At 33.0% G+C, this 72,089-nt stretch overlaps 1 long non-coding RNA gene across 1 annotated transcript; it reads right to left on the reverse strand.

The window, feature by feature from the left end:
- Positions 1–38,819: 38,819 nt before the first annotated feature.
- On the reverse strand, positions 38,820–50,080 carry LOC106693487 (uncharacterized). Its single transcript, XR_001345161.2, has 3 exons — positions 50,028–50,080; positions 49,829–49,927; positions 38,820–39,071 (listed from the first exon to the last, which is right to left on the reverse strand). It is a non-coding gene; the product is annotated as an uncharacterized LOC106693487 (long non-coding RNA).
- Between the last annotated feature and the right edge of the window lie 22,009 nt (positions 50,081–72,089).

Genomic DNA, 72,089 nt, shown 5'->3' on the forward strand with positions numbered 1-72,089 from the left:
GGGAATGTATTACTACTTAGGCAGGGTTAAACGGCATTAGAATAAACTTTTCTACTATTTTTGGATCACAAATAAATGATTTATGTCATAGCCATGTAAAAAAATCTAATTCGATGAACAACGGAAACTTTAATGTATATATATATATATATATATATATATATATATATATATATATATATTGCTAGGGGGTATCTATTTTTAAATAATAAATAGACAAATTAACCGCTTTTTCCCCTATATGCTGCTGGAAGTAACTTGTTGACCAGGACCAAGCAGCGATGTCCTGGTGCTTATGTAATAGAAAGGGCGCCACTTAGTTTTGCAAACAGATAAAAACCAAGAAAATCTTATAACTAGCTAGCGATCGAGATGAGGCTCAACCAGGAGTTCGTAGGTGTGGATTGTCCGCGGTGACATTATTATAAACAATTTTAAAGTGAAGAATAGAAATATATTGAAAGAAATAGATTACAATATAGATGATAGATCATAACCCATACTTTACAAAAGGAAAAAAATAAAGACAATAGTTTTAAAGAAATAAAATGAAAATAATTACTCTCGGAAAGCCAACAGTATACGCATAAATAATTTTAAAGACTTACAGTATGCAGTTTCTATACGCTCGGAATAATTTACGTTACGGCAATCTGCCGACGGCTCGCGAAGACTCTGGCGACGGGAGTACTCCTCGAAGATGATCAGGATCAGCTGCTTCGGCTCCTCCTGGATATTATGCACCCTCGTTGTCTGCTTCGTTGCAGGTGCGACAAGATCCAACCAAGTTGGCTTCACCAAGTTTTGGTATACGTAGCAACGTATACCGGTATTGTCAGAGATAGCACTTAGTGATTCGAGTCTAACTCTCGACAATTATAATTGTATAAAGTACTATCACCAGCACGCGACTTGCGTCTGATGATCAGTATAGATTTATTTATTAATAATGAAAACTACTAGAGTAACAACAACGCACGTATAGCTTGTGCCTGAGGTTCACTCTTATTATTTAAATATTGAGTAATAATAGCGCACGCAACAATAGTGCCTATTATTCACTCGAATTAATTAATGTTGAGTAATATTAGCGCACGCAACAATAGTGGCTAATATTTACTCTTGAATTTAAATAAATGGTTAAAATAAAAACTCGGTGGAGCAAAATACAACACGTGCTTACCCTTTAGTGGTTCGTATCTGATTGTCGCCTCTCTCGTCTTACGCCGCACTGCCCCTCTCATTTTCCAATTGATCCGTAGATCTCTGATGGTGGTCGAAAATGATGCGTTCGGGTTGATTGCAAGTGCGTAGAATTTTAAGTTGACGCGGAAAAATTAAAATATATATCGCGCGTATTACCGAGTGACAGTAAATGATAATTATTATTATTATAATTTTATTTACCCCGTAAATAATTTTATTATTAATTTTAATTAGTTGTAAGTTAAATATTTTAATAATACATTTGAATTTGAATCGTTACGCGGGCATTCCGTCATTTCGCCAGTTGAGATAGCAGTCTGTTCACAAGACTAGCGCATGCGCGCAGCGTGTGAGAGAGCACATGTATAAAATGATTTTATTTCATAATTTAAAAATACAAATAATTGATTTTTGTTAATTTTAAGTTTTTTTTAATGATTTTCAGTTATTGGGGATGCATAATCCAGCGTGACATTATCCCCCACATATTGTTTATTATATTATTTTTACTAAACTTGTCATCCGATTAGGGATGTCATTTGATGTTTTGGGAAAAATATTGACTGCTGGGTAGGGAAAAATCAATACTAAGGCTGTATTCTCGACATCAATCTCATGATTTAAAATAATTATTATTTAATTTTCAGATAAGATAAAAATATGCATATAGTATAAATAAATAGTTTATACATTGAAATAATAATCTATGTATCATTCAAGTGTCACGAAATTACTTTTATATTTTATATTTTTTATTCAAAAACTAAGCACAGGACTAGAGTAAGTAATCATAATAATAAATAAGGGCGACTATTGCGCCACGTGAGCGTTGACCAACAGGTGGAGAATAGAATAATTGAATTAGAAAGATACGGGCTATCATTGTGTGTGGACTTTGTCTAGTTTTTTTGCGTTTTGTGTATACGTTTTGAAACGTTTTGTCATATTTATAAAGAAAGTTGAAAAAAAAAATAATTAGTTATTATTCACCGGATGATTTGTTGACGTCATTTTGGATTTATTTATCTGGAGATGATTACGAGTAAGTACCTTGACTGTCTTTCGTCGCAATTGTCTTCTTCGTGATAACCTCCCCCGGTAGTAGTTGGTCGCCGCGGAGAGTATAATTAATTTGTTTATAAACATTATATATAATTATTACTGAATGATACATGATAAATAATTATTGTTAACTATCATTGGAAATTACTTTTTTTACATTTTTAAAATATCCAGATATATACATATAAATATATACAGTCGAGTCTCGTTATGAGTCCGCTCGTTATGAGTCCGTGAACCAGGATTTCCACGGAAGACCTTCCCCCTCCACAACGTGAAAAAAAAATTAATTTCAGAGTCTCGATATGAGACCGTATATTCATGAAAAGAAATTAAGAGTTTATTTATCATATTAGTCCTATTTACATATAAGAAACATAACACTCAAGTCAAACGGACTCATAACGAGATACTGGAGACAATCACGTACACACTCACACGCTTAAAAAGTAGGGGAAGTTCAACTCACGACTATCGTCTGCACTGACAGAGTGGGGGTACACAAATTCTTAGAATTATATTCCCCTACACCCCTTTATGCGGGTTCATAACGAGACTCGACTATATATATACAACGTTTGTTAAACGTTGCAGATAGGTATAGATATATCTATAGATATATGTATCTATAGTACACCTACAGTACTTGAGGAAATTCCTCAAGTATTGACATCATCGCTCGGGTGAAAAATTCCTGAAGTATTAAAATTATTTTTTACTCAAAATATTTGTAAGATATTATTCATTATTATTTATCTTTATTTTTTTTTGTTTAAAATAACTAAGTGACTTGATTTTTCTTTTTGATTTATTTATGTACCCCAGCGATCAAAACATAATTAATATTATAAATTATTAAAAAGAGAAAACTTTATTATTTGAGTGTGGGTGAGAATAAAAATTCCGTATCTTTCTCTCTCTCATAAGTGTTGAAAGATAAAATAAAATAAAATTATTATTACTATTTATTATTTAGATAACTTCGACTAAAATAATTATTTCTTTTATTCAATATTAAAAATTAATGTTACCAATTAAATTAAATTATATTATTATTTCTTAGACTGAATTTCGATAACTTGTTTTCATACTGGGATTATTGTGTGATAAATTAACCCTCAGTGGTAAAAATACAACGATTTTAAATTGCATTTTCGGCAATATAGACAAGTATTATTGCTACTAATTTAACAAAACTAAATATTGTGTGAAAAATTATTGTTTTTACTATTGTTTATATTATTAAACAGTCGGAAACCAACAGCTGTCGGGGAAAGTTTAATATTTATTTCTGTGGATCTTTTCCTACTGCTTAATTTCATTTTTCCTGATCTCATTTATTATTTATTAATAATTATTCATTATTTATTTAATTTTTTGTTTTGTCGCTCGATTCTTATCTGCTTCGTTACAACCGTTTGCTCGGATTTTCCCTCGTAAATTTCCCCTAAACGAGTTTCATGCGTTTTGAATAAACGGTCTGGCGCCTGCGTGCACTAACCCAGCGTTATATGTTAATCATTATTAATGAATTAAACAGTTTTAAATAAAAAATAGATTGTTTAAAATGCATTTTACTAATAAACTAATATTATACAATAAAAATGATTGAATAAATTGTATTTTTTTTTTTTTTTAAATCACTCAGGAAAAAAAAGATATATGTAATAAGATATAATCGTATCTTATTATATATAATTTTATGTAATTATGTATAAATGATTATTATCATATATTCATATATATATGGTTATATATAAATATACATAATTATGTTATCATATAATAATCATACATTTTTATACATTCGGTTGAAAAAATTTTATACAATTATATAAAATTTTAGATAGTTTTATATAATTACATAAAATTTTTTACAATGAAGTTCTAAAGAATTTTATCGAATGGGAATTTCTAAGTGAATATTAAGCTGTGCAGGCGTGCGAATCATAATATTTTGTAAAATAATTTAGATACGACCAAACAACGTAAGATTATTCATAAAAACTGCTTAATTATTTATTAAATAAAGCATATAAATTTTTTTGATTTATTACCGCATTCATATATGAATGTTATAAAGAGAAACTTATTTTTAAATTCTTGAAAATAGGTTAACAAGACCTAAAGCGAGATAGCAGCTAAAAAATTTTGAAGTTTCAACAATGAATTAAGTTATAAAAAACTGAGACTTAGAATAAGAAGGTTTTGGGTTCAAGTCCGTAACTCGGCGAGTTTTTTTTTTCATGACAGTTATTGTATACATATAGATCACTATACAAACTTATACTATATTTTTTTTTCGGACAGTCTCATGAATTTGCAAATTTTACATCTAAATGCGTGTAATTGGAGAATTAATCTACCGTAAATTGAAAACGTCGGTCAAAATGCAGTGCAATTATTCACATATGTTTGTACTTTCGGTATTCACAGTCGGTAAATCAACTATTATGACATTGGTGATCGACGCTCATACTATCGTTATTCAGCGATATATAATAATCGATTAGATGGTGTTATTGCCTTAAGTGCCGAAAAATTATATGGTGAAGATTTTGCACAACCGCACTCGGAAACGATCGTCAAATCACTCCATGCAGTCGAATGTTTGACGGCAAAACTTACGACGATATAACGTCAATAAACTGCAATTTTATCGTGCCGCTGAACCTGCGAGGGTTAAATTATCATTTCCTATCAATTACATGAAAAATTTTTGAGCTCAATATTTAAGTTCATATATTTAAATATCTAATTATTTGCTTGCACTGTTTTTGATAATTTTACTGAATTGATAAATCTCGGATTTTTAATGAATTGTGTAAGTTTTCATCAATACATATTTTATTACATATGTTTTTTTTTCGTTTCTAACCATGCTTACTCATAGCTAGTTTATCGATCCGCGATTTTAGTAATAGACGATTAACTTAGTATTGCTCATACATTTATTTTTAAATATACAAGTATTCTAACAATATTTGAATCGCGGATTAAGAATCTTGGATTGAAAAACTGACCTTCAAAAACTGGCTACAACCGTAGTAAAAATCGACAAGGGCCACTTTCGTTTTAAATTAAGCACGAGCTAGTGAAAAGTCAGGGAGGTGCTGAAAATTTTCAAAAAATCTACCCTCCATTTTGGCTGCCAAATGGCATTTTTTAATACTTAACGATTATACTAGTTACTCCTACACTACCACCTACATAAATCAGAGTAGTGGATTAACAAGGACTCATTATCGGTTGGACCCAGGATTGAACCAAGTGTCGTCGCAACTTTTCATCAGAACAAAAACTACTTAATTCATTTGAATAATATCTCTACTTCATGGAACGCGTTCCGAACGAAATTGGCATTGTTTTATTTTTTTTTTATTTCAGATATAATGATAGTCCGTAGAAACAAATGAGGCAACTCTGATCTAGACTTCATTAGTTCAACTTGATCTGGTTATTATTGCATTCAGAAGTTTTCTTAACAGAAGTTATAGTCATTGTGCTGTCAAGCTTACATCAACTTCCAGCTGACTAATTTTTGAGTCTTAGATGAGCTAAATTTTGATGCGAGCGACGTAAATCCACTGCTACAGTCTGAAAGCGAGTTGACTCAGATATTTGTTATCAAGTTGCTTGCAAAAAAAACTAAGAAACGGTTCACCCTACACGTCATCCTGCTGCTGTTGAGCTCAAGGAGTAGACTGGCTCCACAGCTCAATCCGTTTTCAAAACAGAGGTTTACTTAAAATTAATTACCCAGCTTACATCTAAAAAAATGATGTACGTCATCAAACATAACTTTTCTGAAATGAAATAGATGGGAATAAACACAGTCAGTAATGGAGGTGATCAGCATTCAATTCAGTATTTTATCAGTTCAAAATAATAATATACTGAAACGTCTAATACTAGTTCTTAGTTATTTGTGTCTCTAATATAATGACGAGGAAATGTAACTCAGGGTTGCAATCGGTAAGAAAAACAGGATGAGTGGAAAGGGAAGTGAATGAACAAGCGTAAAAAAAAGAATTGAACAGTGAAGAAAAGAAAATGAGAGAAAAAAATAAAGATCTAGACAATTCAAGCGCTCGGTGACATTTCATTCTCCGCACACCCGTCGAGCGTACGATTACTTTCTTTTTGTTTTCATTTAATTACAGATGTCAAGGGGTTGTATATCTTACCTTCTTTTTCTCATCCCACGTCCCCCCTGCGCGAATATATATATATATTTTTTTTTTTAATGTCGTATTCTTTTGCTCTCGACATCCCTCTATTATTCTTTTATTTATTCCAATTATCTGCACGACGTGAATTTGTCATTGCCCTTGATTTTTTTAACCCTCGCAAGGTAAGATTGTGAAAACTGGAAAGAGGAAAATAAGAAATTAGTGTAAAATTATTTAAACTCTGTTTATGCTGTTGTCTTTTTTAAGTAAGTTTTTTTAGAAAACGGACTATTGCAAAGGTTCTCATGATAGAATTATCAAAGAATTTTGCCACTATTTATCTTATTTTACCTAGTAGAGTCGAAAAATACCTTCCACTTAAAAGTTTATAAATGTATGTATAAGTATATATCACTTATATACTACAATAATAACACACTTAAATTAGAAATAACAACACCACAATTAACACTAGTAAAAGAAAGACAATCAAAGATATAGTTTATTAAATACAGATGTATGCTGCTATGCTGTCAATTTATGACTGACTGACTCTAGTCGTGCATCTATATAACAAGAGAAGAAGGCATTTGTTCTCTGGTTATTCAAATATTTTAAAACATCAGTTTCACATTCTTTACAATGTATATATTATGTATATGTAAACGTGGTGGCGCGAGTTAACCGTGTCTCTATACCAGTATCATATGCCTATTTACCTCTCTCGTATTTAAACTTATCAATTATAGATAAATATCAATTACAATTGGTATTTACCTATTTTTTCATTAATCTATCATTATTCTCTACCCATTCTAATATCTAAATATTTGTTTGCGGCAATTTTGATAATTTTAATGAATTTATAAATCTTGAATTTTTGATGAATTGAGTAAGTTTTCATCATTACCTTTTTTTACGTTTGTATATTGTCATTTCTGACCCCACCTACTCAAAGCTAGGTTGTCAATTTGACATTTTAGCAATACGCGATTAAATTAGTATTGCTTGTATATTTATATATAAATATATATTAATACTAACAATATTTAAATCGCGAATGAAGAATTTCAAATTGAAAAACTGACCTTCAAAAATTGGCTTCAACCTTAGTAAAAATCAACAAGGGCCGCTTTCGTTTCAAACTAAGAGCGAGCTACCGAAAAATCAGGGAGGTGCTGAAAAGTTTCGAAAATATACCGTCCATTCTGGCTGCCAGATGAAATTTTTGCACTTGCATAAGAAATCTACCTTTCCATTCCAGGTAAGGCTGGATAGCTCGTATGTTTTTTTTTTTTTTTTTTTTTTTTCATAGAAATATTTTTTTGATGATCTTTTATTTCTAGATGCGTTGGAAGATGAAGATAAGGTCACACGTGTTACCTCTGGGAGGGTGTCGGATCGCCATTAGAATAAACGAAAGTACAGTGAAGTGAAAGAAATACAAGATGACAGTAGGGCGGAATTGGGGGGATTGAGTGTTAAGTCGGGAGTACTTTTTGTGAAATGAAGAAATGAGTGAATGGAGACGTCCATTTAGTTTTATTGAAAATATTGATTGTAGAGAAATAATTATTGTGATCATAATGAATGCTCTTGTACTTTTAAGAAAACGATTAAAGTTTTTTTTAACATTTTAATACTTCAGATAAATATTTACTAAAGTGAAGTTTTTCAAAATAAAACTACACTGAGAAGAAATTTCTCTTCGGACAATCACATTGGATTGGTTAAATTCTGTTAAACTAAAATTGATTTGGACAACTAAATTGCATTACGTCAACATAATCTACTTTTTCATTTTCATACCCCCGTATGAACTATACATGGCTTTATATGGCCATATATAATTCATTTATTATGAGCATACATGATCATATATAGTCAAACATAACTATGTTTGGCCATATATGCCCATATATGATCTATATATAATCCATATATGCCTATGTATGAACTATATACGGCCATGCATGGCCATGTATGTTTCATTCTCACAGGTTAACATATAGTTAAAATTATATTCAATATTGTTTAACAGATTCCCATTTTAAGAAATGTATATTATACAAGGAAAAACCAATATAGTAATGGCAACTCTCTGGAATGTTGCTGAGTACTTTCTGTAAGATAAAAATTTTCAGACAGTACTGTATGCTATCTAGACTGTATCCACTGCTGTCCAGGATGGTACTCATCACTACAACTAAGTATGGCCATACATGCCCATACCTGGACTATGTACGGCCTTATATTTTTAATTAATCACGGGCATACATGGTCGTATAGAGTCATACATTTCTATGTATGGCCATAATGCTATACATGGACTATAAACGGCTAAATATGGCCATATATGTTTGATTAATTACGGGCATATATAGTCATACAAACCATGTATGACCATCTATGGCCTTATATGATTCATATATGGCCATGCATAGCTATTAAAAAGTTGGTATGTCTATGCATGACCATATATGCTTCATATATGAACTTTATAGGCCGTATATGTTTAATTAATCACGAGCATACATAGTCATACAAAACCATGTATGGCCATATATGCTCCGTGTATGAACTATATACGGCCATCTATGACCATATATGTTTCATTTTTCACGGGTATATGTGTATATGGGAATATATTAGGGTGGCGCAAAAAATCGACTATAGTTTTTTTTCGAGTCTTTTCTGAAAATTTGTTGGTTTACGATGTTTTAAGAAGCCTATCCAAAAATCAGCTCAATAAAAAATTTTTAAGAGGTCGCTCACAAATCTTGAAAATATCAAAAATATCGAAATTCAAATTTTTTATTTCAAAATTTTTTTTCTCATGGCAGCAATAGTTTATATTTGTGAAATCATGACTACGCTGAAAATTTAAGCCCAAAATTTAAATATTTGAACCTCGCTCAAGAATTTTGAATGTTTCCGAGTGCTGTCTTTTGGACGTTTTCGAGCGAACTTTTAATATTAAAAATAAAGCTTCTCGATTTTTTCACCATCAATTAGCATGACAATGAATAAAAATATAACCCGAGAAATGAAAATAATAAGTTATTGACATACTTTTTTATTTTTTAATTCAATTTGTAGGTTTTTTCGCTTATTTAAAACTTACCAAATTTTATTGTTTAAGACTGTCCTGTATATTTTTGATTATGCAAAAGTTATATTTTACTGAAATGACAATAATTGAGTTAAAAAAAAATACAACAACGAATTTAAACTATCAGTTACATATTATCAGTTAATATTCGAAATTCTTGAGCGCCGTTTAAATATTTTAATTTTGAGCTCAAATTTTCAGCATAGTCATGATTTTACGAACATAAACTATTGCTGCCACGAGAAAGAAAAAATTTTGAAATAAAAATTCGAATTTCGACCATTTTTGATATTTTCAAAATTCGTTAGCGACCTCTTGAAAATTTTTTATCGAGCTGATTTTTGGAGAGGCTTCTTAAAACATCGTAAATGAACAAATTTTCATGCGATCTCGAAAAAAAAAAAAAAAAGTCGGTTTTTTTGCGCCACCCTCTAGTATACCCGTATCGTATACATAAATGTATACATACGATACCTGAGAAAAAATGTTTTTATAAAATTTTATAAGATGTGACAGCAAATTTTCATAGAATTTTACAAAATTTCACAAAGTTTTACAGGATTTCATAAAATTATTTTAAATATTTTACAATTTTATAAGACTGTACGACAAAATTTGTAGAATTCCAAAGAAATTTATGAAATTTTATATACACCCATACCATAAATTAAAGAACAGAAAAATTTTAAATATTTTTTAGTGATGTTTGCAAGACTGTAACATCGTGGACAATAATCGTATTGAAATTTAAAAAAAAGCATTTTGTTACTTGAAATCTCTAATTTCACCGAATTTTAATTGTTTTTTTTTTTAAAGTGCTACAGCTATTCATTCCGAGGCTATCGAGGCCAGCGCCAGCGGCGGCGCTTTTACGCACTGTATGACGAATATTTTGACAGTTTCTCATGCTGTTACATACAAATATGAGTGATTTGTTTTATAAAAAAAAGTACGATTGTTGACCTGTAAATCATAGAATCAAAAAAGGCTTTTTTAACTTCCCGCTAAGAAAATCGACGATTTTCGAAAATTTCGGGAAGTTATTGTTTTCACCCCGATTTTCGAAAATCGAGTTTTCATCAGATGTCGACGTTTTGAGGTCCTAGGAAGCTATTCTGACTATTTTCAGAATGATGTCCGAGTGTGTGTATGTATGTGTGTGTGTGTGTGTGTGTGTATATATGTATGTAAACTCTTTGTAACTTTTGAACTAATGAATCGATTTGGATGGTTGAGGTGGCAATCGAAAGAGCTTGTTGGCCTTCAACTTTCCTGAAAATTTCAGATTTGATCGAATAGACTCGAAAATATTGGCGAATTACGAAAAAAAAATAATTTTTTTTTAGTTTTTTATTGATTTCTCAAAAACGACTTATACGATCGACTTCAAAATCTAATCAGCTCTAGTACTCAATAAAACGCGTCGAGTGCCTTCTCAAACGTCAAAATCGGATAATTCGTTCGAGAGTTATCGCGGGAGAAAGAAATGCTGAAAAACGGTTTTTTCTAAATATTTTCGAAACGACTGACGCGACCGATTTCAAATTTTAATCAGCTCTAGAACTCAATAAAACGCGCCGATGGCCACGTCATCTATCAAAATCGATTGATTAGTTCAAAAGATATCGGCGTTGAAAAGTTAAAAAAATAACATTTTATGTTATTTTTTCCGAATAAATCAGAATATGGCGTACTAAAATGTGCCTGATATCATACCACCTCATCTTTTTTATGGTTTCTTTCGATTATATAATGTCATCGAACTTGGTTTTTAGTTTAAATCATATTATCAACAAAAAAATCGATAAAACGTAGTTTTTAATATTTTTATCGGATATTTCATATTTTATTGTTTCTTACATGAGTCAAAATTTATTTAAATCTTGATTTTGATCGCCGACATTGATTTCTGCCTCAATACACTTATTTTACTGAACGAAATCAGGAACAAAATTTTAAAAACCGCTTCATTGATGATTTTCGATTCTTAAATTTTCAAACTTCAGCATAACAGGTAGCTTGTTAGAGCTTGAAAAGATCATAAAAAAAACAATTGCATGTGATAGCATTTTCGAGCTCGAAGAGCTCGAAAATATATCTACACTAATGTTTTCGAGCTCTTTGAGGTCGAAAACAGCCGGAAGTTTCGGGGCTGGCCCGCAGGGTCAACCGACAGACTGATTTTTTTTAAATCTTCTGTTATTAATTGCAAGAATACTTCCGTTAATTCAAGTTATGAATTTTATTCTTTTCCCACGAATAATCTACTGTTCCCATTCAAAGTAATTAGACGTCAAATTTGGTTAGATGCATTGCAAAAAAAGGAGTAAGTATGGTTATTAATCCACAAAATTTTTTTTTTTTCAATGTAGTTGAATATTAAATCTATTATCTCAAGTTTATTCATAAAATGTTCAATTACTTAATAATTATTGAAAGTCAGATGGATCACCTTGAGTACCACGTCATCACAGCCGAATGCATTTTATTGGTGATAAAAAGTCAGAACATCCTGAAAGCCCTAGTTATAATCCGACAATTTTTGATACGACACGAAAAATAAAAACTAACGCAAAAACTGCCGTTGATAGGCATGATTGGTATAAATAGTTGTGTGTTCATGTAATTTTTAAAAATTTATTTATTTTCTGTTGATGTAAAATTTAGATTTCAAAGAAGGTTGAAGCGGACACTAAATAAGGAAAGTAACTCTTACAGTCTGGAAAAGCCTAAAAAGAGAAAATTCTCCTACGAGTTCTACAGCCATTAATGAAAGTATTGACAATCTTACAAGTATGGAAAATACTAATTCTGTTGATGCAGAAATTCAAGTTTACTTTCTGAGTGATGATGATGATAATGATGTTGCTGACAGAAAAGGTAGTGAGTCATTTGTGTGTTAATATTATACTTCTACTTCTTGTGATGTCGAACTTCAAATGTATCGTCCACGAATGACAAAGAAACCTGAGCAAAAAAGAATTCCAAACTCTGAAACTGTTATTAAATTAAATACTATTAATAATACTGACATTAATAAAGATAATACGATAACGAATAGACCTGGATTTCATGGATACTCTTCTATAAAAAGGCGCTTCAGAACTTAATGATCTTGCAGATGTCAAACTTGGAACATTTCAATTATTATTGAAAATAATGTCGAAAAGAAAAATTGACAACAGGATGAAAATATCTCTGGAAGATCAGTTGCTTATTTTTTTAATGAAAATGAGATGTGGACTCACGTTTACTGCTATGGGTGCTATCCCGGGAAAAAAAATTATATGTAATTATATAAAATTATATATAAATCACTATATAAAATTATATATGAGTTTTGGCCATATATAATTATATATAATTTTATATAATGATTTATATATAACCAATAACTGTTATGAAAAAAAAAACCGTGCTGAGTTATGGGCTCGAACCCAAGACCTTCTGATTCGGAGGCTGACGTGTTGACCACTGTGATGAATCACACACTTGGAAAATTACGTTTATTGTATATATTTGTTTAGATATTAATGTACTTTAGAAAATTAAAGACATTATAAATGATTGATTCTATTATTTGTATTGTATTCAATTATGTTATTGTTTATAGGGTAAAGAGACCAATAGCGGTATAGCTACTAATAGCGTGACAATAATTCCTTCTTTTGGCAAACTAAAAAAAAATAAGAAGTTTATAACGTTAACCTTAATTAATTTCCGCGACGGAGACGCAGATTAACCGGTAAACCGTATGCGGTCACCCACGTGTGAAAATAAAAATAATAAGTAATAATAAATAAATGATTTTAAATGTTTCCTCCAAATTAAAATAAATAATAAGTTGTAAACAATAATGAAATTATAAATAATGAACTTTTGGAGTGCCTGAACCAGCTCCTCAGGCTGGGTTAGTGCACGCAGGCGCCAGACCGTTTATCCCAAAACGGACAAAATCTAATTCAGGGGGAAAATCTGCAAGGGAAATCCGAGCAAGTGACACACGACAAAGCGGACAAACAATTGAGGAAAATTAAATAAAATGAATATTAATAAGGAAGAAAAAAAAAGAAAAATAGTAAATATATAATAAATAATTATATTACAAATAATAAATAAACCGGAAGAATTAAATAAAGCAATAGGGAAAAGATCCAGGAAAATAAATATTGAATTTTCCCCGACAGCTGTTGGTTTCCGTGTTTTAATTTTAAACAATAAGCAATATAATCAATAATGTTTTACAATCAATAGTTTATGTTAAATCAACCACAATAATAACACTCGGTGGTTATAAAAAAAACAAATAATATCACATAAATTCAATCCAAAATAATTATAATATGATTTACTTAACACTGTTAATTTTATTATTCAATAGAAAAAAAAACCAATTATTTTACTTAAATTTGTTTCATACAAATAAATAAAATGATACTAATAATCTTACTTTGTTTTATCTCTCAACACGCTTGAGAGAGAGAAAGACACGGAACTTTTCCTCACTCATACTCAAAATAATAAATTTTTCTCTTTTAAATAATTTATAATAAAAATTCAATAATATTATTGACCGCTGGGGTACCAGATAATCAAAATAAAATAATACAATGCTATTCAATTACGCCAAATAATAATAAACGTAAGTAATAATTGATAATCTTATACAAATATTCTAAGTAAAATAGAAAAATAATAAGTATGTTAACTCGGGAATTTTTCATCCGAGTGCTGACATCAGTGTCTGAGGAATTTATAAGTAATGCGTGTATCGTATAGATATATACACCACCAATATGTATATCTATATATATATATATATATATATATACCGGCAACGTTTTACGACGTTGCGTACGCTTTTTAATATATATATATTTAACCGCCAAATATTTTCAATAACCTATCAAATAATATTTAATGATAATTAATAATAATTCTATCAAGTATCATTCAGTAAATAAATAATAACTACAAATAAACAATTTTCTCCGCGGCGACCAACAACTACCGGGGGAGGCTAGCACGTGATAGTGTATTATCCAGCGAAATAAATACAAAGTACTTACTCGAAATCAGCAATAATCAGCAAAAGAAATAATAATCAATATTATAATGATGAAATAATAATATTTAGTATTCAACTTAATTCACCCAGTGAACTTTACTTATTTTAAACAAAAAAATAGAAATTTTAGTACAACAAAAAAAATCACGTCCGTACACAACGCTTGTCCGTATCTTTCTAACTAATTATCTTAACCTCCACCTGTTGGTCGTCGCATACATGACACTACTGTCCCCTTAATTTTATTACAATTACATTTGTCAGCCCTGGGCCTCAATTAAATTAAATAAATATAAAATATAAACGTAAATCCTCAGACCACTGAATGATACATAGTTAATCAATAAGATATATGAAATATTACTCTATCTCCTCCACATCGGATAATAAATTAAATAATAGCAACGCAACTAATAAACATCCATTCACGTCATCAGTTGGATGACAAGTTTAAATAAAGTAATGTGTTGTCAATTTTTGGGGCATAATATAATGCTGGATTATGCATCCCAATTAATTCAAAATTATACATACATAATTAAAACAAACAAAAGTCACGCGTTTGTGCTTAAATCATAAATTATAAAAATAAAAATAAATTAAATCACACATGTGCTCTCTCATACCCTTCGCGCATGCGCGAGCACCGTGTACGGACTGCCATCTCATCGGCGAAATGGCGGAATGCCCGCGCAACGATTCAAATTCAAATTTGTAATTAAAATAATTAACTTAAAACTAAATAAAGTCAAATAATTTGAATCGTTACGTGACACCCCCCCACCAGGCCGTGTTTTGCCCCGAAAAATGCGGGCGAGACTCTGCGTTCCATTTCGCCGGCACAATCACCTGAAAGCCTTAAATCCAATACTTATATCTGGATCTTTTGTACCGGGTATAAAAATAAAATAATCAAAATCAAAAGAAAATCAATGTTAACCAAAAAAATAACTCAACAAATTGCTGACCAACCTGTCACTTACCAACTTGCTCGGACCATGGGTGAAAGGAAAGGTAAGAGTGTCGAACTTTGCTACAAATAAAGCACTCGGTAATTAGTGGGTTGCGCCGTCTTTATTTTCCAGAAACAAAAACTCCTGGGTGGCTATAGCACCGGGCGTCTTACAACGGTTATTAAATATTAAAAGTTATTATAAATGAAAAAAAATAAATATTAAGTACGTAATAAATAGGATATTAGGAAAACAGCAGTCATTGTCCTAGGAGCTCATCTGCCTGATGTCCTAAGCCGCCTCGAGACCCGCCATTTTTGGTTCGCTGGGACCCACCTGGTCCAGACAGTAGACTCGGCGTAGTCGGTCGTCGCCCGTGAGCCAACCCAACCATGGCAACTCGCTCAACTGGTCTCCCAAGTTCCCGTGTCCATCGGGACACCGGCCCCCACGCAGGTTTCGGCTGCAGACCATACATCGGTCACGAACAGCGAGCTGTAGCCGACCACGGGCTCCAGAGCATTCACCAGAGTAAAAGGTGAGGCATTCCTTACAAAAAGGACGATCCTCCTTGGGTTGATTGATGCAGTCCTTGGCCCCATGTCCTAACTGGCCGCATCGCGCGCAACCTGGCGGTAGGTTAGATCTACGCACCCCCTGTTTCTTCAGAGCCCGAATCTTCACGCCCACCAAGAGCGCCATGTGGGCCTTCCACGTTTCTGACCCCCGGGGTATCATACCAATCCCACTTTGGTCATGGTATGTCTCCATGTACCGCATCATCTGGCTTTTGTTCAACGCCATTCCTAAATAAACGCTTTAATTAGTACACCAATTCCTCTGGGGTGACCATATATCATAGCCAGACGATAGCGATAGTTGTAGGTAGCAATAGATCCGTAATAGTCAGCGACAGTATAGTGGTAGACAGAATAGTAGTAATAGTGATAGTTAGGCATAGATAAGAATAGTAGTCAATTAGCCGTGATAGATAGAGATAGTGATCATAGACAAGCACAGGTAGATCAAGTAGTAGTGATAGATAGAGCATCCAGCCATGCGATTATGTCAACTTGCCTCTGGCGGACATTTTCAGCTCTTTTAACTAATTTTAGAAATTTAACGTGACTACGACCAATATATTTGCCCTCGGGGGTCTCCATTTCAACGATAACTGGAGTGACCACCTTCGAGATGACAAATGGGCCCGCATAGCGCGGTGCTAGCTTACCCACGACCTGCTCACTCTTTTTCGATAAGACGTGAGTAGGTTTATATACCTGATCACCTACTTCAAACAAAATACTACGCCGTTTGTTATTATAATAAGCTGCGTATCGTTCGGAGGATCGTCGAATACGCTGATTGACAATATCGCGTAATTCTACCATACGATCCATGCGTTGAATCCAACCACTGCGGTCAACCTTATCCTCGACAGCAATATTATTGTCGTTTGCAACTCGACAGTTGCGAATAGGACATGGATCACGGCCTAAGTTCAAATACGCGGGACTCACACCGAGTGACTCATGTACCGCAGTATTATACGCGAACTGGAATTCGTGAATATTTACATCCCAGTCGCGATGATCATCACCCAAGTAACTCATGATCATTGTTTTTAAATTACGGTTGACCCTTTCAACCGGGTTAGCTTGGGCATGATACGGTGGTGTGGTAGTATGCTGAATACCACACTCTTGAATGAGCTCAACAACGTCTCGATTCAAATATTCGCGGCCATTATCTGTCCAGAACACGCGCGGTACGCCCCAACGGTTAATAACGAACTGTCGAAAACTTTCAGCAATAGTTTTCCCGTTTGCCGCTCGAACTGGAACGCACTCGATCCACCGCGTGTATAAGTCTTCGAACACGAGTAAATATGAATAGCCCGCACGAGAACGCGTAAACGACATCGTATCAGCAGCTACGACTTCCCAAGGCTCACTGGGTATCCTGGGGGTCATAAAACCAATTGGTTTGCGCTGAATTGGCTTTGACTCGAGACATCGTTCACAACTGTTGACATATCGCTGTATATCTCGAAACATTCCGGGCCAATAATACCTCAATATCGCCCGAGCGTATGTCTTCTGGACACCCAGGTGACCAGATTGTGGATGATCATGAACTTCCTGGAGTAAACGCTCTCGTTGGTCAGCTGGTACGACTAACTTCCAGTCGTTATCTTCTTCACCGAGGATCTGTCTCATCGAGTCCGGCCGACGTCGATACAGTCTACCATTCTCGTAATGGTAGTCGGGTAATGCCTCTGGATCAGAAGTCAACAAACGACATTTTTCCTCATACCACTCATCGTTTCCAGCTTCACCCAGGGCATTGACATGACTCTCGGTAGGCTCTTGGTCTTCGTAAATACGCGAGAGAGCATCCGGGGCTTCGTTTTCCGCACCTTTCCGATACTCGATCTTCATATCATACTCGGAGAGCTCCATAGCCCACCGGGCTAATTTTCCCGTCGGATCCCGAGCGTTCATGAGCCATCGGAGACTAGCATGATCAGTCACGACTGTGAATTTAAAACCTTCCAAATAATGTCTAAATTTACGCACGGCCCAAACTACCGCAAGACATTCTTTTTCAGTCGTACTGTAGTTTGCTTCAGCACTATTCAATGCCTTACTCGCACACGCAATCAAGTACTCACGATCGCCGTTACGTTGAACTAGGACTGCTCCGAGTCCACACTGACTCGCATCTGTATATAACGTGAACGGTAGCGTATAGTCAGGCGTTGACAAGACTGGGGCTTCCGCGAGTGCTTTCTTAAGAGACTGGAAAGACTCTTCCTCAGCCTCAGTCCATCGCCAGGGTACATCTTTGCGAGTTAACCGATATAATGGACCAGCTACGCACGCGACGTTTTTCAAATGGCGATGGTACCAATTAATCATGCCATTGAAACGACGTATTTGTTTAACATTTTTCGGTCGCGGGTAGTTCAATATCGGTTCCGTTTTCTCAGGGTCTGGCCTGAGTCCCTCTTTATCCAGTAAGAAGCCCAAAAATCGTACCTGTTGCTGGCAAAATTTACTTTTGTCGAAGTTCAAAGTAAACCCAGCGCCTCGTAACCGACTCAGAACAACTTCCAGCATCTCCAGATGCTTCTTGAAAGTCGGGGTTACGATGATTATGTCATCCAGGTACGCGAATACAAACGGGGATAGATCAGGTGTAATTATCTTGTCCATTACGCGCTGAAAACTCGCCGGGGCGTTACATAGCCCCATAGGCATACGTTTGTATTGGAAGAGACCGCGACCGGGAACCCAAAAAGCAGTATACTTGCGACTGTTTGGACTCATTAAAATCTGCCAAAACGCTGAGTTCATATCGAGTGTCGTAATATAATGTGCGTCACGACATTTCTCGAGAATCTCGATCATATCCGGCGGTCGATATGTGTCTTTTTCGGTCACGGTATTCACGTCACGGAAATCAACGCACATGCGATATGATCCGTCAGGCTTTTTAACCATGATAGGCTGACTGGACCATTCCGATGCTGGCGCAGGCTCGACAATGTCATCTTCGAGCATTTTGTCGAGTGCCTCATGTAACGCTTGTAAAACGACTGGTGATCGACGATAAACCCGCTGTTTAATCGGTCGCTCGTCTTTGAGCCTAATCTCATGCTCAACCAACGAGGTCAATCCCAAACCAGGTGGCATAAGTGTCCGTTGATGGTCCAAGAACTCATGTAACTGTTTGGTTTCATCTCCAGTGAGTTCATGTACAGCTGCAACATCTTCTGGTTTCGAATGAATATCAGGCTCGAACGCCAACTCGTGCCAGGCACCACCGCGTATACGCCAAGATCGGTTACTCAGGTCTAACTCCATATTGACATGTTGCATGAAGTTAGTACCGATTAAATTCAAACTTCCTAACCGAGGAATATAATGGACTGGAAATATGACCTCTTCAACACCATCGAGAGTCATTTTCACGTTTACCACGCCTCCACTCACGTCAGTCGTTCTGTTTGCCATGCCAAAACGCGTCGGTCGAGCTTCAAACATGCATGGAAAACCGTCAGCCATTAATTCTCTCGCGAAGTCTCCAAAAGCAGTTGTTTTGGCCCCAGTATCGATTATCGCGATCCTTTTACGATTACCCGCGCGAATAACAACCTGAGGTCGGGGTTTACCATGACGTAACCGCCAAAAATCGTCATTTTCATCACCAGGTTGATTTATAAGAGACACTGAGACAGCTGTTCGATCTTCTACCGCGGTTAATTCATCAAGTGTGGCATCTTCTTCACACTTGGCCTCGCACGGTGGATCAGAAACAGCATGAATATCAGCCTGGACAACAATACGACGTAGACTCATCGAATCCTGCTCCCTGGTGACTGTTTCTGGAGGGATTGATGAACGTCCAGCACCGCCACCCTCTACTGGCGGGCTGCTTCGTCGTTTTTTGGAAGTTGGAACGCATTGGGACGACTGTCGACATTACAGACACACGTAACAGCTGTCTTTCCCACTTTTCCGCATCTCATGCAGACGTCCCGGCGTGGTTCTTGGCAAAAGTAGCCCAAATGTTCCAATGAGCCACAGTTATAACAGAATCTTGGTCGACCGATCCTGTTTTGCCCCATTTGACCCGGATAACGCACAAACGACGAATTATTGTTATGATTGAATCCAGGAGGCGATCGATTACCACCAGATGGATTCACTGGACCTCTCGGAGAGCTATTTATAGGTGGATTGGACACCCTCGGAGGTTGTGGCTGTTGTACCGGCGGACTTTTCGGGATCGCGCCACGATTCTGCGCGTTTTGGTTCTGCTGCTGACTCGCTGGCGCATTTTGTGTGTTCACACGCTGCTCAGTAGTCTTTACGGTTGCTTTGGTGGCCTGTTTTGTTGACTGGTTAATTCCACCAGGCGTGACAAGTGCCAAGTTACGCTCAGCAGCCCTCTGTTGGCGAGATCGACGCGATCTTCGCTTCTTCTTCGTCCCTGGGCTGGACTGAGAACCGCTGGTCGAGTCAGAGTGTTCGACAGGAGTATCAACTGCATGTATGCCCGCTCTGTGGTCCCTTGGAGGTCGAATACCGGCCGAATACGAACATTCCTTTATGTTCGCTTCTTCCCTCGGCGGTGGTTGACGATGATTTCTTGCAGCCTTCCACCTTTCCTCGACCTGTGTGGCTTTCAATAACAATGACTGATACGTGTCAAAGTCACCGAGTGGACAGTGATCCCAATACGCGGGTAACAATCCCTTTGTTGCCCGTCTAACTTGCGTTCGCTCCGATGGTGGGTGTCTCAAGCGAGAATATAGATTCTGGAGACATATTAAGTAATCACGAGCATTTTCTTTTAAACCCTGATTACGTGCGCGAATATCAGCCCTGATTTCGCTTTGACGACCACCACTCTTGAACCACGTCAAAAATTCCGACCGGAATGACTCCCAATTTGACCATCGGTGGCAATTTGCGCTAAACCAGACTTCAGCTTTGCCTTTGAAGACCTCTGGTAATACTGCGAGGCGATCAGCTCGACGAATTCCAGCGCTGCGCATTAATACGACCAGGCGTCTCAGGAATTCATCGCTAGTCATAGAACCATCGCCAGAAAACGATAGTTTCCAGTTCCTGGCAATGGCACCATGGTCACGGGCAAATACACGGGGTGAGTGACGTTTTTCACTACCCGAACTCCGATGTGAGTGATACTCAGATGACGATGACGTATAACTATCATCTGAATCCGACTCGCCAGACGAACTGTGACGATGTTGGTCAGAATCACGACCTCTGCGTGGGTCTTTGGGTGTCTCGAAATGCACACGCGACGGTGGGGGATTAGAAGGACCTCCAGGCCCTGTGTTTTGCCGAGAACTCGCGCGAGTCGTAGCCGTGGGAATTACGCTGATTTCCGGAAGGGTTGCAGGTACAGTGGGGCCACCATGTGGGGAAGATGTGCGAATCGGATTATTTCCGGACAGTCTCTCGATCCTCTCGAATAACCTCTGTTGCCCACGCTCCATCTTCTCCTCCAACATACGCAACGCTTGGACAAACGTCGCCCCTGTGACGTATGCACCCATGCCATCAGGAATCTCAGGCATCTCTGGGCCCACTGGAATCAGCTCATCGCTCCACAAGTTCCAGGGTGCCTCAAAGTCCCCGTCCTCGCGTCTTAGCAATCGTCGAAAACGGTCCTGGATTACCTCACTGGTACCCGATGGATTGACTTGCTGCGAAAGCAAGTATCGACGGATCTCTGCGTCGGTCAGATTTGTCGCCCGCGCGTCTACCTCACGAGATATTTCGTCCTTGATCGGATCCCAGGGTATGTTCGGAACCCCTAAAGCCCGTTTGTGATAACGATTTAGCCGATCCCGGCGTTTATTGCGACCACCCGCAGTGGATAACCCCAACCCGAATAAAATCATCCTGATTTCATCATCAGGTCGCGTCAGCATCCATGTGAGCTCAGTTTCTGGCACTGGAGTAGAGGTGTCATGTGATCCGACATCCCTAGCCGTCCGTGACGCTCGTCCGCGCCCCCGGCTCCTGTGCCCAGGGTCAGTCGCATGGGCAAGGTGGGAGTCTTCACCCACGATCTCTACTTCTCGGCCAGAACGATTCACTGGACCGCGTATGATCTCGTCTTCGGTCTCGGCGATCAAAGCATCCTGATGTTCATTATTATTCGCGGATTCAACCGCGCTCGCATTTTCGTTCGCGTTATTATCCTCACCCGGAATGAATTCATCGTCCGTAGCGCCACCTCGTACGCGTATCAAAGATGCCCGCGCGATCAACTGATCGGTTTCAGCAAAGATCCTTTCCCACGCGTTCATTTTTATTATTTGTAAATATGTAAATGTATAAATTAAATGAGACAAATATATGTAAAATTAAATGTGTATAAAAAGTCTTCAGAATTATTTTTATCCGCCAATTAAATTTTTATTTTTGGTTTTGCTCCTCCGTGGAACCTCGCAAATTTTATTTTTATTCAAATAATTTATCGATTTAAAATTATTGACCCCCTGGCCCCACGTTGGGCGCCATATAACGTTAACCTTAATTAATTTCCGCGACGGAGACGCAGATTAACCGGTAAACCGTATGCGGTCACCCACGTGTGAAAATAAAAATAATAAGTAATAATAAATAAATGATTTTAAATGTTTCCTCCAAATTAAAATAAATAATAAGTTGTAAACAATAATGAAATTATAAATAATGAACTTTTGGAGTGCCTGAACCAGCTCCTCAGGCTGGGTTAGTGCACGCAGGCGCCAGACCGTTTATCCCAAAACGGACAAAATCTAATTCAGGGGGAAAATCTGCAAGGGAAATCCGAGCAAGTGACACACGACAAAGCGGACAAACAATTGAGGAAAATTAAATAAAATGAATATTAATAAGGAAGAAAAAAAAAGAAAAATAGTAAATATATAATAAATAATTATATTACAAATAATAAATAAACCGGAAGAATTAAATAAAGCAATAGGGAAAAGATCCAGGAAAATAAATATTGAATTTTCCCCGACAGCTGTTGGTTTCCGTGTTTTAATTTTAAACAATAAGCAATATAATCAATAATGTTTTACAATCAATAGTTTATGTTAAATCAACCACAATAATAACACTCGGTGGTTATAAAAAAAACAAATAATATCACATAAATTCAATCCAAAATAATTATAATATGATTTACTTAACACTGTTAATTTTATTATTCAATAGAAAAAAAAACCAATTATTTTACTTAAATTTGTTTCATACAAATAAATAAAATGATACTAATAATCTTACTTTGTTTTATCTCTCAACACGCTTGAGAGAGAGAAAGACACGGAACTTTTCCTCACTCATACTCAAAATAATAAATTTTTCTCTTTTAAATAATTTATAATAAAAATTCAATAATATTATTGACCGCTGGGGTACCAGATAATCAAAATAAAATAATACAATGCTATTCAATTACGCCAAATAATAATAAACGTAAGTAATAATTGATAATCTTATACAAATATTCTAAGTAAAATAGAAAAATAATAAGTATGTTAACTCGGGAATTTTTCATCCGAGTGCTGACATCAGTGTCTGAGGAATTTATAAGTAATGCGTGTATCGTATAGATATATACACCACCAATATGTATATCTATATATATATATATATATATATATATATACCGGCAACGTTTTACGACGTTGCGTACGCTTTTTAATATATATATATTTAACCGCCAAATATTTTCAATAACCTATCAAATAATATTTAATGATAATTAATAATAATTCTATCAAGTATCATTCAGTAAATAAATAATAACTACAAATAAACAATTTTCTCCGCGGCGACCAACAACTACCGGGGGAGGCTAGCACGTGATAGTGTATTATCCAGCGAAATAAATACAAAGTACTTACTCGAAATCAGCAATAATCAGCAAAAGAAATAATAATCAATATTATAATGATGAAATAATAATATTTAGTATTCAACTTAATTCACCCAGTGAACTTTACTTATTTTAAACAAAAAAATAGAAATTTTAGTACAACAAAAAAAATCACGTCCGTACACAACGCTTGTCCGTATCTTTCTAACTAATTATCTTAACCTCCACCTGTTGGTCGTCGCATACATGACACTACTGTCCCCTTAATTTTATTACAATTACATTTGTCAGCCCTGGGCCTCAATTAAATTAAATAAATATAAAATATAAACGTAAATCCTCAGACCACTGAATGATACATAGTTAATCAATAAGATATATGAAATATTACTCTATCTCCTCCACATCGGATAATAAATTAAATAATAGCAACGCAACTAATAAACATCCATTCACGTCATCAGTTGGATGACAAGTTTAAATAAAGTAATGTGTTGTCAATTTTTGGGGCATAATATAATGCTGGATTATGCATCCCAATTAATTCAAAATTATACATACATAATTAAAACAAACAAAAGTCACGCGTTTGTGCTTAAATCATAAATTATAAAAATAAAAATAAATTAAATCACACATGTGCTCTCTCATACCCTTCGCGCATGCGCGAGCACCGTGTACGGACTGCCATCTCATCGGCGAAATGGCGGAATGCCCGCGCAACGATTCAAATTCAAATTTGTAATTAAAATAATTAACTTAAAACTAAATAAAGTCAAATAATTTGAATCGTTACGTGACAAGTTCAAATCTTTTAAATTTAACTAAGACTTTTTAATTTCATATCTCAGTTTTTTATAACTTAATTCATTGTTGAAACTTCAAAATTTTTTAGCTGTCATCCCGCTTTAGGTTTTGTTAGTCTATTTCCAAGATTTTTAAAAAAGTTTTTCTTTATAACATTTATGAATGAGGTAATAAATTAAAAAATTTTATGGACTTTTTTTATCAACCATTATGCAGTTTTTACAAATAATCTTACGTTGTTTGGTCGTATCTAAATTATTTCACAAGATATTATGATTCACTCACCCGCACAGCTTCATGTTCACTCAGAAATTGCCGTTGGATACAATTTTTTAGAACTCCATTGTATAAAATTTTACATAATTATATAAAATTACATAAAATTTTATCTAATTATATAAAATTTTTTCGACCGAATGTATAAATATGTATGATTATATATAAGATAACATAATTATGTATATTTATATAAACATATATATATATATATATATATAAGTTTATAATTATACATATTTATATATAATGACATTAGAAAGAGTTATACAATTATATATAAATATATATCGTTATATTATTTTTTTTATTTTCTTTTTCTTTAACTGTACAACTTATTAGTTTTTTACAGAATATATCATCCCTTGCTTCTTAATTTTCTAAGCTCATTATTCCTTTATACCCTATTTGTGCGGCTGTGGCCCGACTTGTGCTTATACTGTACTACATCATCACGGTGATGACCCGCTACCTCCCTTGCAATGGAGGTGCACTGGCATAGGAAAACCACAGAGAAAACCTAGCCAGTACAGCTCGGTTTGGGTAAAGCTCAAGTGATCAAAAAATTCCCATTTTACCGATCACTGGATCTTTCATCCCGCACCTAATGGTCAGAGGCCTTCGTTCGAACCCGATGCGTGGCTAAACGGTCACCCAGCCAAGTAGTAATCATGCTCGATGCTACTTAACTCCGGTGATTGCCCGAGCCACGCGCGTGCCGAACGGCTGCCTCAGCCGCTTATATATCGTTATTTAAAACTATATATAAATTGATATAATTATATATGTTTATGTATAGAAAGTTTGAAATAATTAGTTATGCCATATATAACGTATATCTACCGAATTTTCGCGACGGAGACGCGAACTCCCTCGATATAGCGTATGAGGTCGCCCACGCGTGATAATAATAATAATAAATAATAATAAACGATTTGAAATGATAAATATCGAGACCAGATTAATATAAAATACAAAAATTTGAATAATGATTAAATTATAAATGATAGTTAAATGTCGTGCCTGGACCAGCTCCTCAGGCTGGGTTAGTGCACGCAGGCGCCAGACCGTTTATCCTAAAACGGACAAAATTTAATTCAGGGGAAAATCTGCGAGGGAAAATCCGAGCAAGTGACTCGTGGCAAAGCGGACAAACAATTGAAAGAAATAAAATGAATAATAAAAAAAAGAAAAATAGTAAATATATTATAAATAATTATAATACAAATAATAAATAAGATCAGAAAGGTGAAATAACGCAGTAGGAAAAGATCCAGGGAAAATAAATATTAAATTTTCCCCGACAGCTGTTGGTTTCCGAGTTTTTAATTTATATAAACAATATAAATTTTAATGATATTTTACACAATATTTCATTTCAGGTAAACATAGAACAATAATAACACTCGGTGATTATGAAAAAAAAAAAAATAACATTACATAAACTCAACCCAAAATAAATGTACTTTAATTTAATTAACAATATTAATTTTAATATTAAATAAAAGAAACCAATTATTACATCCGAATGTATCCAATATAATAAATAATACTAATACTCTTATTATATTTACTCTCTCAGCACTCGTCAGAGGGAGAAAGACACGGAGTTTATCTTCACTCACACTCAAAATGATAAATTCCTCGGTATGAAACAAATTTATAAATTTATAAAAATATAAAGTTAAATTAGAATTTTAGTATAAAAATCTCAGTAATAATTTTTGACCGCTGGGGTACGCATAACTAAATAAATCACAGAATATAAAGTTACTTAATTATTTTAAATAATAATAAATATAAATAATAATTGATAATATCGTACAGATATTTTAAATAAAAATAATTCGGGAATCTTTCACCCGAGTGCTGACATCAGTACTTGAGGAATTTACTCAAGCACTGTATGCGCTCTATAGCTGTATATACTATACGTGTACATATAGGTATACCGGCAACGCTTTCCCAACGCTGCACTCAACTCATATATATATATATATATATATATATATATATATATATATATATATATATATATATATATATATATATATATATATATATATATATATATATATATATATATATATGCGCAATAATATCAGAATAAATCCACCAATAATAAATGATAATAATAATTAATGATAATTATAAACAACGCAAATCATATATCATCCAGTATCAATCATTAATAAATTAATTTCCCTCACCGCGGCGACCAACAACTACCGGGGGAGGTTATCACGTGAGAAAATATGCCGTGAAAGAAATTCAAAGTACTTACTCAAAATTCTCCAATGATAAAAAGAAATAATATATTTTGTAGCAAATATCAATCTAATTCGCCCGGTGAATTAACTCAATTAACTATCTTTGTCTTTATCAATAACTGATCAATCCACAATTATCCGAATAATAATGTTTAGCGTCTATCCACGATGCTAGTCCGTATGTTTCTAAATTAATTCTCTCAACCTCCACCTGTTGGTCGTCGCACACGTGGCACCACCGTCGCCCTTAATTTCTATCATAATTATTTTTTTCTAGCCCTGGGCCTAGTTTTAAATTAAAATTATAAAATATCCAAACAATTCCTGGACATCTGAATGATACATAATTAATTAATTAAATATATGAACTATTTATATATAACTTATTCCTATTTTTATTGTACCCGGTAACTGAAATAGTAATTATTCAAAATTATTAAATTGACATCGGAATTATTAGCCAAGGTATCGATTTACCGTTACCCGGCGGTCAATATTGTCAACTAACTGACATCCTTAGTCGGATGACAAGTTTCAATCAAATAATACATTAAACAATCGTTGGGGCATAATGCTACGCTGGATTATGCATCCCAACGGTTCAAAAATCATAAACAAAAACTTAAAATTAATATAAACCAATTATTTGTATTTTTAAATCATAAATTAAAATCTATTCACCCATGTGCTCACTCATACTCAGCGCGCATGCGCTAGCACTGTGCACGGAACGCTGTCTCCATCAGCGAAATGGCGGAATGCCCGCGTAACGGTTCAAATTCAATTATATAATTAAAATATTCAACTTATAACTAAATAAAAATTAAATAATTTGAATCGTTACGTGACACATATATAATTATACAAAATTATATATAATTTTATTTAATAATAAATGTAATTTTATATATTTATATATAATTACATAAAATTATATATAATTTTATATGATTATATCTTATTATATATAATTTTTTTTTCCGGGTTATTTAGTACGCATAGAACGACGATATCAAAAGTATTTTATGATACTTTAATGTACTTAGCTGGTACATCCAAGCAGTTTTTAATTTGGCCAACGAACGAAACAGTTCAAGCAACTATGCCTGATGCCTTTAAAAAATCATACAAGGATTGCAGAGCCATTATTGATTGTACCAAATTTCATGTAGAACAACCCTCTAAAATAGACCACCGAGTACAATTTTATTTAAATTATAAAAAAGGATTTAGACTCACAATTCTCGTTTGTTGTACACCAGCAGGATACATTATATATGTATCACGCTGCTATGGTAGAAGAGCAACGGATTGTCAAATAACAAGCATATGTGGCTATGCTACATATGATCTAGCATACTAGATCTTCTCGAACCTAGAGACCAAGTCATTGCAGATAACGGATTTCCTCAAGTTAAAACACAATTGGATGAAACTGGACGAGGAATATTAATTGTAATACCACCATTTTCGCATGGAATTTTTTCTGAAGAATAGATAGAAGAAACTTATAAGGTAGAAGTGTTAGAATTCATATAGAGAGAGTAATACAAAAAATCCGTACGTACAAAATTGTTGATAAATTTACGATCGAGATGTTACCTTACTGTGATGCCATTATATTCATGTGTTGCATACTGGTAAATCTATAATCACCAATAATTAAAGATATTGAAAAACTAACAGTGAATTTTTTGCATCCTTGAACATTACATTTAATGTATGTATTTATAAACATTTATTAGACATATATTTTAATATATTTACTCTGTTTTAAATTATATTATTTTCATTTATATAAACAAATATAAATTTCTGAAAGAACAAACATGCATATCTTTTAACTATTCTAAAACTTAATCAATCAGCCTTCACAGTAATCCTCCTTAGTAGCTAGTTTTTAACAAAAAATCCTAAATTGCAGCATTTTTTTTTAGTATTAGTAAGTCATTGTTGTAAGTAATACATGAAGTAGAAAAATTTCATAGTCGGAATCAGCTTCTTTAAGAAATTATCATTCCTTATTACACTAATTAAGTAACTACCTTTCGGTGACCAAACATAAAAATCACAGATATTTAGACCAGTGACATACAACAATACTTGACATTGAGTATAATAAATATTGGTTTCCTTTAAATATCCTTGACCTTTATCCATGTATAAATACCCAACATTGAATTTACTGATTTTTGGATCAAAGACTGGTTTGGATGCATATGTTGATGGGCATTTAATTTCTAAAACTTTAATGATTTCATCATTCTTAATAACTAAACCATCAACACTAGCGCATAACCAAGATTGTAATGGTTTTACAAATAATCCAATTGATATCACATCAACAGAAAGTTTAAGTGAGTACTCAACAATTGCTTTTCCTTCATTTTTTAAACCGTATTCCATCGACTTTATTGGATTTAAAGTTGACTTTGGGTTAATTAAATCATAAGCTAAAGTTTGAGAATCCTTTTTTTTCATAGTTTTTATTTTATGTGTTTTTGATGATGTACTTAGTCGGACATGACGAGCTGAATACCACTCTGGGTTCTCACTTTGGTTTATTGTCTCCAGACACAACTTAACAATTTGATAGTTATATAATTTCATATTTTCACAGTACACTGAGAAAAAAAAATATTTTTATTGAGAATATTTACTTGATGTAAGAACATATATTCTTGATAATTTTCAAGAATATGTAATTTTGTCTCAAGAATTCGTAGAATTGAAGGAAATAATTTTTATTTACTAACTACTTCTGTATTTTAAGTCAAAAATATTCGTCATACAGTGTTAAATATAACCACGGGTGGCGTTGCGCGCGCTTGTCCTCGGAGCGAATTGCGCAAATATAAGAAATATCGCAAGAAGAACATTTTCGAAATTTTTTTTTTTTTTTTTTGAGAGTCTACGGGCTGTGGAAAATTTGTTTCTGCTAAACTAATCCATAGGTCAGTTAGCGAATTTAATCAGCTTTAATTTGCAGTTTTTTAGAGACTCGTACAACAACATGTCACTTAGATATCAGCCTTCAAACGAAAAATGGTCGTCTTGGGTTTGATCATCGATATTTCAGGTACCAACCCATGCAGGAGCTGCCAGAGTTGAACGAAGGAGCAATCCTTGGTTAAGCTCTGGGGAACCTAGCTTTGGGACGTCTACATTGGCCCACGCTTGGGTAAAGAATGGTTACTCAATCCTGGTCATTCCGATCATTGGCCGAGTCTAGGCCTGGACTGGGTTCCCCTATCTTGTTATTCAATAGAAATCCAGGCTTGGGCTAGGACTGGGTAACTTAGCCTTGGCCATTCAATGGCAACCCAGATTTGGGCCAAGGTAGGATTATCCAAGTTCGGTTATACCTATAGTTACCCATCCTTAGGCCAGAATTGGCTAACCCATGTTTTTCTATTAATTATTCAATTAATTTATCATTATAATTTTTCAAATTAATAATTATTTATTTTTGATAAAAAATAAGTTTTAATGAATAAATATTTCAACATTCCGATTAAAATTATTTACAACTAATAGTTAGAAAAAGTTGTAGTCAGTTATTATTTGCAGTCAACAACCGTAATTTTATAATTTTACTTATACAAATTAATTTAAGTAAGAAATAACTCATGAATTATTATAATAAATGTTATTTTTAATGATACGACTGTCCTATTTCAAAACACAGTAAGTGATAAATTTTTCAAAATCAATTTTTTAGTATTTTCAGTTTCAATGGAGTTTTGTGAACATGATTCTATACATATTTCAAAAATTTTATTTTTTTCAGTTACTGTGTTTTGAAATTGGACAGCCGAATAGTGGTAGAGCAAGAGAATTCAACTGGGTTCTTGATAAATAATTAATTAAATTCAATAAACTTTACTGTTTAAAATAATGTAATTATGATAAAAATAATAGGAAATGTTTTTTTTTTTTTAAACCAAAATATTAATTAAATTCCTTTTTATATTTCATAAAACCGAGTGGGTATAGTAAAATGAATTAGTAGAACATATAAAAGTTTCAGTTCAACATTAGTAGGTTCGTCGAGTAGCTACCGTTCAAACCCAGCGATCAGAAGGACGAAAGTTCGTGCCCAGAGCCTAGCAAAATTTTCACTGAGTTTTTTTCACGTCATTTACCTAACTTAAATAGTTTAAACGTTAACGACCACAAACTCTATTAGGATAATAATAATAAAAATTTTTTTAATTGAATTTATATGTTTTGTTTTTGATGCATGGGCCAAATCTGTCAACTAAGCCTAGGCTAGGTCTGGCAAGCAAGCATGGGTCAGGGTTGGCAACCAGGCTTGGCACGATGTTATCATTCTAGACTTCTACCAAGCTTGGACCAAGGCTGGCTTACAAGTTTGGCCCAGAGTTCTACATAGTTGATCCAAGCCTGGGCCCGTTGTACTTTCCTGTCTGGGAGTGATCGCACAGTAAAATTGAGGGTGACTTGAATGAATTCACCACATGTATCTTTAATTATTGTTTAGAAAAATGTTTTTTTTTTATATTTTTAGCATCCATTAAAAGTAAGTACACAAAAATGTCTTTTTTTTGTTTTTTAGTAAATCATCCGTTACTCTGTAAATATCGATGAAACGACTAATGTTGCCAAGTAGGGGAAAGTCGGGTCAATTGAACCATGAGGCAATTGAACCAGTAAGCTTAAAAAATCGAAAAAATTTAGAAAATGAGTCGTCCTCTCGGAATTATATTTAAATACATTAAACCTTAGTCTGATTAAAATTTCGTACCAATATGATGATTTAATTATAAAAAATGCAAGTTTTTGTGTTTTTAGGCATCTTAACTTTGTTTTTCAGCTCTTGATAAATTGTTTAATAATTTTCAAATTTTCAAATGTAATCTTAAAATTTTTTTTGTAATACCTTCTTACATGTATTAGTCATAAATTTCTAACTTTACTTCCAGTAAAATGGTTCTTGAATATTTTTTTTTAAACTGATTATTTCAATAAAATCATATGGGGTCAATTGAACCAGTACTCTCGGGGACGGTTGAACTACACGAATCACACTGTAAGCATCAGATATGCACGCGCATCTTGACAGAATGTGAAAACAAGCGAAACTAACCAAGAAAAAAAAATAATTATACTGCCAGAAGTTTCAAAAGAGATTGTTATAACATACAATGTTATATAAAATAATAAATATTATTAGAAGTGTTGTAATTTTAGTTTTAGTCTGTAATGAAAAGTAAATTATTCATTTAAGTCATTCGTTTGTGGTTCTAATACTCTTGGTTCGATTGCCCTCGCAAAGGGGACAATTGGACCATTTGATGCAGTTGTACATTTTCATATTTATTTAAAATTTTCATCATTTGTTAAGTTATGCGCTTATGAGAAATGATAGTCTATATAATGAATTATAATTTCGTGAAAAAAAAAAAGTTATCATTTTGCTTTTATTAATATAAAAAAAAATGCTAAAAAATTTTTGGTTCAATTGACCCTACTCTCCCCTACTTTTTAACTTCCTGCTGAGAAAATGATTAATTTTCAAAAATTCGGAAAGTTATTGGTTTCACCCCGATTTTCGAAAATCGAGTTTTCATCAGATGTCGACGTTTTGAGGTCCTAGGAAGCTATTCTGACTATTTTCAGAAGGATGTCCGAGTGTGTGTGTGTGTGTTTGGATGTAAGCTCTTAATATCTCTTAAATGAACTGACCGATTAAAGTGTTTGAGGTGGCAATCAAAAGAGGTTATTAGCCGTCAACTTTTCTGAAAATTTCGAATCGATCGATCTAATAGACTCTAAGATATGGAAGAAAATTTTTTTTTCAGTTTTTTTGAAATTTTTTAGAATTGGCTCGACTGATCATTTTTAAAATCTAATTAGCACAATAATTCAATAAAACGTGTCGATTGCCACCTCAACCATCTCAATCGGTTAATTCGTTCGTAAGATATCGAGAAAGAAAGAAATGCTAAAAACGGTTTTACCGAAAACAATGGCATGCAATAGTATTTTTGAGCTTGAAGAGCTCGAAAATATATTCAGAACAATGTCTCGAGCTCAAGGATCTTGAAAACTGCGGGAAATTTTAGGGCTGGCCCGCCGGGTTCGCCGATAGACAGATTTTTTAGCTTATTGTACCCCAAATAACCCTGTAAATTTTTTAATTGATCTATCAAACCGTTTTTTGGGCTTGATCGATCGAAATTTTGCTAAACAATTAAAGGAACAAGTTTGTTTCCTTTAATTGTGCAATAATAATCCAAATGAAAAAATTCTTTTTTTTTTTTTACTTTCCTTTCAGTACCTGGTGGTTTCAAATCACGGTGGAAACACGGTGGGTTTGTGCCATTTTACCTTCGAGATCACAAGGTGTTGCCACAGTGGTTCCACGGTGTACTCAGAAAATCAGTTACACAGTGTGACCACGGTGGTCACATCGCGTAATGACAGTAAAAACACCGTGTATACATAGTAGTAAAATGGTACAAACCCACCGTGGATCACGGTGTTTACACTTCCACGGTGTTTTGACTGATTAAATTTTGGAATCAATCCATCGAGCAAATTACAAGTTATCCAAAAAAAAAAAACATTTTTGAAAAAATTTTATTTTTGGAATATCTCCAAACGCACTGTATCGATCAAGTTCAATTTTTTACAACTTGTAGGACTTAATAAGCCGTGCCAAATGCCTTCTTGGATATCCAATTTGGTTCATCCCTTCAAAAGTTACAGAATATTTACATACGTACATACGTACGAACACATATACACACATACACACACTCGGGCATCATCTTGAGATCAGTCATCGTAGCTTACTATAACCTTTAACTGTCAAGATCTATTACACAGAAAAAACAGTTAACTTGGTTCAAGAAAAATATTGTCTTCCAAATTTTTTTCTTGATTCAATAAAAATGAAACACTGGATTGAAAACTCTTTTTTGGTTCAAGACAGTAAATTTTCTTGCTCCAAAAAAATTTATTTTTGAAGTGAAATTGAAAATTTCTTGGTTTAAGGAAAAAAATCCTTGTAGGTGAATGTACTTGGAGTTGGTGTTGAATTTATTAAATTTAGATATGCGGACGATAACTGTTGAATATTGAAACAGTTATCGCTTTTTGAAGTCGCTAGAATTTCGAGACTAGAATGTTTGGTTGATGTTGATTCCGAATTTTTTGTCAACACTGAATTCTAATTTTCAATTAATTCGGATGAAATGTCTGTTGTTAAATTTATGGTTAAATGTGGTAAAATTTCTTCATCATAATTATCAATTGAATTAATTAGCAAATTCGAGTTATCTTCAGTAATTGTACACAGAGTTATTGTTGATGACTTTTTTTGAACTCGGCTGAGTAGTAGCTTATGGTAAGATTTCGACGTGAGAATTTTCCGTTCTTCTTTTGCATGATTGCTGTACTAAGTTACCCATACAAAGTTTGGAAACCGGCCCTTGGATGGCCCATCGCCGGGCGAAGTATGATGATTAACGGCCGGTCATTGGCAATTTCTAATAGCTCATGAACGGCTAAATATACAAATGATAACCTCGGCCCATTAATGGCGCTCGATTATCGGCTGATTAATGGCAGCCGGCAATCAGCCAAGCATGCAAATGAATTTAATTTAAAAAAAGTTTTTTTTTTATTAACCTAATAGAATTCATGATCATTAATTTTTAAACTATTTAAGTGGGGTAAATGATGTGAAAGAAACTCGGTGAAAATTCTGCTGGGCTCTGGGCGCGAACTGCCGTCCTTCTGATTACTGGGTCCGAACGATGGCTACTGGACGAAACTGCTAATATTGAAATGACACTTTTGAAAGATCTACATATTCATTCTACTACAACCACTCGATTTTATAAAACATCAAGAGCAATTTAATTATTATTTTTGATTATTTAGAAAAAAAAAATAAGAATTTCGTACTATTTTATTATAATTACATAATTTTTAAAAATAAAACTTATTAAATTAAATTAATTATTTATCAAGAACCCAGTTGAATTATCTTGCTCTACCACCATTATTAAAAATAACATTTATTATAAAAATGTATGTATTATTTTTTTATTAAATTAATTTTTATAAATAAAGTTATAAAATTGCGGTTTGTTATGTCCGGATTTAATTAATTAATAATAATTAATTTATTGGGAATGGTCGCGTGGGCCTCAAGTGGGAGGCACCGGGCAAACAGGGTGATTTTCCTAGAGGATTAGCTCTAGGTTTTATTTTTATTGTGGGAACTCGAACGATAAACCCCGTGGGGGCCTCTCAATAGTTTCGATGCAGAATTTGGATGCAATAAGTTAGTGAAATTGATAATTCCACTTACCTTTCGTTGTTCGCTGCTTACTGGCAAATTGGTTTTTGGACTGCAACTCTCGTGAACGGCTTCTGTTGGTCTCTGGTCGAAAGATGATTTGGTCCAGGGAAAAAGGATGGGGTTCTTAATATTAGAAATAATCTAATATGCCGGTTTTCCCAATGATAGAGGTTTATTGAAATATTTCCCTATGGGCTCGCCGTACTCAGTTCACAAGATGTTATATTGTTCTTAACACTAAAGTTCTTTCTTTAACTTAAATCTCTTGGATTTACACTTAACTATTAGACTTAATTATGGCTTTTACACTTTAAATTTATTGAGTCTTTAGCTCATATGAGTTCGGTCTGAATCTCCGACTCCAGCAATTCACTCGGACGACAATCGCTATTTTCACACTTAACAATTATTATAAAAATCACTTCCCGTGAGGTGATTTTCGAATAAGAAAGTATATTTTTGAAAAGACAATTTGGAATCGAAATTTTAACGGTAACAAGCAACTTGCCACGCCTCCTCGAGTGCAATATCGAGACGATCTTCCCGTGGGATTTTATAGGATACTTGACTGGTTAGATTTTATGAATGAAAATGAAACTAATCGGTTTAAGAGAAATAGAAAATAGAAAAAGGGTTGCCTAAACGTAACACGGTTTAGAACTCACGCGGGCCAGCAAGGAAGATACATTAACTTCTGAAGCGTCATAGGCTGCTGCACCATGGTGTTCGTTGTTTTTATCATCTCGGTTTGCGGTTCTGGAGGGAATAATTTAGAATGCATAATTGGATGAATTTAGAATACAGACAAGTGTAATTTCCTGATTGGAGGAAACGTTCACGACGTGCAACGAGGTGCTGGCCGAGGTTGCTATCCCTAAAATTGTTAACGCTGCACTTTACAGCGAGCGCGGCAAAGAGGCTCCTTTAAATATACGGCAAGCCGGATATAACAGGTTGTTGGTTGCAAATAATAACGAACTAAAAAATATTTTAACTGTTAGTTGTAAATAACTTTAATCGGAAAATTAAAATATATTATTAATTAAAAATTAATTTGAATCCAAAAAAAAATAATTATTAATTAAAGAAAACTATAATAATAAGTTATTTGTATAATTAATAATTGATTAGTAGATTTTTTTATATAACAAAGTCATGGACCACTAATTCACTAACAGTATCCTAACGTTGCGAAACGATAATCGGCCAGTCATAAGTAGCCATTCATTGGCCAGCCTTCGGCAGCGTCGTTTAAAATATCAAACGGCTGTTGGTAATTAACCATGCTTGGGCCATTACTAATTGCCAATGCTTGGCCGAGTGACGGTAGTCAGGCATCGGACGATCTACGACATTTTTTCCATTAACGGCGACTTTGTATGGGTAACAACAGTTGGAGATGGAATCGTTGAGTCAGAATTTACAGTTGATGTGGCTGGTTTCTTTGAGTCAGTAATTCTTCCGAAAATCCGTGTTTTAATCCCCAATGAATTTTCTATATAACTTTCAGAAACAGTGCTGGATCTCTATCCACCGTGAGCTGTAACATCGGGTAAGTTAGCACCGGAATTCTCAAACAAAGTTGCTGACGTTCGTCGGAAACTGTTCCCGGTGTAACGTTCAGGATTTGGCAAATTTAAAAATAACGCCATAGTCTTTGGTACTTCGCTGGTCTTATTCTTACCAAGCGACTGACGCGTACATTTTCGGTGTGGATAGTATAAGAAAAATTGATCAGTACCAGCATTACTTGGTCTTAAAACTGTGTATTGCTCTACTTTCTCATACAAATCTGCTCCAATAATAAAGGATCGTAGATAGTAATTTTTAGTCTCTCACACAGTTGCAATATATTGGGAGACAATGTCTGCAATATCGGTCGTTGTCAGATTGCAGAACTCAGCTGTTCTCAGAGCCCCAGAAACACCAAGGATTGCAATAACCTACATAAAATATATCAATTAGTAATTATAATTTTTTGTAAATAGTAAAAAAAATTGTAAATAAATATGTATACTGTATATTTAACTTTAATGTTAATTAAACGTGGTCTGGACCTTGGTCAATGAATGTTTTTACTTGAGCCAATGAAAATACTTGAGCTTTTTTAGATTTGAATCCTTTAGATTTATTCTTCATGAACTGTTTCAATTTTTGATATTGATCGATATTTATTTCCTGATTGAGTTTAATAACAGTTTTCAACATGGACCAACGACTACAAAGAATCGAAGGTTTTAATTCTTCAGATAACTCGATAAAATATACGCGAAGCACTTCTTCCGAGAAAGATTTAGTTTTATTGATATCCATCCACTTAATAAGTTCTTCGTTACATAAATTACATTTAACAGCAGATTTACTAAGTAATAAATTTTTCACAATATCTTTAGCTTCATTTTCAATATTTCTGATAGATTGATAAATAGAGTCACTATCAACATCAGGAAATTCGTCAGAAGAACTCATTATTGAAACTAAATTAATTTGATATTCTTTATTTTAAAAATATTTATATTGAAATATTTAGATGGAATTGTTTATATGAAATAATAAAATTATTATTGTTAATGATTTTAATTAAAATCTTGATTTAATCACGTTGTCATAAATCGTTGCTAGGTAATAGTTACGGTTATTTGTAATTTTATCGCGGAGGACAAAAAAGTCAACACATGCACATATTAATTGAATTTTTTCTGACCGGAAATAGTATATTACACATCTAGGGAAGTAAAGTATGAAATGTCTCAGATCACATGTGATCTGAGGCTTTCTTATTTACTTCCCGAGGTGTGTATAATATTTTTCCGGGCTGGTAATTTTGACATTACCTACCTGTATGTTATATTGACGTCACTAATTTCATACAAATATCATATTTACATCATGGTTACGTCATTAATCTTACATAACAATCTTACGTAAATAAGTGGGAAACAATAAGTCACGCTTGACTCTTTCGTGACTAATATCTTACGTAAGCGATGACATGGCGTAACGTTATTGTGACGTGAAATTTACGTCAATGCATTAACTGGGATCGTAAACGATATGAGAATCTATGCGAAACGCCATGTGGAAACCCCGATAAAAATCTAAGCTGGATTTTTTGATAGAATATTGATAGGATTAGCTATTTAATTTTCAGTTGAGATTACAATTTTTTCCGCACAAAAATTATTTGAAGCTGAACAAATTATTCCAAAAAACAATGTAATAAAAGTACTGTTTGATTGTATCATGTTAAATTTCTATTTTTTTCCGAGTTGAATGATGAGACTTGCTTGTTCGTGCTTTCGTACCTCCTCTTCAGTCATGCATGTTCCTTGAAGCATATATGAGGAACATTCATGTCCTTGACAACACCCATAACCTTGTTTCGGATGGCACTAAAAAAAAAAAAGATTTCATTTTTTTACTTACTATTTAATTTTTAATTTTTAAGGAGGTTCAATAGGATCCAATGTAAAAAAAGATTTTCCAACTTTAAGATTTTAAACTTAGTATTTATATAAATAAGTACTTTATTCTATTTTATATCTTTATATCTTTATATCTTTACTCTATATTATAAAACTTTACAAAGTTTTTCCCTACACGAATCAACCCTACAGATAAATTTTTACATCACAACAACTATACAGAAGATTATTTTCACATCGTTCCGGTAATTACTACATGAGAATATCTTTTATAATAAAATTCTCTACAGCGATTATTTTTACATGGTGCTAAGTTCAAACAGTAGAATTTCGGTTTTATTCAAGTTCCCGCTAAGAAAATTGCAAATTTTCAAAAATTCGGGAAGTTATTGGTTTCGGTCCGATTTTCGAAAATCGAATTTCTAAGAGATCTTCACGTTTTGAGGTTCTAGGAAGCTATTCTGACTAATTTCAAGATGATGTTCGAGTGTGTGTATGTACGTATGTAAATACCTATAACTTTTGAACGAATGAATCGATTTTGATTGTCAAGGTCTATTTGTTTATAAACAATATCTTGATAAATAATGCTTGCAAAAACAGCAATAACATAATGTTTGTTAAAAAAATTCTTTTAATAACATTCTTCGGATTTTTTATTTTTGGTTAACTTTAAAAGATTATTGTAAACAAAATAATAAACTTTAATGAACTTTCATCGCGTGATCATGTTAAGTATATAAGATGTGAAGATATTAAGTAAATATATATAAGAAAGACTCAATGAAGCCAAAAATTTATAAATATATTATTTAAGCTTTTGTGTCGTCATTTATGTAAACGGGGATGAGAAAAAAATTAGTCAATTAACAATAGTCCAACTACTTAAAAAATTGACTTCAAAATTTTTTTTTAATGGGGATTTATTTTTTCAAGTGTCTTGATGATACCATAATTTATTTCAATTTTTAAATTTATATTTGTTACTATAAAAAAATTATTTTATGAGGGTAACCTGTCTTTAGCGGTAATGCCCCCATATACCGTAACGGCCGTGCGGAACGCTCTTTTTGGCGTTGAATTATAATAATAAATATTAGAATTAGAGTTCGAAGAATCAGGACTTTTTTCATTGGAAATTGCCTCCACTGTTTTGCCCCGTAACTGTTTTGTTACGGGAGATGATTATATATTGTCTATAAATATAACAATATATAAAGTGTAGTGCTCATGCAATAAGTAAATTGCACTACGATGTATTGAATGCTAAGACACAAATTTATTTTAAATTGATGAACAAGAAATTAAAGCGCAGTTGATTCTACAATGTTGTTCTTAACACTAACTTATGAGATAAATTGTACAAACTTACTAAGTTAGAAAAACAAGCCGGGAGGGGATGAATTTTAAAGTAGTAGATGAAATTGAAGGACATGAAGGAAAGTGATTGGAGAATAATTAGGAAAGTAGGAACTGAGGACCTCCCATGAAGGGCAGGACTCAGTTAGGCGTGACGTAGGAGTGAAATGTCGGGACCGAGAGATAGAGGTACCTGAGCAAGGTCGTCGGGTCATAAACACAGAAGATTACAAGTTTTACTTTTAAAAGATTAAAACTAGGCAAAAAACCATTCGACTTAATGAACAATGGCCTATTTGACAAATATATAAAAATATTTTTATGAAGTAGTAAAGAAATGCCTAAAGATAAATTTTAAGTTTACATTTTAGCTTACTTTAAAAAGATTGGGAAAACCAGGTTATTGTTCCAGGGGTCATTCAAAAACATTTGTAAAATAAAATATTGGGAAAACGAAAAAATTATAAGTCTAAGAGATTAAAAATAAAATAGATAAGAAAAAATGTGCAGCTGTCAGGCTTATTTCATAAAACTATAAAATATGCAAATAATAGACTTAAATATTTTAAAAAGACATTATGCGTACTAAACTTATAATCATTTTTTGTAGCTATAGTTGATAATTTAATATTAAAAATTTTATTATTTAACTTTTGATTTAAAAAATGCAGACAACTAAACATGCCGCCGCCTTTGAACGATCCTAGTTCAATGAGATAGGATGAAAGTTTTACTCCGGAGGCAAAGGGCATAACTTCTTAGTACAACGCTTGTACTCGCCATTCTTAGTCTTCAAAGTTACCACACGTACGATGCCATCTTCTCCTGGATGAATGGCAGTAATTCTGCCTATGGACCAGGCCAGGGGTAATAGGTTGTCCTCGAGGATCATCACCAACATTCCCATCTTCAGTTGACTGTCATTTCCAGATCGGTGATGTGAGCTGATTACGTTGTTCAAATACTCTTTATGCCAGCGTTCCCAAAAGTGCTGCTTTAATTTTTGTGCATGCTGCCAGGCAGACAGGCTATTGGATGGAGTGCTGGAGAAGTCGATCTCCGGATAGCCAGTCAATGGACCACCGGTAAGGAAGTGACCAGCGGTCAGTGGTAAAAGATCATTGGGATCAGAGGACAGAGGGGATAAAGGACGAAAGTTTAATATCGCTTCTATTTCGATTATATATGTCTCTAACTGCTCGTATGTCAATAAGGTATCTCCAACAGTTCGAATTAAATGTCTTTTAAATGATTTGACCGTGGCTTCCCAGAGCCCTCCAAAATGAGGAGATCTGGGAGGTATAAAATGCCAAGCAATCCCTTCAGTACCGAGATACTGTTTAAGGAGAGTATGGTGCTCAGCTGATTCGAATAGTGATTGTAACTCTCGGTCAGCACCTACAAAATTGGTTGCATTATCGGAAAAAATTTCAATAGACTTTCCCCTTCTAGAAAACAGGCGCTTGAGGCTGGCGAGAAAAGCTTCCGTGGTAAGATCGGAAACCAGCTCTAGGTGTACAGCCTTCGTGGACATGCATACATAGATGGCCACATAGACCTTGAGTTTGCTGCGATTACGAAGTCGTCTTTCTTTTATATATAACGGACCGCAATAATCTACTCCGGTTTTAAGGAAAGATCGCGCAGCTGTGACGCGATATTCAGGCAAGAGACCAGGATCGTGATCAGCTAGACGAGGTTTTGCACGAAAACAGGGCAGGCACTTATGAATTATTTTTCTTATGGTGTTTCGTGCGTCTAACGGCCAATAAGTTTGGCGAATTGAATATAAAGTCGCTTGGGCACCAGCGTGCATGAGGCGTATATGCTCCTCGCGTATTATGAGATGAGTGATGTGATGATGTGCAGGCAAAAGGATGGGATGGCACTGATCTACGGGCAAAGAAAAACGCTGAAGGCGGCCACCAACCCTTAAGATTTCTGTATCATCCAAGTATGGAGTTAAAGGAATTAACTTGCTGGATTCGGGCAGAGAATCATTTCTTTTCAAACAATTGATTTCTCGGGAAAATGATGAGGATTGTGTGAGCCTTATGATGTGGTTGTGGGCAGTAGAAATCTCGGAAGGACTCAAAGGGCCTGAATGGCTCAGATTTTTGTACTTTGTGTTGCACGTGAACCGCAACAAGTAAGACACCACCCTCTGCAATTTACGAAGAGAGCTATAACGTTTCAGCAAGTGGAATCCTTGTATTTTGAGAGTTAAGCAATTACTCAAATTGTTTAGCTCAGGTTTGAGTTCAGGTATTGTAATTTCAGACAATGCGCCTTCTGGCCAACTATCTTGGCCTTGTACCAGCCAGGAAGGGCCATGAGACCAGATAGAGCTCGTGACAAATTCGGAGGGTAATTGTCCACGTGATACCAGGTCCGCAGGATTGTCTTGAGAGAACAGATGCCGCCAATGACAATTTTCAGTCAATCGCTGAATTCCAGCCACACGATTAGCTACAAATGTTTTAAGTCGATGTGGAGCAGTTTTAATCCAATGTAATGCGATCGTGGAGTCAGACCACAGATATACGTCCGTAACTTTTGCTGCAAACGCCTCATAAACGGTGTTATACAAATTTGCAAGTAAATACGCGCTACATAGCTCCAAGCGGGGCAAGCTGACCAGGCTTACTGGAGAGACTCTGGATTTGGAGCATATTAGTTGTACGTGTGCGACTCCATTTGGATTTACTCAGCGCAGATAAAGACAAGTCCCATATGCCTTCTCGCTGGCATCACAAAATCCATGAATTTAGATGCTGTGCGAATCTGGAGCAACAAGACAGCGAGGAAATCGCAATTTTTCCAGCATAGGTAGTTGAGCTTGATTTGCAGACCACATCTCGTGAATAATTTGAGGCACTGATTCGTCCCACGTAATTCCTGCTTTCCAACATAGCTGGATTATTATTTTTGCATATACTATGACTGGCCCCAATAGGCCTAAAGGGTCAAATAGTTTTGCGATTTGAGACAAGATGATTCGTTTAGTAAGATTGTTTAAATTCATTGGAGTGACGTTATAAAAGAGGGTATCATCCTGTGCATTCCAATAAAGTCCCAGAGTTTTGATTGTAGATTCGGGATCCAGAGCCATGTGAGTATTTTCTGGATGCTCAGAGCCATCAGATACGAGCGATGGATAATTTGACGCCGACTTACGGAGCTGAAAACCACCCCTTTTAACTAAGGCGCGTAGCTGATCACGTAATTTTTCCGCTTCAGGTAGAGTGTTGGCCCCGGTGAGAAGATCATCAACATAAAAGTCTCTTTTCAGGGCTATAGATGCAAGACGATAGAGATGACCTTCATCTTCCGCTAATTGCTGTACAGACCGAATGGCCAGATGAGAGGCAGATGCTGTCCCATAGGTGACAGTTTCAAGAATGTACGTGTCAATTGGAGCATGAACGCTTTCTCGATAGAGAATTTTCTGGTAGACGGCGTCTTCAGGATGTACGCGAATTTGTCTGTACATTTTTTCCATATCAGCCGTGAGCACATAGAGATGAGACCGATAATGAGTTAAGATGAAAAATAAATCATCCTGCAACTTAGGACCAACCATAAGAGTATCATTTAGTGAGACGCCGGTTGACGTCTTTGCAGAGCCGTCGAACACGACTCGAATTTTCGTAGTTAAACTGTCTTCCTTTATCACCGCGTGATGAGGTAGATAAAAGCCAGCCGAGGTTTCGTCTTGACCTGAAAGCCGAGACATATGGCCCAGTTTTTGATATTCATTTAAAAAGGCTGAGTATTCACGCTGAAGTTCTGGATCTTTCTGGAATCGCCTTTCCAATGAATAAAATCTCCGTAGCGCAATAGCATGTGATTCCCCAAGATCCTTTGTTTTTTCATTAAAGAGAAGCCGTACCATATATCGAACTGATTCATCCCGAGTAGTGTGACGTGAATAATGTTCCTCACACGCTTTCTCTTCCGGAGACAGGATCCTTGATAATGGAATTTCTTCAATCTCCCAGAAGCGGCTAATACCAGAATCAGATGACAATGTATGCAGCCCCAGATGACAACTTATATGTTTAGTGGCAACGTGATTTTTTTATTTCACCTGCTACGATCCATCCTAACTGAGTTTTTTGAAGAACCGCATCTGGCTGACCCTTTAATGCCATCTGGCCTATGCTGAGAAGCTTATAGAATAGTTTGACACCAATAAGAGCGTCAATTTCAGATGGTTTAAAGAAATCTGGGTCAGCTAATGAAATATTTTTAGGAATTTCCAGTGAAGATTGGTTAATTTGAATGGAAGGCATGGTCGTGCTTATTTGAGGTACAATTAGAAACTCAACGTTTCTTTGAAATTGATTGTGACGAGATTTTATAGTTGCAGAAGTTGACTGATTAACGTTTGTTGATATATCATCGAGACCAGATACTAAAATATTGACCGTCCTGCGCTCTAGGTTTAGGGACTTTGCTATGCTTTCAGTAATAAAATGAGCTTGAGAAACTCTAGCCAAGTATCAATAGAACCATGAAAAGTAGGTAAAGTTATGGTAGGAAGGTTTGAATTACAATATGAATTTGAAGGTGTCTGAAAAATAGGTTGAGCTGTTGTTGGTAACGCAGTTAGTGTTGCCGACACCGTTGCTGGTGGAGGCGTTGGATTGATATGCGAGTTAGCTTCGCGGTGCGGATGTTCCACTTGCTGCCCGGAAACGGAAGATAACGCAAGATTTTGACGGGTGGATTCATGGGAGATAAGGTTATTAGAAAGAGTAGGTGATTGCGGTTCGTTTGTTGTGCGACTAGCTAAAAGATTTGAGGCAGTTGAATATATAGAGTAATATTGCTCCTCGAACTCAGTACGATATGCACTGAGTTCTTCAGATTCTCCAATTGCTGACTCAAGATCTGATTGAAGCCCTTCAAATGTTGCCCGAACTGTTTTCATTTTTTTAAACCGTATTTCGAGAGCGGGAAAGTCTTTTGAAGGATCAAAACGTCCTAAGAAGTTTTCAAAATTGGTAAGAGATCGCTTGGCATTTCCGCGCTTCGCTTTACACACTTTAGTTTGCTCCTCAGTCATTTTTAATACTTTATTGAGATATTACTGCTAGAGAGCTTATTAAAAATATTAACGCTGCTGATTTATGCGTATGCACCTTTTATGATTTTAAGTGCTGAATTTAAAAATTCAAAATGCCAATCAAAATGAATTATTTTCATTGAGCATAGATAAAGGTAAATTGCTAAGATTATTATTTGATTGACGCACGATTTAGTTATTTACGATTGACCACGAAATAGAAGTGATATATATATAAAATGGATAATTGGAAAGACAAGTAGGATTAAATTTGGAGGTCCAAATGACTTACTTTTATCTTCCTCGATAGTGCGATGATGATGTTCGCTGTAGTAGATATTCAGCATCCGATGAATACTGGAAATGAGATGCCGCTGGTTGAGCTGGAGTAGATGCTTCTGCTTGATGATGTGCGAGGTTGCACTGATTCGGTGGCACGGTGTTAAAGATTATACACATGCACTCACTTTTATAAATTTTAACTACGATGATCACTGATGAATTACAGCTTCACGTTAAAACTTTTAGCTAAATACGGATATATTTAATTAATTTTAAAATATCCGGCTCGAAGGACCATGTTTTGCCCTGTAACTGTTTTGTTACGGGAGATGATTATATATTGTCTATAAATATAACAATATATAAAGTGTAGTGTTCATGCAATAAGTAAATTGCACTACGATGTATTGAATGCTAAGACACAAATTTATTTTAAACTGATGAACAAGAAATTGAAGCGCAGTTGCTTCTACAATGTATGACAGAGAGACTAATCTTGCCAAGTCTGGTCGCACCTAGTATTATAGTCGAATATTAGAGCGCCACTGGAAGATGGACTCGGCCTTCCAGAACCGGATGTTGGAGGATTTTACTTTAATTAAATTAAATTAATTTATTACTCAGGGTCGTTCGTAATAATTTGTGAGTGAGAAGAGGAATCGTAGAGTAGGCTGAAATAATGTTAATTCAAATTTTATTTAATTTAAGCACCTTGCTTTATTTCATTACCTTGTGACAATAATTATCCTTATGGCAAACTAATATACTTATGACAATCTAAGATTCTTATGACAAACTAATTTCCTCGTCCCCTGGACGGTTTCTTATGACAAACTAAATTTTCCTCGTCCCCTGGACGGATTTCCACACCCACACACCCACTTAAATATACCTCGTCCCCTGGGCGGTAAACCTTAAGATTGCCCCCTGGACATTAACCTTAACCTATTTTATTAACTCGTCCCCTGGACGGTAAGCCTTGATTTCAATTTAAAAACATCCCCTGGATGTATAATAATTTAAACTAACTTAACATGTCCACCGGACCTAAATCACAGACACAGTTTTCTTTTACACTAATTGAATTTACTTTGAACTCTAACTATTTCATGACATCAGTTTCTTTTACTCAATTACAAAACTTGATTTCCTAATACAAAAATTTCACTAATAAAAGTTCCAATATAAATTTCACAATTATTTAATTCTTATTTATTTTCACTGATCTAATTAATTCATTTATTAATTTTCACTGTCTTATTTAATTCAATTATATTTGTTAATTAATTAATTCTGGTTTTAATTTAATTATTAACTAATTAATTTTCACTGGCAATTTTCCTTCAATATCCAATTCCAAAATTTATATATTTTATTTCCTTAATTTACTAATAATTATTTTCATTATGTATTTTAACACTCAACTTAATTTACTGACAAAATAATCAATTCTTAAGCTTTACTCGAGACAATTTTATAGTAATTTTCTAGCTTTTTACTTTTGATTTTATAATTTTAATTATTTTAACATTATTTTATAAATATTTTATGACTAATTTTACGATTAGAATTACGTCTAAAATTGACTAGAATATTCGGCCGGTGAGTTGGCGTCGCAAGGCCTTATTTTACGATCTTACACGCGGACAACTTTGCCTAGAGCGGCCGACAGGCCTTGGATATTTATATTAAGTTATTGAATTTAATTATGGAATAATTTACGCGGAAAAATTTATTTTATTCCAGCCGAGAGGCCTCGAATAGAATAAATTTTGAGTTTCGACAGAACAACGAGTATACGGCAAAGATTTTACGGAAATGTCGAGAAGCGTGGTTAAACTGGCCGACGGGCCTTAAGATACCAATTTAATTTACGTAACCAGCAGAAAGATGTTTAGTAATTAATTTATAATTAATTCAGCCCTCTGATAATTAAATTAGAGGCCTCAATTAATTATAAAATTTACCTTGAGAAACTTCGACACGCTGAGGAAGGTTTTGTTGATTATAAATTTTTCTCGTGGCGGCTGGGTTGCTTCTCGGACTATTCTTCCGCTTTCTCTCTCGTCTCTTCCTCGTGAGGTTATTTTATCAAAATCTGTCAAGGAACAGTACGCATTAATATTTTTGTTGTTATTGATTATTGTGATTATCGGCCTAAAGGCCTAATAATTTATTGAACAGTAAAATATAAATTAATGAATCGCCTCGTTCCACGTGAAGCGTGAAAGGACATATATGTATATTTACCCGGATGATGATTTTCCGCCTGGTGTTCTCGTCGTCTCGACAACTCTCTCTGACTCTTTTTCGTTCCGCAGTCCATTATATCATTTCACTCCCGTTCACTTCTCCGGAAACCTATTCCCACTTTCTTAGACTAAGGAAATGACGAACGGACGGGCCTTAGTGATCCATGCGACACCCGGTGACTAGTCGCAACACTACTCGTAACTTACGAGGTCATCGGCCAGTCATTGGCGGAAACGAAATTCAAATTCAACTTAATTTAATTATTCATGTTTATTAAAATTACCCTGTTACAAATGTTGTTCTTAACACTAACTTATGAGATAAATTGCACAAACTTACTAAGTTAGAAAAACAAGCCGGGAGGGGATGAATTTTAGAGTAGTAGACGAAATTGAAGGACATGAAGGAAAGTGATTGGAGAATAATTCGGAAAGTAGGAACTGAGGACCTCCCATGAGGGGCAGGACTCAGTTAGGCGTGACGTAGGGGTGAAATGTCGGGACCGAGAGATAGAGGTACCTGAGCAAGGTCGTCGGGTCATAAACACAGAAGATTACAAGTTTTACTTTTAAAAGATTAAAACTAGGCAAAAAACCATTCGACTTAATGAACAATGGCCTATTTGACAAATATATAAAAATATTTTTATGAAGTAGTAAAGAAATGCTTAAAGATAAATTTTAAGTTTACATTTTAGCTTACTTTAAAAAGATTGGGAAAACCAGGTTATTGTTCCAGGGGTCATTCAAAAACATTTGTGAAATAAAATATTGGGAAAACGAAAAAATTATAAGTCTAAGAGATTAAAAATAAAATGAATAAGAAAAAATGTGCAGCTGTCAGGCTTATTTCATAAAACTATAAAATATGCAAATAATAGACTTAAATATTTTAAAAAGACATTATGCGTACTAAACTTATAATCATTTTTTGTAGCTATAGTTGATAATTTAATATTAAACATTTTATTATTTAACTTTTGATTTAAAAAATGCAGACAACTTAATATCCACTTTAAGGATCTTTTTCCAAATTTCAAAAACGTTAATAAGTTTTGAGTTATTGACGAAAAACTGATTGCCATTTTTTCCCTTAATTTGTTAATAACAATTGCAATTTTTCGTGAGCTAAAAAATCCTCGAGATACATTTTCAAGACGTCATTCCAAATCGAATGAGCTATCGCTCATAGTTTTAAGAGCTTTAACATTATTTTTCATGTTCTCGAACTTGTTGACTGGGCTATAATTAATTTTGATAACTTTTAGGAGAATTTAGCAAACAAAAAAATTCAAACACTGCTTCGACTCACTAGTTTGGCTTGAACCTTCCTAAGTTGAAATTTTTTCAGTTTTACTGATAGAAAAAAAAAATAAATACGAAATTTGTTTATTCCATTGTAGAAAAACATTGTCAGGGAAATTCGATTATTACGGAAAACAATATCCGCCCGTGAATACGTAAATTTTGAATTCAAAAAATTGTGGGACTGGAAAATAACAACCAAATATTTAATTTTCGCTCTTTTCTGAGAGTTATAAATAAATATCTATAGTCCATAAATATTAGCTCAGACTTAAAAATTTTTCTCAGGAAAACCATTTTTTAATTCACATATACTTTCCTGAATTAAGTTAAAATTTATTTGTGGTTCTTTTCAAAATTAAATCAGTTACATTTAAAAGTTGGAAAAAAAACTTACTTTATTCATTCTTTTTTTTTTATTTTTTCAATAAGCATTTGTTATAATAATTACTTACCCAACCGCCTTGGCACCCTTCAACAAAACTAACAAACACGCCAATAAATGAGATAATTAGTAGTAATGTAATTATTTTTGACATAATGAATTTTCGTCTCTGCAAAAATTAAGTAATTATTTGAAAAAAATTAAATTTTTCGATGTATCTATAGAGAAAAAATATTCTCTGATCTTTTGTTACAATTTTAATGGCTTACCGATCAACGTATATTCATTAACTTCGAATATATTGAATTTTAGAGGATTATTTTCTTTATCAATAGCGGAAACTAATAATATTTCAACAGCCAAATGATTAAATTATTGCCGATTATGCAAATAAAGAAATTATTATTTATTTATTTTTAGAGGTCATCAGATCAAGAGATCAGAGATTATTCCGTATTATTTCATATCATCTTTATGCTTTATATATCATTGAATGGCTATGAGCTAGTTAATAATTTTTGACTTTCAAAAAACAGAAAATATAAAAAATTCATTTTATGCTGTTCAGCTTTTGGCCTAAATGATTAGAAAACTATTGAGTTATGAAAAGTGAAAAATTGTAGTCAAAGCTCTAATCTATCGAATTAGATGCAATAGCAATCTTAATTTTCATTAACTTACGAAAATTAAATTTATGAACTTCATAATTACGTTGTTTATTTCTAAAGAACTCTGATAATCTCTGATATAAATACAGTAAACTAGTAACTTATTGATAACAATATCCTCACTTATGATCAACAAATAACTAATATTAAAATGACAACACCAAAATTTTAATGATATAAGAAAAGCAATAAAAGAGAAAGTTCATTAAAACCCAAGATGTGAGCTGTTTCCATATCAATTAAATACTGAATCAATGCTAATTCACGATGCTCAACAAAATAAGGAAGAATATGTTTTCTACATTAAGTTACCCTTTTGTTACGCAACAAAAAATAAGGGCAAGCACACGACTGGTTCTGGTGCGTACCCGAACCAGTCGTGTCTAGCACCGGACTCAGTCTGGTGCAGCACCCAAACGGCAGCACCGTAATCAGTTGTGTGCAGAACAATACTGATTCATGTGTACACATTGTTCTGCACACGACTGATTATGGTGCTTCCGTTGTTGCTGTTCGGGTGGTGCACCAGACTGAGTACGGTGCTAGACGCGACTGGTTCAGGTGCAACACCGTAGCTGATCGTGTGCTGCTCATGACTCATTCTGGTGCAGCGCCGTAACTACTCATGTGCTACACGCGAACGGTTGCTGTTTGTAACTTTCTAAGTACGGTGAAAGAAAATATCAACAAATTTCAAAAGCACAAAACCTCAATATTTTAAATTATTTAAAACCCGGGGAAAAAATTTAGATCTATTCAGATCAAATTAGATCTGATGTTTCAGATCTGAACAGATCTGCATTTTGGCCAGATCTGCTTAGATCAAATTAGATCTACTCTGATCAGAATAGATCTGCTTGGATCTGAACAGATCAAGGTAAATGAAAAACACTCTTAGATCTGCTCAGATCATATTTGATTTAATTCGCTAGATCTAAGTAGATCTAATTATTTATCTCTATCCTAATAGAAATTGATATGTCTGATGAAAAATATATAAAATATATCACAATAATATAAAATATATAAACGTTTCATATTCCATATGAGATCAGCTTTATCTTCTCCTTTAAATGATACAATTGATATTTAACTTGATAAAGATTCATAATGAAGATCACTCTTCTTCAAGTAATACAAATTAACATATAATTGAGAAGATACTAATTTAAATAAAACAAAATATCCAATAGTTATTGATCTCGACGGTAATATAAAATGAGTATAAGTAATGAAATATTGTCATAAATTAGATTGATTTTTTGTTAAATAAAAATAATTTTAATCAATATGAAATATTGTGCATAAATATAAAGGATCACTTTTTTATAAACAATAATGAAAGTAATCTCATTTTAAGATACATAAAGAATTTTTCCTTAAAGTATTTTATACTTATTTACCCAAGAAAGTCATGTAACGATGTATATGAAGCACCTATATGAATATCAGATAAAATCATAGTAGATTATTATCATGTTTATATTTTCTATGATAAAAGAATTATTAGATGAATAAACAAGAAAATTTACAATTTTACAAATTTACAAAAAGACTTTTTACAATTATCAACATTTAGGTAAATGTGTCAAAATTCAGATAGTTAATCTTATAATTATAATATAATGTGAAGAAATATTTCTTTATAATCTGTACGGATCTAATCTGATCAGAGCAGATCTGAACTTATTTTTCCCGAGAAAAAGTTATATCAACTCAGATCTGGTTTTATCTGTACAGGTTCAATCAGATCTATTTATATTTATTTCATATATTTATTGTTTAATCAATGTTGATCTGACTAGATCTAGGTTGATCTAACTTCATCTAGGTTGATTTGACTTGACTAGATTTGACCAGGATAGATCGGGACTATTTTTCCCCAAAGAAAAATGTCATATCTGATCAGATCTAGCTTGATCTGAATAGATCAAATCAGATCTACTCTGACCTGGGTTCGGTATACATTATGATCAAATTTGATCTGAGCTGATCTAATTTGATCTAATTTGATCAGAACAGATCTAAATTTTTTTGCTTTTGAAATTTGTTGACGTTTTCTTTAACAGCACTTAGAAACTTATAATCAGCAACCGTTCAAGTGCTGCACACGAGTAGTTACGTTGTTGCACCTTACTGAGTTAGGTGTTAGACACGACTGGTTCGGGTGCGTACAAGAACCAGTCATGTGCTTGCCCTTATTTTATCTTGCACACGACTAAGTCATGTGCTGTACAGGAAAAAGTCGGGTTTCAATTTTTCCGTATAAAAAAAATTTTTCTTATGTTACTTACATCAAAAATCGAAAAATGCGATAAGCTGCATTTAAAACTTGAATTTAAAAGCCGATTTTCTGACAGAAGTTTTATTTTGACATATTTCATCAATTTCTCGTGGTGCCAAAAGAAAAAAAAGGTTTTTTTTCGGCATACAATGTGGGAGTTCAGATAGAAATCTAGGTTGGATTTCCATCTGGATTTTTTTTGATAGGCACGCGAAAAAATCAGAATGCATGATCAAGCATGCTATTATTATTTAATAACTTTAGGAATTGTCCTGATCACGCATGCTCATGGCTGGCCAATATTCAGACATGATCAGGTCTGATGATTTTTTCCCGGTTTCCGCAAAAAAATTTAAAATCACCATTAGATGATAATCATGACCACAACATTTTCAACGTGTATGCCTTTCTCATACTGGTATTGTGGCCTACAAACTTTTTGTATATTATTTAAAAAATAATAATTGTTACACTAAAATATAATAATAACAATTGATAATTCATAAATGAATTCGTCAATGATTTATAATTTCGCAAATTACCTTGAAAAAAAAAAGTAAACTTGTAAAAAATTTAATATTAAAATACTTTTCAATTACTTTTCCTTCATCCCTAAATAAAAATGCCTCCGACTTCATCACAGTCCATCTACGATTCACTCATCTCTGAATATTTAATTTACTGACAGAAAAAAAAATCGTATTTTTTTATTATTATTATTTTTTAATACGTAATTGTCATTCGAATTTTAAGAAGGACTTTAAAATATTCGACTTGACGGAGTAGCGATAGCAATAGCAAATAAATGACGGTGGATAGGGAGGAGGAGGTAAAAAATAAGTAAGGAAAAAAGAGGAAAAGCGTTGAAGGAAATGAAATCAATTATTCATCTGAATTGGCTGGGGCAAAAAAAAAGTCCTAATTATCCGAAGCAAATACAAGCTTAATACAGATACTTTTCTCTCTACATTTTTTTTATGTCATTTTTTCATATTTTCACTTGCTATTGCAAACGTATTTCATTTTTCCTCCACTCTCATCATTCGTTTACTCTCTACATTCGTACGGCTTTTTCATCTCTCGTTTCTCAAAAATTTCTTGATATGGAAATTTATTTTTAAATATCCAACGTATTTTAATGGAGAAAACATTCTGAAGTAATATTTTTTATAATTATAAAATAATTTTAATCTATATTTATTAATTCAGCAATCAATTTATTCTCAAATTTATGAACTAAGAGAATATTAACAATTTTCACAAATTTTTCAATTTTTTACGTAAATTTAATGCTCTTCGAGCTCGAAAATACTGTTGTATGCCATTGTTTAAAAAAAAACTGTTTTTTCGCATTTCTTTTTCTTACGATATTTTACGAAAGAATTAACCGATTGTGATGGTTGAGGCGGTAATCGACGCATTTTATTAAATTCTTGTGCTGATTAGATTTTGGTATTGATCGTTTGAGCCATTTCTGAAGAATTTGAAAAAACTGAAAAAAATATTGTTTTTTTTTGTTTTTCTCCCTTATCTTAGAGTCCATTTGATCGATCGATTTTAAATTTTCAGAAAAGTTGACGGCCAACAAACTCTTTTGATTGCCACCTCAAACGTTTTAATCGGTTAGTTCATTAAAAAAATATCAAGAGTTTACATCCATACACACACACACACACACACACACACACACACACACACACACACACACACACACACACACACACACACACACACACACACACACACACACACACACACACACATACAGACACTCGGACATCCTTCGGAAAATAGTCAGAATAGCTTCTTAAGACCTCAAAACGTCGACATCTGATGAAAACTCGATTTTCGAGAATGTGGGTGAAACCAATAACTTCCCGAATTTTTGAAAATTAATCATTTTCTTAGCGGGAAGTTAAAAATTGGATTCTATAATTAAAAATTTCATTAGAGATGCTTTATTTAAATCTTATATTGTTCAGATTAGTTTTGTACTTTAATAAACATTTTTTTTCTTTTAATCAATTTTTCACTCTACCTGCACTGAAAGTTTGAATTTCTGTCCCGTTTATAGGGGAGAAAGTCGTACATTTTTATTATTAGAAAATAAATCATTAAAATTAGCGCATGTGCCATCCTTCCCACAATCACAGGTAAAAATTCGAACTTTCAAGTGCAGATCTGGTAAAAAATCGCATACATACCACGGAGGATAGTAGGACGTCCCAATCTGCGTGTTTGCTACCCTCATGTCTTACTTTCCTCCCTAGGTATGTAATATAATATTTTCTGATTTTTAATTATGAATTTTTCTTTTTCTTTTGTATTAAACTAAATAATTGCTCTATTGAAGTTTTTAATTATAATAATTTCAAAAACGTATCAACTGAAGTCAAGACATATTTGCTTGCCTGAAGTAATTCCTGCTTCTAGAAATGTATTAGGGGAGAGTGGGGTCAATTGAACCATAGGGCAATAGAACCAGTAAGCTTAAAAAATCGAAAAAAATATAAAAATGAGTCGTCCTCTTGGAATTATATTTTAATACACTAAACCTTAGTCTGACCAAAATTTGGAACCAATATAATGATTTAATTTTAAAAAATTCAAGTTTTCGTTTTTTTAGGTATCTGAACTTTTTTTTCAGCTCTTGACAAATTGTTCAATAATTTTTTATTTTTCAAATGTAATCTTAAAATTTTTTTTGTAATACCTTCGTACATATATTAGTCATCAATTTCTAACTTTACTTCTAGTAAAATAGTTCTTGAATATTTTTTTTAAAACTAATTATTTCGATAAAATCATATGGGGTCAATTGAACCAGTACTCTCGGGGATGGTTGAACCACACGAATCACACTGTGACCATCAGACATACGCGCGCATCTTCACTAAATGTTAAAAAAGCTAAACTAACCAAAAAAAAAAAAATAATTATATTGGCAAAAGTTTTAAAAGTAATTGTTATAATATATAATATTATAAAAAATAATAAATATTATAAGAAATGTTGTAATTTTCGTATTAAGCTGTAATAAATAGTAAATTATTCATCAAAATCATTCGTTTATGGTTCTAATACTCTTGGTTCAATTGTCCCTGGCTAATGGTTCAATTGCCCCCGTTAGGGGACGATTGAACCATTTGATGCAGTCGTACAATTTCGTATTTATTGAAAATTTTCATCATTTGTCAAGTTATGTGCTTATGAGAAATGATAGTCTATATAATAAATTATGATTTCGTAAAAAAAAGTTATCATTTTGCTTTTATTCATATAAAGAAAAAATGTCGAAGTATTTTTAATTCAATTGACCCCACTCTCCCCTACTGGAATGAAGCTTCAGTTTTCTGTAAATGTTTTTAATTTCATTTTGGAATAAAATTACCTACTTCGAGTATGTATGAAACTGATATAAATAATTTCTTAAATTTATTTTTTCTTTGTCTCGCAGTGTAGGCGTCAACGGTCAATTTTATTCATTTTGCCGACTGTTGATGATCCTCAATTACTTTCAAGGCTTTTTCCAGTTTACAGTTATAGAAATGCTGTGGCAAGAAAAAATTTTATTCAGTCCTTAGACCCGTCCGAGATACATGTCTCTAAAAGGTCTCTAGACATCTTCTCTGTGTATCGACTGGGTAATTATTTATCATATTTAAATTTTTTTCGACAATCAAAAGATGTAGATAGTTAATTAGTAGTTAGATAAAACTCGTTTGACACAATTGACAAACTCAACTTCTTCTTGATAAGTTTTATAACGTTCTCCACTATTTTACACGTCCTACGGCGGAGTGTGGTTGGTGCTCAATAACCGTTATGGCTCTCCGTTGGTGAAAACTGAAAATAAAAATGATAACAAACCCAAAGTCCCACCTGGAGATATCCCGAATCTTCCTGGACACGCAGCTCTGCTCAGGCTGGGTTAAAAAATCCTAGTTGGGCGCCAGTTCGTGGGCGCTACGAACAAATTCAAGAAAAATAAAATACAGGATAGCAGTTTCAGATTTTAAGAAGAGGAAAGCAAGAAAAAGGTAGCAGTAATCGAAATAAATAAAATTTAAATTAATACCGGGTTGATGACCATTTGTTTAAAATATATTTTAAATAATAAATTAAATACTCACTTGTATCGCATATTTCCAAAATAACAATATCAAAATAAAATAATAATAGTTCGCTTACAAAAATAATACTTGTGTGCGTATACAAATTATAAAAAATAATAATAATGAGTCGATAAATATCTTAAACACACAATAGCCTATCGCATGTACATAATGATATCACTCGCCCGTGATATTCGAAAAATATAAATACTTGTAAATAATAATCACAAAATAATAATTTAATACTTGTGAATTATCAGATCACTCGTACGTGATATCCTAAAATAAAATAAAAATATTCTCAAACTAATCTTCCAATATTCCCAGTAAATAGTTTCGTGAAATTTTCACTGGTGACTATTACGCAGTACTCATAATAATTGTATTATCAGAAAATAATAGATATAACAATAATTATTAGAATCAATAATAATCATTAACTCTTGTATCACTCACATGTGATAGTTTAAAATAATATAAAACGCAAGAAATAATAATTATAGCAATAAATAATAAAAAAGATAACCAAATATTTATCACAATCAATATTTGGTAATGATAAAATAATACGGAATAATTTCACTTATTGTATTAGTATTTACTGGGCACAATATAATCACGCATTCCATCATATGCTTATGAAAAATATTAATCCTCAGAATGTACTATCTCACTCTCACTCATATGAGACTACAAATGATCACCAACTCGGGAACCAAATTACACGCCAATGTATTAGCTAAAAAAAGTACTTATAGTTTACGTATTATTCAACTCCCTTGGTTGCACGCTAATACGGTAAATGTATTTTCCTTAATGAATTTTACCAAAATACACAAATAATGCCAATGGGTTTATATTATCTCCTCAAAATACCAAATGGCGTCAAATGTATAATTATCTTAATGTAACAGAAGCACACTCGCTACCCTTACAGAGAATATCCCACGTCTGACTATGGCAGCAAGTGAATTTTATGCCGGCACCTAGGCCGGCGCCATTTTGTCATATATCTCAATTCACCCAATGGAGATATATATAACTGTCGCATGTTATTTCTTTACAGTACCACCAACATAATACATAACTTTGGCCGTGTAATTTATCCAGTTCCCGACGCTAAATGACCAGTTGCCTCTTTCATAATTAATTATTACTATGATTTAAAGATAAATCAATCAATGATTTATTCACTAAACTAGGAGATTTATTTATGATAAATAAATTTACTGATGCTAACTGCTGCGTTGACGCGCATGCGTCAACCAGCCAAAATAATCATAAGCATCCCTTATTAAAAGAAACGATTCGAAACGATTTGCAATGTTAAACTTCCATAAGAATGGCGATTCAAAAGTATTCAACGTATTCAAAAGCATTAAAAAGTATTTAAAATTTTTTTTTTCGAATCGTTTTAAATCGTTTCTTTTAATAAGAGATATAGATAAAATACGCAATTATTTCTCCCAGCGCTACAACAATCGAATTATATGGTTAAATTACTCAGTGAATTTTCCTGAGTTCTACACAATTTATACCTAGGAAATCAATTAAATATTATTAACGCCATAATTAAAACAAAAGCTTATATAAACAAAATAATTATAATAACATAATATCGGATGAGACGTGTGAGCAGCGTGTGCTGCCCTCTGTTGCTCACCGACCTGATGCGAGACTGCCGCGATATTTAAATATCGTGACAGTTTTCATTCATCTTTTAACTTCTTTCAGAGTTGCTCAAGGATCTTTTATTCAAAAGATATCATTAAAAGTCAATTCTTTTTTGTAAATTCATCGACCGTATGTCTTCCTGCTTGTTTTGTCGCGCAAGAAATCGATCAGAACACTACTTTTTTCAGAGCTTGGAATTAAAATAAAAATAACTACAAAACAATGCGGTATTTGAAAAAAACGTTACTGATAATAATTTGTAGGCAATAGAATTTTCAATAAAGATGATTCTATGACATTTTGTGATAAGACTGATAGTTTCACCGGAAAAGTAAAAAGATCTCGAAATTTACTAGAGCTTAACTTTGAACTATAATAACTTTTGAACAGATAGGTTTATCAAAAAATGATAAGAGACCTTTTTTGTAGCGCGTACAATTTCCTACAAAAATATGTGTTAGTCTATTTGATCTATTGATTAATTAACGAGTTAAAAATACTCAAAAATGGAAATGAAATTTTTCCGTATTATTTAAACGGGAAATTAATTTAAATAATTAATTTAAATAATAATATCTTAGATCGAGCATTGGGCGAGCTTCAGATTTTTTGCTTCCCGAGGTTTGGCCGAGGCTTGATTTTTTGTTTCCCAAGCCTTGGCCAAGGCTCGATTTTTCGTTTCCTAAGGCTTGGCCCAAGCCTGGTTTTTTTGTTTGCCAAGGCTTGGCGATATAGTTATCATTCTAGGCCTGGGCCAATCCTTGGCCCGATGTTTAGCCAAGGCTCGAAACTCTGGCATGACGACTGGCCAATGCCTGGTCCGAGCCTTATTCAGTGGTCCCTTCCTACCAGGGATAAAGCTAACTGTTTATGCTCTTTCTAAATATGAATTAATGAACATAAGTGAATATTCACTGATTCAAAGTGCAAATCGAACTATTAGATAAACATACCCTGGTAGGAAGGGACCACCGGACAATGCTCGGACCAGGCCTAGGATGATAACTATGTTGCCAAGCCTTGGCGAACAAAAAAACCAGGCTTGGGTCAAACCTCGAAACCATTAGTGTAGATATATTTTCGAAATATTGCCAAATCGGAACCATTAGTGTAGATATATTTTCGAGCTCTTCGAGCTCGAAAATGCTATCACATGCAATTGTTTTTTTACGATCTTTTTAAGCTCTAACAAGTTACCTGTTATGCTGAAGTTTGAAAATTTAAGAATGGAAAATCATCAATGAAGCGGTTTTTAAAATTTAGTTCCTGATTATGTTTAGTAAAATAAGTGTATTGAGGCAGAAATCAATGTCGGGGATCAAAATCAAGATTTAAATAACTTTTGACTCATGTAAGACACGATAAAATAAGAAATATCCGATAAAAATATTAAAAACTACGTTTTATCGATTTTTTTGTTGATAATATGATTTAAACTAAAATCCAAGTTCGATGACATTATATGATCAAAAGGAACCATAAAAAAGATAAGTTGGTATGATATCAGGCACATTTTAGTACGTTATATTATGATTTATCCGGAAAAAATAGCATAAAATGTTATTTTTTTAACTTTTCAACGCCGATATCTTTTGAGCTAATCAATCGATTTCGATAGTTGACGTGGCAATTTGCGCGTTTTATTGAATTCTAGAGCTGATTAAAATTTGAAATCGATCGCGTCAGTCGTTTCAAAAATATTTAGAAAAAACCGTTTTTCACCATTTCTTTCTCCCGCGATAACTCTCGAACGAATTATCCGATTTTGAAGTTTGAGGTGGCAATCGACGCGTTTTATTGAGTACTAGAGCTGATTAGATTTTAAAGTCGATGGTATAAGTCGTTTTTGAGAAATCAATAAAAAACTAAAAAAAAAAATTTTTTTCGTAATTCGCAAATATTTTCGAGTCTATTCGATCAAATAATCTGAAATTTTCAGGAAAGTTGATGGCCAACAAGCTCTTTCGATTGCCACCTCTACCATCCAAATCAATTCGTTAGTTCAAAAGTTACAAAGAGTTTACATACACACACACACACACACACACACACACACACACACACACACACACACACACACACACACACACACACACACACACACACACACACACACACACACACACACACACACACACACACACACATACACACACTCGGACATCATTCTGAAAATAGTCAGAATAGCTTCCTAGGACCTCAAAACGTCGACATCTGATGAAAACTCGATTTTCGAAAATCGGGGTGAAAACAATAACTTCCCGAAATTTTTGAAAATCGTCGATTTTTATAGCGGGAAGTTAAAAATGTTCATATAATGTAATAACAAAAAAATTGATATGGAAATAGATAACTTATTGATTGTAGTTAGATTTGAAAGAAATAATAATAATAATAATCATGAAAACATACGGGAAATTTAAAAGTCAGTTTGCGCGACAGAGGCTCACCCTATCGTCACTTGCTGGTACTACCGGTAACGCTACCACAGTAGTACAGTAATATAAGCGGGATATTTAAAAGTCAGTTCGCGCAGAGGAGCCGCCGCAAGCAGCAAAGATGCTTGGAGAGAGGTGCGGAGGAGCTAATAGCAGCAATTAAAATTATCGGATAAAAAAATTAAAAATTTTCATTCTTAAATATATTTGACAACGTAAAAAAAATTTATTCATGAAAAAGAGAAAAATTACTACGTATACAAAAAACTTATAAATATAAATTTTATTCATTTTTATTATTAAACTTATAAATTAAATTTCTAAGTACTTAAAAGCTTTAAGTGAATTTTTCAAATATAATAATCTATAACTCTTAAAATTACGGAGATCAATATAAAACGTTCAGAGATCAATGAAAACTTAATTTATGTATTATTAATAAAAAATTTTTGTTCTATAATCATCTTAAATAAGTACCAAATTTATATCTTAATTATAAACCACCGTAAAAATTACAGAGATCAATATAAAAACTTGCAGATATCAATATTAAAAAAAAAAAATTATAAGATTTATATATTATTAAATTAAGGTCTTGAAAATATTTAATAGTAAAATAAAAAATTTAAACTAAAAAAATAAATTAAAAAATTTTCTGAGATGATATTTATAGCTCTATGAGAAAAAATATTATTTAAATTAATATATATATATATATATATATATATATATATATATATATATATATATATATATATATATATATATATATATATATATATATATATATATATATATATATATATATATATATATATATATATATATATATATATATAAATCTTCATCTGTACAATCATCTTTCACGAGTGCAGTTGTATTAATCTTCCTTCTTTTTTCTCCGGATTTCAAATTCCCTATTTTATTTTTTAAATTTTCTATTACCAGCCTCTGATTGTGATTATCCATTACTAATTTCACTCGTTCTTGATTGATTTCATCAGTTTTACAGTCTCTTACCATCATCTCTCCAACTTGTTTGTGAAGTTGTTCATTTTGCATATTTAATTGAAAAATTTCTCTATTAAGTTCCTCTATTTTGGAATTTGGATCCTGACATGTTCGTGTATTATCCTTATCTTCCTCATCCAAAGGCTCTAATTCGGCACCCTCATCTGCATTTGGATCTACATTCCCATCTCTGATTCTTCGTAACAACTGAAACTGTTGGTTTCGAATCTCGATCATTCTAGCAGCTTCTTCCTGGTCTCGTTGGTAATTCTCATTCCCATTAGCATCATCATCATCATCATCATCATCATCATCATCATCAATTATAATAGTGTCTGCATCGCCGATATCAACATCATTGAGAATATTGACAACATTCCCAAAGTCTACCCAGTTCCCAATATTTATAAAATTGTCACTGAAGCGATATCGTTCAACTGTTGGTGATTGATCGCCAGGTATAGCAAACCACCAGCATAGGTGATTATTAAGTACTTTTAAAACTGCCGTGACTTCGGCAATTGTTATAATAGGTCCAAAAAAAAAAGTGTGATCTTCAATAATATAAGCATTCAGTTGATCCCAAATTATATATGTCAATTCCTGATGGGAATAATTTTCATCCCACGTGCGTGGTATTATATAGCTATAGGTGAGTATATTTCCCTTCTATATAAAATGAAAATGAAGAATAAAAAAAAAAAAAAATATATATATATATATATATATATATATATATATATATATATATATATATATATATGAAGAGGTTGTTTAAAAAAAATTATATTAATTGGTTATATATAAATACATACCACGATATTAATAATCAAATTTTTTCTGTCAGGACTCTAGAAAATAAAACTATTTAGTTTCATTTCAAGATATCTACAATTAAAACTGATAATAGTAATTTGTAGATAAAGTAAATAATAAATACACACCTTTTTAAATATATATGTTTGCTATTACCAATGCTGTTTGGATTGTATATCCTGAAAAACAAAAAAATCACTTTTTAGTATGTAGCTATTTATAAGACATGAGAATAAAATTTAAAAAGAAATAATTAATTTATTCATGATAATTTTTTTTCATTAAATATTCTTTATAATAATAATACCTATAAGTATGAAGTTTTAATTATTAAAGTTTTAAAGTATCATGAACAAGTTGTGGTATCTACAGACATGGTGAACACAGAAGCTTGTATTTAAGCAATCCTTTTATATTTAGGTTACAGGCAGTTGACTTATTATATCTAATAATTATTCATTCAATTTATTCGATTATTAAAAACAATAAAATAATTAAAACTATTGTTTAAAACCAAGTTTATATGTTCACCACACCATAAATGCTACAACCTTTTCCCATCAGTATTTCATTCTAATATTAGTATATCAAAAGATAAAATAATTCATTCAGAATTATATATACATACATGCACAAATTAACTTGGTATTTATTTATTAATTTAAGCGTGAATGTTTAGTTATATAAAAAAAAAACTTACAAAATTCTCGATGTGTCCAATATCATCGACGCTTGTCTAGACTTGTTCTGGATTTAAGTTTCTTGAGAAATTTTTTATCTTCTTAAGTAAACAATTTCTCTGTTGAGGTGAAAATCAACCAATCAAAACATTTGTTATATAAAAGACGGAGCCTGATTGGTTCGCTTTTAAATGGCGGGCATATAAACTTCAGCACGTGCACTTTGGTTAAAAAATGTTTATAAATATTTGTCAATATAAATTATATCAAAATATCATCTGAGACACACAACTCTTGATGATTTTAAATATTATTCTTAAACAATCATTTTATTTATATCACATAAAATTAGTTTAGAAAAATAATGTGCGGGAAATAACTGCCATCTCGCGGGGATAAACTAGATACATCCATACTGTTGTCAATTTCGTATACAGTCAATCAATAATGATGGTCAAAAATAACTGCCATCTAGCGGGATAAACCACCTACTAAGATTGACGTTAATTCTGTAGATCTCTATGTTTTCAAATCATAAGGAAAAAAATTAATTAATTAATAATAAAAAAAATATATATACTTACTTGATCACTATATATTTTTCAAAACGTTGAAACAGTTGCACACTTTTGAATAAAAATCATTTTTTTTTAATTAAATTAAAATAATTTTTAACTTATAAAAATCATTTATTAAAATCAAGATGAATTTAAAAATTAATTAACTATTTAATACCTTAAAATACATAATTATTTTCCAAGTAACTCTACACTATTTTATAATAATTAAATTTTAAATTAGTTAAGTTTAAGAAAAAAAGTCAGAAATTAAAATTTTTTAATTTTTATTTAAAAACCAATTTTTCATTAATTTGACATTTTCTAAAGCACATAGATATTCATCATTTAATTTACAATGATAATTACAGAAATTACAATCGAGAAATTTAATATTTTTGAGGGCGGGACATTTGAAATCTTCCAGATCGATGACAACTTTATCTTGTCCGACTAGATCTTGTACCCATAAATTTTTTTCACCACCTTTGACACAAATGTACTTGTAATTACTTGTCACATGATCAAAAACTTCATGTAGTTTTGAATATGGTGTCTTTCCAGCATTCCAGGTGATCCCATAGTGATTATATATGATCCAGGTGTTTTGACGCTTACATTGATGTGGTAGCAGTTCCTAATCATATGGTGGTTAAAATAGTGTACATGATAACTCTTCAAGTCCTTCGATCTCATATTGAATCGTAATTGTAGCAAGTTCTTTCACGATAAATTGATTATCGGATCCTTTGAATCCTTGCACATCTAGTATCATTTCCATTTTTATAGCTTGTATCTCAGCAACAGTCAGAGAGCAACTGAAGAATTAATACAGCTCAGCAATTTTTATTTTATTATTCTCCCTACGACACACAATTTTTAATAAATAATCTTCAATTCCATTGGCTGAAAAATATTCTTTGTTTAAGATAACTGCGTAGTAGAATGTTTATTTCTAACTGCGTAGTAGAATTTTTATTTTTAGATGATGACTCATCCAGTTCCGAGAAAAAAACTTTCCATTGTTATTTCAATTTTTTATCTGCGCAGTAGAATGTTTATTTTTACATGATGACTCGCTCGATTCTATTTTTAGATCAAAACGTCATCTAGTTCAATTTTTAACTGCGTAATAGATGACGTCAAACTCGCCGTCACGCCACCTAGATCTTAGGTTATGTTGATACAATCTAGGGAATTTTTATCCTTTTCTAGGGAATTATTGTCCTTTTCTAGGGAATTTTTCAAGTTCCTGGGGATTTCATTTTATAAGGTTGGTACTTTTCAGAACTATAAAATTTTCTACTGCGCAATTGATGCCTATAAAAAGACGCGCGTAAAAGCGTACTTCATTAAAAAGAAGTACAAGTCTCGCAGTGAAGTACATAACTCCGTGTATTCACTCTGTTGATTTTGTGTGTGTGTGAAATTCCTGTCTGATTTAAAATTACTCTGATTTTTTTAATAATCAATATTTCAAGTGATATTTTTTACCAATCTTTTAACATAAAACTTTCGCGCTTAAAAGATTTTTGTGGTGAAAAATTTGTTGATAAGTGAAAAAAAAAAAACTCTGTGTGTAAGAGAGAAAATTATTTATAAACAATTGCAAATAACAATTTTTATTCTTTCTGTGTGTTAAAGAACTGTTTAGACTTAAAACAGTTATTTTATGGATTCAAAAACTTTAAACAGAAAAAACTCATCAAATTTTTTTTGCGAGTGATTTATTTTGTATTAAAAATACTTTTTTTTTAATTGTGTCCACAATTTATTTCTGTGTTAAAGAACTGTTTAGACTTAAAACAGTTATTTTGTGCATTCAAAAACTTTAAACAGAAAATATTTAATCAAGTAAAATTAGTGATTAAATAAGAAACAATTTCATCAAAGATGGCGCAATCTCGCGGTATTATTGATGCAATTCAAAGTTTAGTGGACACAGTAGCAAAGTCATTTAATGATTTGCAACAAGACGCAGTCAATGAAGAACAATGTCAAAAGTGCTACCAAGTGTGTGTTGACACAATTAATTATTTTAACGACATTTTGTTGGACCAGCAGACAAGTGTCCAAGTTAAAAGAAGTGTGCAAGCGAATATTATACTACTGTACTGGTATGGTGATCAATTTTCTCGTCTTAGTGGTCAAGAAACCGGTGGTGACTTGGGTGTAAGAAACAATTTAATTAAATGGCAAGACTTGGAAAACGCATTTGCGAATAACATCAAGACTGGCTGTGTGGTGAATCGAGCCCACACCCATTTGAGTACTTTCTTAACTGATTCTCAAAATTTAGTGACTGCAAAAGTTTAAGATATGTTGAATGATGTTGCAGGTCTTAAAGTCAGTGTAGAATCATTTTGCAAATTCAGAAATGCCAAAAATGAAAACACTGTTGAAGAAACAAAATCATTCAACATTAAAAGCAGTGAAATTTTATCTGCAACATCTCTTGCCGACTGGTATACGGACAATGTATATGAGAAATTGTTGAAAAAAGTTGAAGTCTTCAATCAAAAAGATTCTGGATGGAGTTTGATTGAAATAAATAATTTGGTCATCACGATGTCAAGATATGCACCTCTTCAAGCTGGCGATTCAACGTTTGTTATGCTGCCTAAGGATATCCGGGACAAAAAAGCAGTATTAAATATTCAGAACTCAGATAAGTTTTGGTTTCTATGGTGTATCAATGCAGCGTTATATCAGCCCGTTCCAAACCCTCAGAGAACTTCAGAATACAAACATTTCAGCTCAATTCTAATGTATGAAGGTATTAAATTTCCTATATCTATTAAAGACATTCCTAAATTTGAAAAAATGAATAATTTATCCATAAATGTTTGTGGTATTGAGTCTGAATATACAGGTAAAAAAACTGAAAAAAGTATAATTATTCCTTTATATTTAAGTAACAATTTAAAATCTGATAAAGAAACTATTCATCTTTTAATGGTTCAACAAAATGTAAATTTAAATATATCTGAAGATTTAAAAACTTTTGAACCCAAATTTCACTTTGCATTAATAAAAAATTTATCTCGATTAGTTAAAAGTCAAATATCAGCTACTCATTGTCAATTATTCTTTTGTGATAGATGCTTGAATCATTTTAAATTTGAATATTCGTATGAAAATCACAAAGCAGACTGTTATGAAGTTAATAAAGCTCGAATGCAATTTCCAGATGAAAATGATAAAATTTTGAAATTTAAAAATTATAAATGTAAAGACACTGTTCCGTTTGTTGTATACGCGGACCTAGAGTGTACACTTGAATCACAAGATGATGATGATGATGATGAAACACAAAAGCATGTCCCGCACAGTATAGCTTTCTATCGTAATTGTAGTTATGATAATAAATTATCCAAATTCGAAATAAAACGATCACCAACATGTATTGAGTGGTTTACAAAAAGACTAGAAAATTTAGCAATTGAAGTTGAACAATATTTAAAAAATCCTATAATTATGAAGCAACTAACTAAACATCAGCAAGAAAGTCATGATCAGGCAACTCTTTGTCATATATGTGAAAGATCATTTTCTTCAAATAAAGATAAATGTTATGATCATTGTCACTTTACCAGTAATTATCGTGGCCTAGCACATATTTCTTGTAATGTTAATTATCCAAAATCTCATGTCATCCCTATAGTCTTTCACAATTTATCTGGTTACGATTCACATTTTTTAATTAAATCTTTAGCTACAACTTTTGAAGGTAATATGACATTATTACCAATTAATAAAGAAAAATATATATCATTTACAAAAGAAGTCAAAAATATTTCTGTTACTTTGCGTTTCATAGACTCATTCAGATTTATGACATCAAGCCTTGAAAAATTAGCTTCTTATCTGGGCGATGATGATAAGCAAATCACAAAACTTCACTACCCCAATCCAGAAAAATTTGAATTAGTCACACGTAAAGGTGTATTCCCGTATGAGTATGTTGATAATGTAGATAAACTTGATGACAAACAGTTGCCTGATAAAGACAAACTTTTTCTAAATTAACTGATAATGATATTTCTGATGAAGATAATTCTTTTGCAAATTTAGTTTGGGATAAGTTTAACATTAATACACTCGGCGAGTACTCAGATTCATATCTTAAAACTGATGTACTATTGCTAGCTGATGTTTTCGAGAATTTTCGTAGCAGCTGTTTCAAAACTTACAGTCTAGATCCGCGACATTACTATACTGCACCGGGACTTGCTTTTGATACGATGCTCAAACACACTGGTGTTGAGCTTGAGCTTCTGACAGACCCTGAAATGTTACTTTTCGTTGAAAAAGGAATGAGAGGTGGAGTATCTCAGTGTACAAACCGAAATGCAGCTGCTAATAATCAGTACATGGGTAAAGATTTCGATCCTAGCAAGGCTGAATCTTATCTCATGTACTATGATGTAAATAATCTGTATGGTGCGGCAATGAGTATGCCACTACCAAAAGGCTCATTTGAGTGGGTAGAGGATGTAGATAATATAGATAAATTTTTTCATGATGATGTAAATATAGAATATATATTAGAAGTAAATTTAGAATATCCTGAAGAATTACACGAAGTCCACAAGGACTTACCTCTGTGTCCTGAGCATGTTGTACCGCCAGGAAGTAAATATTCTAAGCTATCAACTACTTTGTATAATAAAAAATCTGGGCGTCGGTTGACCCTGCGGGCCAGCCCCGAAACTTCCCGCTGTTTTCGACCTCAAAGAGCTCGAAACCATTAGTGTAGATATATTTTCGAGCTCTTCGAGCTCGAAAATGCTATCACATGCAATTGTTTTTTTACGATCTTTTCAAGCTCTAACAAGTTACCTGTTATGCTGAAGTTTGAAAATTTAAGAATGGAAAATCATCAATGAAGCGGTTTTTAAAATTTAGTTCCTGATTATGTTTAGTAAAATAAGTGTATTGAGGCAGAAATCAATGTCGGGGATCAAAATCAAGATTTAAATAAGTTTTGACTCATGTAAGACACGATAAAATAAGAAATATCCGATAAAAATATTAAAAACTACGTTTTATCGATTTTTTTGTTGATAATATGATTTAAACTAAAAACCAAGTTCGATGACATTATATGATCAAAAGGAACCATAAAAAAGATAAGTTGGTATGATATCAGGCACATTTTAGTACGTTATATTATGATTTATCCGGAAAAAATAGCATAAAATGTTATTTTTTTAACTTTTCAACGCCGATATCTTTTGAGCTAATCAATCGATTTCGATAGTTGACGTGGCAATTTGCGCGTTTTATTGAATTCTAGAGCTGATTAAAATTTGAAATCGATCGCGTCAGTCGTTTCAAAAATATTTAGAAAAAACCGTTTTTCACCATTTCTTTCTCCCGCGATAACTCTCGAACGAATTATCCGATTTTGATGTTTGAGGTGGCAATCGAAGCGTTTTATTGAGTACTAGAGCTGATTAGATTTTAAAGTCGATCGTATAAGTCATTTCTGAGAAATCAATAAAGAACTAAAAAAAAAATTTTTTTTTTTTTCGTAATTCGCAAATATTGTCGAGTCTATTCGATCAAATGATCTGAAATTTTCAGGAAAGTTGACGGCCAACAAGCTCTTTCGATTGCCACCTTAACCATCCAAATCGATTTATTAGTTAAAAAGTTACAAAGAGTTTACACACACACACACACACACACACACACACACACACACACACACACACACACACACACACACACACATACACACACTCGGACATCATTCTGAAAATCGTCAGAATAGCTTCCTAGGTTGTGAAAACAATAACTTCCCGAAATTTTTGAAAATCGTCGATTTCCTTAGCGGGAAGTTAAAAAAATTATGTTATACACTATAGAAATTTGCATCAGTGTCTAGAGTTAGGATTAAACTTAAAAAAAATTCACAGAGTTCTTTAATTCGAACAGTCTGCTTGGCTTAAATCATATATTGATAAAAATACTGATTGCAGAAAATTAGCCAAAAATGAGTTTGAAAAAAATTTTTTTAAACTAATGAACAACGCTGTATTTGGTAAGACTATGGAAAACGTTCGAAAATACAAAGATGTTCAATTAAAAACTAAATGGACGGGGAGATTTGGTGCTAAAGCTTTAATTTGTAAACCAAATTTCCATAGTCTTACCATATTTGATGAAGATATTGTTATAATTGAACTAACGCAAGCAAAAGTCTTTTTTAATAAACCAATTTATGTTGGCTTTGCAATATGGGATTTATCGAAAACTTTTATTTATGACTTCCATTATAACTATATCAAACAAAATTTCAAAAATGACGAGTCTAAATTAATGTACACTGATACAGATAGCTTAATTTATCACTTTACCGTACCAGATATATTTGAAAACATCAAACGTGATATTTCAAAGTTTGATACTTCAGACGACCCGGTTGATAACATTTACAACATGCCGCTAGCAAATAAAAAAGTTCTGGGTCTAATGAAAGATGAAAATAATGGTGAAATCATGACTGAATTCACTGGACTCAGAGCTAAATTATATGCATTTAAGACATATAAAAACGAAAACGCCAAAAAGCGAGCAAAGGGAGTAAAAGGTCCAACTTTGCGAACAATCACGTTTGATGATTACAAACGATGCTTGAAAAATCATGTAAATTTAACAAAAAAAAAACAGTATTTAATTAAGAGTGAAAAACATAATGTTAAAACTATTGTACAAAATAAAATAGCGTTAAGTTGGGCTGATGATAAGCGTCAGCTTATTGACGGTAGCCACGACACTTTGCTATGTGGTTACAAAGTGCCGAGTGTTGATGATATAATTGTAGATGAAGAAGGAATAACTATAAAAAAGAGAAAGCTACTGTAAATAGTTATGATTTATCTTATAAGTTTGTAAAAATTGTTATTAAAAATAAAAATTTTATGTAAATATTTATATATATATTTATTATCTAATTTGTAAAATTAGTTTTAAGGTTTGAAAATAAAACAAAATGTATGTATATAATTTAAAATTTTGTTTTTATTTATTAGAATATAAGTTTTACAGGTCTGATTTATCAATCCAGGTGTTGTGTGAGCTGTCGAAGCCGAGCCACTTTACATATAATTTATTTCCACGTTTTTTTATAATTTTTTCTATTAGGTAGACATCTGGATGCTTGACTTTGCTGAGTTCTTCAACATAAAATCCACCTTCAATTGGCTTATCCTGATAGTCAACAAGTTTGTATGTTGTTGGATTTGTACTCTGCACTGTCTTGATTGTAAAAATTTCAGTTGTCCAGTTGGGTGTGTAGCCTTTTTCAAAAACACATGTTTGTACTTGCTGATTCGAACTTTGTCTCCAACTTTGAATTTATTTCTCCGTGCTTGCCGCTTAGCTTGGACAGGTTTGTATATTTTTTCAAATATCTGCTTCTCATTTTCAACAGTAACATCAATAGGTTCCAGTTGAATAGTACGATGTTTTCTAGTATTATATTTGTGTATCAAATCTTCCAATATATCAATCCACTTATAATTTTCACGAGCTGTGAATTGACGCCACATATTATTCTTAAGTGTTCGATTAAAACGTTCACATATTGATGCCTTCAAGTTGCTGAATGTTGAGTACATGTTGATGTTTTTACGTTTTATCAGTTCTTGAAATTCTTTATTGTAAAATTCTTTGCCTTGGTCAACATGCAGATTTTCTGGTACACGTCCTTGTTGAAATATAGATTTCATTGCACTAGTGACATCACTGCCACTTTTACTTTTAATTGGTACAGCCCAAGCATACTTTGAAAAAATATCTATGACAGTTAGGAGATATTTGTTTCCTTTATTAACTGTTGCATAAGGAATCATTTCAACTAGATCAGCTTGCCAAGTTTCATCAAGTGCTCGTATGTCAACATGACGACGTTGATAATTTCTTCGTGCTGGTCTGTGCAGCTCATACGCTATTACTGATTTTTTGTCCTCCATTGTCAACAAAAATTTTAGCTTCCAATTCTTTTATTCTCTGTGTATTTCTATTAATTAATTCTTTTCGTGACTTTATACGTTTTATTATAACTTTCAATTCTTGATT

The sequence above is a fragment of the Microplitis demolitor genome, chromosome 10 (genome assembly GCF_026212275.2).
Source record: "Microplitis demolitor isolate Queensland-Clemson2020A chromosome 10, iyMicDemo2.1a, whole genome shotgun sequence".
Classification (NCBI taxonomy): Eukaryota; Metazoa; Arthropoda; class Insecta; order Hymenoptera; family Braconidae; genus Microplitis; species Microplitis demolitor.